The sequence below is a fragment of the Papaver somniferum genome, unplaced genomic scaffold (genome assembly GCF_003573695.1).
Source record: "Papaver somniferum cultivar HN1 unplaced genomic scaffold, ASM357369v1 unplaced-scaffold_10, whole genome shotgun sequence".
In the NCBI taxonomy this organism is placed as follows: domain Eukaryota; kingdom Viridiplantae; phylum Streptophyta; class Magnoliopsida; order Ranunculales; family Papaveraceae; genus Papaver; species Papaver somniferum.
In genome coordinates this window covers 18959140-19031228 of record NW_020618825.1, presented here as the reverse complement: position 1 = coordinate 19031228, position 72089 = coordinate 18959140, and the positions used below count along the sequence as shown (strand labels likewise).

Here is a 72089-nt window from a genome sequence, read left to right as displayed (position 1 = left end):
TATAAGCTGTTCTATAGGCCCACAAAGCATCATTCAATCTCAATGACCAATCTTTCCTGGACGGGTTGACCGTCTTCTCCAGAATGTGCTTAATTTCCCTATTAGACACTTCCACTTGTCCACTAGTCTGAGGGTGGTACGGAGTAGCAACCTTGTGAGTTATGCCATACTTGCGTACTAAAGACTCAAAGTACTTGTTACGAAAATGTGAACCGCCGTCACTGATGATAGCTCTAGGGGTACCAAAACGTGAAATATGTTCTCCTTTAGAAATGAAAGTACCACCTTGTGGTCATTTGTTCTGGTTGCTATGGCTTCTACCCACTTAGAAACGTAATCAACTGCGACTAGGATGTACAACTTGCTGTCAGACATGGGAAATGGACCCATGAAGTCTATCCCCCAAACATCAAAAATCTCCACAATCAAAATGGGGTTATAACCGGAAAAGCCATCTAGAAAACAGTAGTGACTGTGTCCAGACACACGTTCTAGCATTTGGTCAATGAAAGGGAGCGGGAAGTGATCCTTCCTTGTTACTGTGTTCAACTTCCTGTAGTCGATGCATACTCGCCATCCTGTGATTGTACGAGTAGGGACTAATTCATTCTTGTCGTTCTGAACAACAGTAATGCCTGACTTCTTAGGCACAACTTGAATGGGACTAACCCATTTGCTATCGGGAATTGGGTATATGATACCCGCATCAAGTAGTTTCAGGATCTCTCCTTTGACTACATCTCTCATGTTAGGATTAAGTCTCCTTTGCATTTCCCTCGATGGTTTGGCATTCTCTTCAAGGTTAATGTGGTGCATGCAAATGGTGGGACTAATTCCTTTGAGATCTGAGATGGTCCATCCTAAGGCCTCTTTGTGTTCCTTAAGTACTTCTAAAAGCTTACTTTCCTGTTCCGTGTCTAAACATGATGAAATAATGACAGGTAAAGTATCAGAAGAACCTAGGAATGCGTACTTCAACGTACTAGGCAATGGTTTCAATTCAAGCTTGGGTGGCTCAACAATGGATGGAATAAGCTTGGAATCAGAGAATAGGGGTTGTTCCACTTCATATTTCCTTTCAGTGACGTCCATTTGAGGTACAGATTCGAGCAGAGATAGGACGTCACTACAGTATGCATCATCATAGAAATCAGGGTTAAAGTTCTCCATACATGCTTGAAAGGGGTCACGGATAGAATGTTAGTCAACGAATCTTGCATTAATCCTTCAATCATATTAACTTCATGCACATCATCATCATCAAGATTCACAGGTTGTTGACTAATATCGAACACATTCAATTCTACCGTCATGTTACCAAAAGACAGTTTTAACACTCCATTCCGACAGTTGATGATCGCGTTGGACGTAGCCAAGAAAGGACGTCCTAAGATGACAGGAATGTGACAGTCTGGGTTTTGTACAGGTTGAGTGTCTAAGACAATGAAGTCTACGGGAAAATAGAATTTGTCAACCTTGATCAAAACATCTTCCACCACTCCACGAGGAATCTTGACAGATCGGTCTGCCAGTTGTAGAGTGATAGATGTTGGTTTCAACTCCCCAAGACCTAACTGCTCATAAACAGAATATGGCAGTAGGTTAACACTTGCACCTAGGTCTAATAACGCTTTATTGACCGTGTGTTCTCCTATAGTGCAAGAAATTGTTGGACATCCTGGATCCCTAAACTTGGGTGGAGTTTTGTTCAGAATGATGGAACTCACCTGCTCAGCTAAGAAAGCACGTTTTTGCACATTGAGCTTGCGCTTTTGAGTACACAAGTCTTTGAGGAATTTGGCATAAGCAGGGATTTGCTTGATTGCTTCAAGAAAAGGAATGTTGATGTTGACTCTCTTGAACAGATCTAACATCTCATTGTAATGGGTACTTTTCTGTTGATAGATCAATCTTTGAGGAAATGGGCAACAGGAAGATGAGTTGGCAAAGGGACATTCACAGCAGTAGAATTGTCAGATTTTCCAACTTGCTCAGATTCTTTGGTTTTCTGGGGTTGTGGAGACAGTGGAATTTGTATCAGATCATTAGGTTCGCCCGTTGTTCTCGATGACTTTACCACTTCGGAGGGTGGTAATGGCATGGATTTGATCAGGTGAGGTTTCAGTGCAGGATGTTGTGCCTGTTTGAAATATCCTCTTTGGATTTTGTTGGGGTTGGCTCGGAAGTTTACCCTTTTCTCTCTCACATATTTGATCCATCTTTTGATCTAGATTTTTCTGACTTTGCATCAAACTCTGGAACATTTCCTCTAAGGTGGAATCTCTTGTCGGTATTGTGTTGAGGATATGATTGTTGTTGAGAGTTTGATTGTTGTTGAGGGTTTCTCGGGTGTTGATAACCTTGATTGTTCTGATATCCCTGATTGTTTTGATAGCTCTGATTGGGTTGAGATGGTCCTCCTTGAGTGGGTCCTTTTGACCATGAAAAGTTAGGGTGGTTTCTCCATCCTGGATTGTAGGTCTGTGAATAAGGGTTATGCTCTGGTTTTGAAACATGGCATGTGCCTGTTCAAGCCTAGACTCCTGGATGCAAGCAAATCTGGACAATTTTGGAATTGATGGTTGGGGTCGTTACAAGCAGCACAAACAGATGAAGCGACATGTTCTCGGAGAGTAGTGGTGGAAGGTTTTGAATTTTTATGTAGTTCTAACTCTTCTAATCTCCTAACTATTGATGCCATGTTTGCTCTACCCTCAAAATCCGCTTCAATCCTAAAAGCCTTTGCTTCGGATGTAGTCTTTCTGGTTTCACGGATGGATTCCCACTGTTGCGTCTTTTCAGCTACTTCAATCAAGAAGTCCCAAGACGCGTCAGCAGTTTTATCTACGAATAGACCATTACACATCGACTCAACCGTTGTTCGGGTGGACACATCTAGACCTTCATACAAAATTTGCACAAGTCTCCATTTTTCAAAACCATGATGGGGACATTGGAGCAATAATTCATTGAATCTCTCCAGGTATCTAGCTAAGGTCTCACCTTCTAATTGCACAAAGCTATTCAGACTTTGACGAATTGTCGCAGTCTTGTGGTTCGGGAAAAACTTTTTGAAAAACTCCTTTATGAGGTCATCCCATGTCATGATGGATTGAGGCTGTAAAGCATAGAGCCAGGCCTTTGCCTTATCTTTCAGGGAAAGGAAAAAGCCTTAACTTCAGGGTTTCGTCGGTCATTTGAGTGAAACGCAGAGTTCCACAAATTTCCTCGAATTCTCTCACGTGGTGGTACGGGTTTTCATTCTCAACACCTCTAAAAATAGGAAGCATCTGTATTGTGCTAGATTTCAGCTCATAATGGCCATTAGCCTCGGGCAGCAAAATACAAGAAGGTTGACTGGCTCTAGTTGGGTACATATAATCCTTGAGGGTACGTGGTTCTCCCATTGTTTCTGGTTGATCTGGACTGTCTCCCTCAGAACTTAGAATTTCGATAGGTTCGTCTGGGTTAATTCTAACAAGTCTGTTTGTCTGGTCTCTGTAGGTCACAATCATGTCCTAGTAGGTACCTTAACTAACATGTTGGTCAGACAGAGCAATCGGAAACAATTTGGCCCAAGGGTTATGAAGATTTGGTTTTGAATGGGTTTTGGTTTAAAGAAGGGATTTTGTTTTTGGTTTAAAAATTTTGGGTTTGAAAATTTTGAACTAAACCTAGCATAAATTATCACAACTCATAAAAGAAAATAAAAACAATAATAATAATTAAAACAAACCCATAAAAGAAAAAAGAAAAATAAAAGAAAAATAAAGAAAAACAAAAAAAATAAAAATTATTACAATCCCAAATAAAAAAAAGAAAAAGAAAATAAAAATTATTACAATCCCAAATAAATAATTAAATAAATTATTACAAGCCCAAATTTGAATTTAAATGAGGCCCAAGTGGGTTAACTCATGGGTTAGGCTTACTTGTTTTTGGAGGGAAGCCCAAAAATAGGCTTTTAGTCCCCTTTTAGTTGCAAGCCCAGTTGGGCTTTAGGATCGTCCTAGCAGCTCACGTCCAAGCCCAGCAGCAGCAGCAACGAGCCCAGCTGAAGTTGCAAGCCCAAGAGCAGAAGTTGCAAGCCCAGCAGAAGTTGAGGTTACTGAGCCCAGCTCAGTTGGTTCAAGCCCAGCAGAGAGTTGCAGCAGGCCAGCAGCTTGCAGCTCAGTTGGCAGCAGTTGGCAGCAAGCTTGGCAACACAGCAACAGCTTGGCAGCAGCAGCTTCTCAGCAGCTTCAGCAACACTTGCAGCAGCAGAGCAACACTTGCAGTTGCAGCAGCAACAGCAGCAGCAGCAGCTTCACAGCACTTCAGTTGGCAGCAGTGGCAGCAAGTTGGCAGCAGCAGCTCCACAGCAGCAGCAGCAGCTTCAGCAACACTTGCAGCAGCACACTTGAAAACTCAAAAAGATGGCAGCCAGCTCCCCGGCAGCGGCGCCAAAAACTTGGTGTGATGATAAGATGCACACAAAACACTTGCAAGTATACAAGGTCAAGATTTGTAATAAAAGGGTGAGTAGGGGTTTGTCCACAGGGAGAGGAGCATATAAGAAGTTTTCCTAGGCTAAAAGAGTAGCAATGCACTATGGCAGTGAGCTAAAGGCAAACAAATTTCAGGCATACAACCAAGAACAATATAAGCAATAGAGAAACAGGCTAAGAACCACAGCAGGAAAGATAAGCAAAGAACCAAAATGCAGGGTAAGGCAATAAAGAAGCAGTTAAGAAAAGCAACAAACTACCAAGGCTTGGCAGCCAAGGGCAAGAGGCAGGATTGTGCACTGACTTCAGTGCACAGTAGCTACAAGATGCAGGAACATAAAAGGCAAAAATATAGCTGAAATGCAAAACACAGACTTGAAAAAGTGACTGAAATTAAGATTGATTAAAGAGAAGTGGTGGGCAAGCCAAGCATATGATCCACCTTGTGTCCTAATCAAGTGACATGGTCTAGTTAGTTCATTCCTAAGCATACACTAGAAATGAAAGAACACCAACTTGCTCACTAGTCTACCCCTAGCATTGGCTGTCTTTTGACAGTACAGCCAATCACAGGCTCTATGAGCATTGGCCTCTCTCAAACACAATCACACACAGCAACAGGAAGTAACTATCTCTAGTCATTCACACTTGACAGTGCACAAGGCTTCACTGAGCCTTGGCCTGAAATGATTAGCTCATGCTAACCATGTTTGGCAACAAACATACATCATGTGAGATAAGTTAAACATAAATTGCATCATAACAAACACTATAACAGAAGCAATTTGCAACTGTAAACTACAAGCTATAATTTTCAGTTCATAAAATTTTTCTCTCATTCTCTACTGGCTAGTCCAGAGAGGTAAATAGTCTCTTCTACACACTTCATATGACATCAATTTATACCCATTACACATATTGGGTTTTCCCCCAATTTTCCCCAAAGTCAGTAAAATTAGGTTTTGCCAATTACCTACTGTTGATGAATTCTCGCTCCATCTCGTCGACCCATCCTTCTATTTCTCTTCCTGAGTCATCTCCCTCTCCAATTGCTGCTCTAACATCAACTTATATCTTCAATTTCTCACCTAGGGTTTCAGTCGGCAGAGATGAGAAATTGAGGAGATTAGTTGATGTAAAACGTGATAGTGATGATGGGTATAGGTAGAGTGATTTGGGGAGAAAATAGTGGAGTGATTTGGGGGTCAGGTGGTGGTGATGATGGTGGTGGTACGGGGCATGGCGGTTCTGCAGAGGGGGTGATGGAGGAGATGGTTCGATGGAGAAGGGAAGGGTGCGTTTGTTTGAGGTGTAGGTGCTCGGTCGCTAGGGTGTGAGGCGAGTGTATCGAGTGTGATGATCTGCGACGCTGCGCCGTGGGATAGGGAGATGAAAGATCAATCGGACGGTGAGATGAAGTGAAGCTTGTAGCGACCGCTGGATTTTTTATACAACGAAGTTAACGGCTCTAGATGGGGTTAGGTGTTGTAGTGTAAGGCGGAGATATCAAACGTTGATGAACAGCAAGGGAGCGACCGTGGATTCAACTACCATCTAATCTGAAGGCTTGGAATTTCAGCGCTGTGGTGCTTGTCAGAGACTTCAGATTTTGATGCTCTATGCAGGAGCGACCATCGGATGCTTCTGGGAACTGATCTGACGGCTGAGAACGGAGGCGCTTTTGTGTGTAGAAAATGAGGTTGTGCGCACCATTCTTCGCGGCTTCCTTGCGTAATTTCTCCCGGCTTTTCACTACTTTTCTGCTCTTTTCGCTCCGCGACTCATCCGAACTTTATTTATTACCTAAAAATGCAAAATTAATTAATAAAAATATTTATTCTTGAAAACAATGAAAATACAGAATATGGGATAAAATGTAGAATTAATGCACAAAAGATGAGTTAAATGCCAACAAAAAGGGATAAATATATACAATATTTGGCACTCATCAGTAGTCGTCAGCGGTGATATTTTCTCCAAGCGCCCTCATAAAGATGGCAGTGTATTTCAGGCAAGTGTGCAGCCACCCGATGTCCAAGCGGAAGTCCCTCACGCCGATACAGGTGTGGAGATTCAATTCCCCACGGTGGTGGAGGCCGCTGCGGCTGGGGTCGACCCTACCACCCATACTATGGATTATGGGTTCTGGGTTCCGTCCACCTTCGCCGCTGCGTACAAAGATATTTTCGAGCGCACTGGTGGCCATATGTTCAGGGTCGGGATATTAGATATGAGGACGTTGTGCTACATGACCAAGAATCTGTTGGAGGTCGCCGACGAGCTTACTAAGATAGGGGATGGTCACATTCCTGCCGCAACGATTAGTGGCTGGGAAGCGTCTGTGCGTGCAGCCACAAACTTGAACTTTCCGATAGGTTGGCTGGAGTCGTTGCTAGTGCAGGTGAAGAATCGTAAAGACCCCGCGTTCAACTTACCACTCGGGTAACAAGCTCGAGGGAGAATTGGAGAAGTGTTCTGGGATGACTAAGCATTGGAAAGAAGCGATGGACCAGCTTCTTATCCAGGTGGGGGTGGCGAGCGCTGAGTTACTCCATGCGGAGGCTGCAGAGAAGGGTACCCGCGATGCTCTCGAGCAGGCACAGTAGGAGTTGTCCTCGCTTCAATCAATCTGATGCGCTTCCTCTTCCCCTCTTTTTTTTCTTCTTATAAACAATTTCATCTTTTCTGGCCAACCTAGTTTGAGCCGAGTTGTTGTTGTATTATCCTCTCTCTTTTCTCTCTCTCTCTTTTTGATTGACGTATGATGTTTGTTTAAGTTGATGGTGGTTGAATCTTATGATTGTGCATGATTCTTTTAAGTTCTATTGTTTACTATTTTGAGAGTTTCGAGACATAACTGGTTGTCGTATGTTTATTTCTGAGCGGGTTTTTCCTCGCTTGCACGGGTGTGCTTTATCCCTTGCAGCGGTTTCCGCGTTGTTCGCTCTTTTGATATTCCTGGTGAATTAAGGTGCTTGATCTTCTGAGGAGGTAGGTAGATGTTGTCGGTTTCTTGGGTAGCTCTCGTGGGAAAGATGCCCGCAGTTTATCATGATAAAGAGGAGATGTTAGATGATGCTTGCAAATCAAAGGTTCTCAACGAGATAAAGAGGTTCGCTGAGTTGGCTGGTGAGGCCGATTATGCCTTGGATACTGTTTTTGGTCAGCGTGAGGGATCTCTCTTAATGGTGAAGTCCGTAGGTGCAGGCGTCGCGCGTTACTTTGGCCTTGTACCCGGGTATCTATTTTATAGGGTGTATTTCTCTTATATGGGAGATGGGAGGGAGGTTTGTGTGTGTGTTAAACGCGCCTATTCCCTCCCTCTATTTTTTCTTTTTGGGAGAGCGAGGTGTATGTGTTGAACGCGCCTACTCCCCCCCCCCCCTTTTTAACAGGGCACTGTGAGGGGCCTATTCCCCTTTTGTGTTTCCTCAAAACAGGGGACTGGGCGGGCGAGGTGTATGTGTATTAAACGCGCCTACTCCCCCCTGATTTCATGGATCATCTTGCGGTGTGGGTGGGCAGGGCACGATGTGAATGTGCTTACTCTTTTTCCTCCTTCTTTGTCCACTGGTCGCTTGTTATTTGTCAGTTGAACAGGCGTGATTGGCGTTCCTACTATCTTTCATCAATCAATCGGACACCGTTGGTGTTCCTGCAAGTTTTCAGTCAATTGGGCGCTATTTGCCTCATGTTTTAGTAAATTTTCCAGTCGACTGGGTGCCATTCGTGTTCCCACAACTTTGATAAATCGATCGAACGTCATTGATGTTCCACAATCTTTTGTTAATCGCTCGGGTGCCATTGGCTTTCCCGTAACCTTTCCTCAGTCGTTTGGACGTCATTAACGTTCCGCGACCTTTTGTCAGTCGATCGGACGTCACTAACGTTCTGCAACTTTTTGTCAGTCGAACGGGTGTCATTGGCTTTCTCGCAACCTTTTGTCAGTCGATCGGACGTCATTAACGTTCCGCAACCTTTTTTCAGTAGATCAGACGTCATTAACGTTCCGCAACCTTTTGTCAGTCGATCGGACGTCATTAACGTTCCGGGACATTTTGTCAGTCGATCGGGAGCCATTGGATTTCCAGCAACCTTTTGTCAGTCGATCGGACGTCATTAACGTTCCGCGACCTTTCTTTTTGTCAACTTAGAGAGATTTTTTTTTGCAATTGTTTATAAGGGAAAGATATTAAAAATTATTATTATTATTGTATTTTATTTTTACCCGTTGTTTTCTATCGCGCTTTTACATTTTGCTCGTTGGTTTCCTCCATTCTTAGTGACGCTGGAAAGGGTCTCGCTCGATCGTTTGTCTTGTGGCCTCGAACCCTACATACTCGCGTTTTCTTTCAAATATGCTTCTTATCGCGAGACATTCCACTGTTGGATGTCTCATTCTCCTATGATAGTGGCAATACCTTGCAGCGTCCTTGTTCATTTTAGTGACATCCACCACCGTCGGCGGCAACTGAACCTCACCCTAGGCTACCCATTGGTTGAGGATTCGAACAGTCTATTATCTTCCATATGGTAATAGAGGAGGGGATGATCTTGAATCCCTTCTAATCCATCTGTTTTTTCTTTGGGTGAGGTCCCCTCCTTATTGTCGGATTCCTCTTCCCTCTTTGTTATTAAACTTGTAGGGGATTACGGATGTGGTGCTTACCGTATGAGACCAGCTAACATCTGTGGGCGACCCTCTTACGCAGTGAGTGATTCTTTTAGCAGTTTTCTCCAGTTCGACGAAGGTTTGAAATCTAAAGTTGATCAGACTCCCTTTGAAGGACTGAATCATTCCTCTTACACATATTTCCACGAGTGCTTTTTCACTAATGTTTTCATGACAGTCTAGTGCCATCCGTCGGAACCTTGCTATATATATCCATATTTCTTCACATGTCCTTTGTCCGCTTCTTCTCAAGTCGATGGACATAACTTTCCGCTTGGATGAATAGAATTTTCCCATAAACATCGAGTACATAACGTGACAAGAATCTATGCTTTCTTCCTTTAAGTTATCGTACCAAGTAAAGGCTGTTCCTTCCAGTGATTTGTGAAATTTCCTCACACATAGTTTCTCATCGAAAATTCTATCGTTCATGGACGAGAGAAAACAGCTGATATGTTCTCGCGCATTTCCCCTTCCATCGTAAGTCTTAAACTTGGGAGAAACATAGCCCTTGGGGTACTGATATTCCTGGATACTTAAAGGATATGGGTTGTTTGTTTGCTGGTGGTTATCTTGTTTCGTGATATGATACCTATGCTCTAGGTACTCCACCATTTCCTCTTGTGTGATTACTGCAGCCTTGGTATTCTGATGTTTTTCTACTTGGTTGCTTCCCTAGGGGCGCTTTTGCCTGCAATCACAGGTTGTGCTATCCATTCTTCCAATGCCTGCCTCTTTTGCAATCGCTCTTCTAATTCTTTTTGAATACTTTGCATGCCCGGGGTCACAGGTTTTGACTGTCGAATCATTTGTACATCTTCCTTGTCTGCGCTCTGATGTGGTGTTTCCTCCTCGCTATCCTCTTCCTCTATGATGACTTCATCGAGGTCAACAGGGCGGTTAGCTGATTTATTTCCTGCCGCGTCAGGATTAATGTTATTTGGTTGCATCATGGTAGACTAGGCACGAGCCTCCGGGTGTGGTCGCCAAATGTTAATACTGGAATTCTCTTTGGGTTCTACTCGTCCTAGTATACCAAGATGACCTCACTTTTCTTAGAAAAGTATGAAAGAGAGTTGTCTTTCCATTGTACCTTGTCCTTTCTTATATAGACTTTCCAAAAACCCCTTCTTTTTATGACATCTTGACATGTGTCCTCAACCTCCTTAATTACTACTAATGTCATCTCTTCTCTAATATAACCTCCTTCTTCCTTGTTAATTCCTTCATTATCCCTTCCAACTCATGGGTACTTCTTTGGTGGATTTGGGCCCAAGTCCCCATGTTCTATGTGTGGCCTTTCCCCTCTTTGGGGCACCCTAACCTGGTTAAAGGGAACTATTTTTCATGTATCAACAGTAAACAAAAATGATTGTCGAATATTCATTTAAAGTAGCTACTGAAATAAATGATGGTGGTTTTGAACCCCTTTGCAAAGGAATATCGACATATGTGATTGGTTGGAATATAGTCCAAATTTTGTTGGATTAATTTCTCGATTGACGCTATTTTGGATCCAAAATTTAACACATTAAAAATGCCAAGCCTATTAATTACAGGTTGGTGTAGTCATATTGCATCGTTATACGAGAAATGTATTCGTTGTAAAAATGATTTGAAGTTTTTATTTTTGTTATACCCTAGGATTGGTTCAATAATTGCTCTCCTTATATAATTGGCATGGTAGTCCTTGAAGGACTCATATATGGTCGGAGAACATTTTCGAATTTGTAATCCTTAGAGGATTCAAATTACATTAACACAACCATTTGACTCGACTATGTCAGGTTTAACAATCATTTATGTGTTTTTAGAAATTTGGTATAAAAAGAAAAATACGGATCAATTAGTTGATGAATTCAACGTTATAGGTCTCTTGAGGAGTCCTTAAAAACACAAAAATCCGTGCTTTAGCAGCATAAAAATTATTTTTCTTAAATCTGCAGTTTAAATATTATGCTTTGCATAAAACTTGTCTATCTGATATAGACTAGAGTTATGATGCTTATTTTTTATAATACTCATATAGTTGTGTTAGCATTCAAAATTCGTTAAAAGTTTTTCTCTTTTTCCTTCGTCCAAATTTTTTCCCATTGTGTTTAGCTGGCAAGGTTTTAGTGAGGAAATAGTTCAACATGGTGGTCATCCAAGGGGGAGTTGTATCAAATTATGGTTATTTGGCGGATTCCCACCGTTAACTAAGTCATTTTGTTAGACCAATTCAACATAACAAGCCCTTAGTAATTTGGATGTCATTTTGATCCACATACGATATGACCACAAATACAGTTTTGTTCACGTATGGTAATTTATTTATATCTTGGCACTTTGTTGAAGAAAGTACATCAACAACTTCTGTGAATCATCTCCGAGAATCTAGCAACCCAAGACACAAGTCTCAATGTGTTTAAAGAAGCATGAAGACACGAGAACACTATTATCAGAAGACTAACATAAAAGAAGACTTCACCAACTAGCAGATATCTTCATGAAAGCACAATGATCTTCTGTATTCAAGAATTTTGTTCATCAAATTGGAAACTAGAAATTCGTTCATCAAATTAGAAACTTGACTCAAAGATTTGCAAGCCAAGATTTAACTAAAGTACTTATCAGGGAGAGCATCATAGTGAAAGGTATTTTACTGGACTATCGCGTTGTACTCTTTTTCCTTCGTCAAGGTTTTGTCCACTGGGTTTTCCGTGTCAAGGTTTTAACGAGGCAACAGATGCATGTCCAACTCTGTTCTAAGTTTTCTCACAGTTGTACTCTTTTCCCTTCGATCAGGTTTTGTCCCTTTTGGATTTTCCTGAAAAAGGTTTAAACGAGGCAATTACTTAGATATAGTGGTCATCTAGAGGGAGTGTTATAAACAGCAGTTTATTATATAGATACTCACTTTAGTGGAGCCCTATTAATTGGGAACCAAGTATGTAAACTCTATGAATAGAGTCCTAAACCTTTGTATTTTATACATATGAATAGGATTTTTCCCTCTTTCTTCCTCTGTACTTTGTTTCTTTTGTTTTCTTCTTCTATTTCATAAGATTTTTTTGTTTCTCCTCCCTCCGCTGGACACTTCCACCGCACTTTCTTTTTTCTTTTTGTTTTTCCTCCCTCCTCTACTTTAGTCGTAATCTTTTTTCTTGCTCTCCCTCTGCTACACGGTTCCACTTCTCAAGTATAATTGCATTTATCTGCGCATCAAATTAAATGATCTTCCTTTTCAAAGAGCGATTAGTAATTCGATCTGTAAAAAGAGACGCGGAAGGCTTCGATTAATCAATAAAAAGATGTTATTTTTACAAATTGGGGATAGTTTGTGTTGATGAAGAGGAGAAGAACCTGAGAAATTTCTGATCTATCGTGATCAATCTTGCAATAAAGACCAACTGGATTCCTTTTTAATAGCCTTAAATTACTGCAATGCCCTTATGTTTTCTTACAAATGTACATTTGAAATATATTGGCAGGGGTAAATGTGTAATACTAATAAATTGTAGCTTCATTTACTATTATGCCCTCACAAATATGTCTACTGTGTACTATGATAAATAAAAATACGGGGAAAATAGTCCAAAATAAGGGGTGTTGGCTTTGTATAATAGAATAGATTTGTGGAGAACAAATGCCCCCATTGAAGTTTTAGTCTGGATTCGCCACTGGGTGTGCACAAAACCGGACTCTAGGCAGGCACTCAAGTAAACTCATCAAGTGTAAATTGTTCAATAAATGAAGGGTATTTTTGTTAAATAAAAAACTCTTCTTCGTTAAAAACCTTAGCAACAAAAGAATCTGATCTTTCTATCCAAATCAATCAGTAATGGCGCTCCACTGTACATTTTCGCGCCCAAAATCTTCAACAATTCTCATGCAATCTCAACCATTACCACCAAAATCTCATTGTTTCTGTAAGTATTTCCATTACCCACCGTGAATTTTCCACCAATTTTTACTCTTTCTTTTCCAAATGCTCATAAAATTTCTGCATATGAAATAGTACAATTTTCTCAGTAGTTTGTTTGTATAATTCTTGATTTTCTGTAAAGTTTGTGCTGGAATGTTGTAATTTGACTCCATTAGAAACATGGGTTTCAATCAAAATTTAGTTTTGATGTCTGTCTTAGCTAGTGGAGCTGAAATGGGTGTATATTGGTATGAAAAATGGTGTAGCTAAGTGTGTGAATTGGTATGTCTCTGGGCATGTTATTTACTTTGGGATTTGCCTAAATGTTGCTTGCTTGTGATTTCAATGGGTGTATTACTCTAGTTGTTTGTTAACTTAATTTTGGCAAGTGTAGTTCAAATGTACATAGCAAGAATACTTTACTTTCTGCACTCTTTCACTTGCATCCAATGTACGCCAACATTTCAACGAGTGCTTGTGCGTCGATTCTGTGATCAATATAGAATGTATGGGTTTATATTGAAATGAATTTGGATTTGTTGTGTTCTTTGATATGGTTGTTTTTGAGGTTTGGGTTTTGGTTCATGTAATATATTTGAACTGACATGATAACAAGGTGTTGGTTGGTTTGTGTTTGTCTGATTGATGTGAGTATGTTAGATTTATGCTTACTCGGTTATGATCTTGATCGATTTTTGTTTTATTGGGGTCACTTGGTGTTTTTCTTTTGATGGATAAACTCATAAAAGACAGTAGAATGGTATTTGGACTCATAACTGGGTAATGAATAAGACCTTAGATTGAAATTTATGTGTTTCACAATGGACAACTAGAACTCTAAAAATTATAGTATTTAGAGTTTAGTAATAGGTTTACAAGACTTGAATTCTAAGTTCAGTATAGCAAAGCATAATTTATGAAACGGAATACAAACGAAAACCCAAGGGGAAATAAGTGGTTTGGCAGGAAGATGTGCATGCACAAGACTAGCTGAAATCTATTGACTGGTACTACTAAACACCTGATTCTTGGTTAAGGTTGGGTAGTGTCCTGTCAGCGGTCTTATTTAGAGTCCGAATATTCTTTTGTTTGGATTTTGTCGAAATCTTAAGGACCACCGACCTTGATCTTTTTTTTGAATTTGTTTGGCAGATTGTAACTTCTGATTTTCATGGTTTAATTGTTGCTTTGCCTAAGGTTTTGTAATAATACAGTTGAAATTAGTGCATTATAGCGTCAACCTGGGAGTCAAACTTGTGTTTTGGTCAGGCCGGACTGCTCTTCCTTTTAACATTCCACAAGCTGAAACCGCTATATGTAGAAAGAATGAAAGTCTGACATGGCATAATTGTAAGAGTTGGTCATCGATCTCCACATGCATGCTAACTTACTTCACTTTGATTGTTGGATGCAGCTAAACCGAAGCTTATAGAGTTATTGCCTGTTGGTAAATCGGAAATTCCTGAACATATCAGTGCAGTTAATGAGTTTCTTGGATCAGAAAAGGTGTGTGGGCTTGGGATTTCACTTTCAGCTCACAAGGCTTCTAGCAGAAATCAGCTACCATTTCAGACAAGCAAGACGTTTTTTGCACCCCTCAATGGCAAAAACTTGTTAGTTCATCAGGTATGATGGTGAGTCTCCCATATTTGTAATTATTTTACATGCTCTATGTGCTCCAAGTGGTGCAAATAATGCTACTCGATCATTGTACACTATGTTGTTTCTAATACAAGCGTTCCTTGTTATGCATCCGTAGAAGAGTATTGTATTGTGGCCAAACAGAACAAGAGAGGGTAGGCAGATGTTCATTGTCTCTACACTTTTGTAACTAGTAAATATTTATCTTGTCAATTTACTTTTTGACTTTGGGTTATGCTTGTTATAGTTAGGGCATTACCCTTTTCTGTATACGGTATCATTGTTAAGAAAGCAAGTCGTGATTGAAATACATGTTTTTGATCTACTTAGACCAGACAAGTGTTAGACATTTGTTATTCTGCTAGGACTCTACTAGTTCCAATTGATTTCGTCCTGCAACTAACAGAAAACAGTAATCTTCACAGGGGCCAGAACAGTACAGATTTCCATTAGCAACAGTCGTTTTTGCAAACACTATGATGTTGGGTCTCCCTTTTCAAGCTTTGGCAGAAACATGTGAGACTGAGAGGTCTATGTTTGAGATGCCGCTATTGCTTACAGTAGCACTTGTAGGAGCCGCTGTTGGAGGTGAGGTAACTTAAAGATTACAACATTAATATGCCAAAAGATATTACATGGGGTTTCAAGTCGAAATTCCGGAATATCTTTTTCCCATATTGCTACATCGTTTACTCACTTGTAATTTATACCTCCAAGGAGTACCTCCTATACTACCAAAGATGTATTAACATAATTCGATTACCCCAAAATATACCTAGATCCTCTTCCCAGAAGAAATTAGAGAATAGGGATTACCATTTAATGAGTGGTATGGGAAGTTTGAGATGATCAACTTCAAGTCCATTAGGTGTTGTAAGTTGCGATTGGTCAATCTATTCTTCTTTGGTTCGAAGTGAGAACCTCAAGTTTTAATACTGGATAAGATACGCCATACTGATTAACATTTTCTTGTCTCTGTCTCAGTAACTTCAATTGAAATTTGGTCATTTCGTAGGTTTACTTGCTAGACAAAGGAAAGGAGAACTAAAAAAATTGAATGACCAGCTTCGCCAGATTAATGCAGCTCTAAGAAAGCAAGCAAAGATTGAATCTTATGCTCCCACTTTAAGTTATGCTCCAGTTGGTAGTAAAGGGATCCTGGAGGAAGACGTGATTGTAGATTCAAGGAAACATGACTTGATTTCATGTTTAAAAACTGGGAAGAACTTCTTAAGAACTCAAGAACCAGGAAAGGCGTACGAGTCATTTAAATCAGCACTTGAGATTGCTCAGAGTCTAAAGGACCCTATTGAGGAGAAGAAGGCTGCCCGAGGATTAGGTTTGCTTTCTTTCCCTGTACCTATAACTTTTGCTTGCCATTACTTTTACTAATGTGGTCACCAAAAAGCACAAAAGCACAAGGATACTAAAAAAACCAATTTATGCACCGTCTTTACTCTTCCATCTTAAATCTAAGTTCCTAAACTACCTCAAGTTTTCACATTTGCGATCATTTGACACTTGTGAGAATTGAGTTCGTAGAGAATTTACTAGAGCACTCCACTTGTTTGTCTTCCTTGGATCCCTGGACCAATAGTTTAAGTATAACCAAATAGTTTATATTTGATTGGCAGAAGAAAAAGACATTTTTTTCCTCACAAGTGGGAGGATTTGGTTGGGTATAATAAACGATAGAATCCACTGATCAAGAAATGTTTCACTTTAATATTAAATTCATGTGGTGTATCAGATTTCCAAAGTGCTCATCTATTATTGGCATTTGCATTTTTCATGTCATAGATCCAAAATTAGGGGACCTGAGACTTCTGACTCGACAGGATACTAATTTCTTTCAGTTTTCTAATCAGATATAGTGTGTTCTTGTATATGAATCAGTACTTAAACTAATAATTTGCTTAAATTAATTTACTTTTTTTGGCTTCTTCTCCTTTCTGCAAATCAGCTGTTATTCGGGAGTTTCACCTATATAAAATAATGTTCAGTGGACCAATTGTGAGCTAGCGTAATCTTTCATTTGATAGTAGTAGAAACAAATGTTGATATGTATTGTACGAAGACGTGGATACATTTCCTTGTGCACATGTAAATATGCAAAATAGATGTTCGTCTACCGTATTTTAATTTTTGGAATTGGTTCTTTTAGGAGCATCACTTCAAAGACTAGGGAAATACAAGGACGCCATAAAATACCACTCGATGGTATTGGAAATCTCTGATCGAGAACGTGAAGAATCCGGTAATACTGAAGCATATGGTGCTATTGCGGACTGTTATACTGAACTTGGTGAACTTGAGCAAGCTGGAAAATTCTATGATAAATACATTATGAGGTTAGAGGATTAATGTTTCAGATTTCAGTGTTTTGTTAAATAATATGTAGAGTGAAATCTTTCGGAATTATCAGAGGTTCTAATTTTATTAGGCATTTTGTTTTTCTTTCGGCAACTTAAATAGTCTACAAATTTCAAACCTTAGGTTTCTACCAGGTTTTTATGGACTATCTAGTATACGGTATGAATGAATGCAAGTCATTACTCCCCTTTGTTCTTACACATTAAACTAGAGTTGTGTACACCGCAAGCGCTGCGCCTTTTCTTTTATTTTCCTTCTTTGTATTTGTGCTTAACATAGGCAAAATGGGAGCAGGTACTCTCTGGTAAGGTGGTAAAGGTTTGGGTGTTGATATTCATGATTCGCTGACCGATAACAAAGGAAAAGAAATGGATGGGGTTAATGGTGGAGCCCACCACCTTTTTTTTCTCTCGATAATGTTTTTGACAAAAAAAGAAGAAGTTATGTTGAAGATTTCATTTAGATATCCCAAAAAAAAAAACAAAGGAATTCAGTGATGTTTCTGTTTCCTGTCATTGAAGAGTGGAAAACTGAAAATCCAAAATATGTATGGACTGGATCTGTCAGGCCATCCCTCACTTACCACATAAAACTAGACCAAAACAACCCTCAAACTATTGACTAGAAAGAGAGAAATCCACAACGCCAGACTTGCCAAAAGACTGATTTTTCCTCTTCATAACACCAGGCTTGCCAAAAGACTGCGTTTCCCTCTTCACAATGCCTAAGACTTCTATAGATACCAGTTTTTACAATTGCTGTATTCCTCAAATTATCTCAAGAGTAATTCTCACCAACCTGCAAATTGACGAAGATGATAAACGTAAGGGCTTCGGGAATAAAATTGAAACAAAAGCAATATTGCCAATATAATGGAGTATTTTCCCCTATCCATTAACATTTTAGCGAGGAAAAGAATCGGTACATCTAAAGTTACACTTTTGACAGCTACAGAGTAATAACAACTAGTAAATTTATATTATAAAGAAGGAGGTTGTCTGTCTATGGATCAGTTAAGGCCATTGATTTCGGTCATCCTAAGGTCGAGATTGATTGTTGGTGGTTTGACATTTAGTCAAAGGTGACCATTGATTTTAGTTATGTTATTATTTGGACGTTGGAGATTGTACCACGGCCCTACCAAAACTAACCCTAACCTAGCCACTAAATCTCTAACAATCAAATCCGTAATACCCTGACCACTAAACCTTCGTTTGATAGGATTTTTAAAATTCTAAGATACAAAGTGTGAGTTTGCCGCAACATTCGCTAATTACCACCAGCTCCGTTCCCATCTATTTTGCAGCTAATCATGACGGAAGCTTGCATTGAGATATTGAGAACGTGAAAAAAATTTGAATGCTTATTTGCATCAGTATAAATCAATTTGTACTAATCATGATAGAAGTTTGAGTTCACTGTGGCCGTATGAGTGAAGCTTGCATCTGAGATAATGATGTAGAATTTGGGTTGACGTCCTTGAAGAGCTGCTTCAGTTGAGACTTGAGAGAAATTATTGGATCTAAGCTTTGTGTTTCACGTGTAGTTCTTCCAAGTTCTTTATACCTATACCAACATGCAGACATATATTTTGCTATTTTGATACTAATTGTTGTTTTTGGTGTAGACTTTCAAAAACCCATTGACTTCAATTTTTGTTACATGCTCTCAAGTTCCTCGGTTTTTTCCCGATGTACAATGGCGACTTCTAAAAGTTATGTCCTGGTGTCCTGCGATGAATTATGACAACCAGAGCAAGTCCCGGCATTTTCTCGCGTCTATCAAGAGCAGGTCGTTAAGAATGAAGATAATGATCTTTGGCGAAGGTGCAAATGAGATATTTGGTGGATACGTAGAACATGTACGTACTACCCACAAGGCACATTCACAAGGCTTTGTGAAATAATGATTTGATGTGTTGACGGAGGAAAATTTATAGGCTCTTATCACGGAACTTCCCGTGTGGAGCAAGGGGAAAGTTTTATCAGCTGACTGGAACCTGCATCTAGCTAAGTACGTCCAGTATATAGCCGTTATTGGATACTATCGGATATTTTGTTGTTCCCGTCTTTGTTTTTATTTATTTTGGCAAAGCTCACGAGGAGATTTTTATTAAAAGGCAACAAAAAATGAAGAGGGGGACTAAGCCAAAACCTCAGAAGAAAAGACATGTTACAGTTATCGAAATCTGTAGGTAGACAGATTCGATCTATCATTACCCAAAGCTGGACGAATGAAAGATGGTGGCTCTATCCACCATTGAGAACTTGAAGAAGCTCCCCGTTTTGCAAGTAAATCAGCTACGGCATTTCCTTCTCTGTAATTGTGAGAGTACCTGAACTGGATCGTAGATAAAAATCTTTAAAGGCTCTAATGACATGCATGGAATCACATACAAACCATAATCGAGACATTCCCCTACTTCGAGCAATTCTGAAAGCATAAATGGCTCCCCAAAATCCGGAAAAAACTGAATTGTCTTTGTTTTTATTTTAAATCTAAGAAAGATTATCATATTATCTCAATTGGTGTTTCAGGTAATTATTTTCTTATTCATTCTCCATCTTTTATATCGAATGTTGCGGACAATTTGTTTAGGTACTAATATATTTCAACTATTAAGGCTCGATTACATAATGGAGTTCATGTTATTATCAAAACTGTATAGAGACAATGAAAACCATAACTAGAATTAAGTTAAACTAATAACACCAAGCCTTCCAGATTTATGCCCTTGCTCTACTGCTTAATGGGGGAAAATTTGAGAGCCAACTTGAGTAAACAAACAACTGGTAGTAAAGTGGACTATTTATGATGTCGCTCGGGAAAAGAAGGAACTGGTGTTGTTGTGTTCAGGTGGAAGAGAATGGTAGAGTGGGCCGGTGGCTGTTGTGAGAGCTGGTAGTGGGAGATTGTAATGATCGTGGTGGTCGTGAAGGTGAGGGGGAAATGTTGGTTTCTGGTGTTTGACGGAGAGAACTGGTGGTGATGGAGGTGGACGTATGGACTGGTGATAGGATGGTAGATGCATAGACTGGTGAAACGGTTTCTGGACATATTAGACGAACGGATTGTATAAGCTGCTAAAAAAAACATTGGGATTTATTGTTTGTTTGGATTTCTGTATTTTACTTGATCAAGTGTTATATATTTTATTTCAAATCCTCCCTGTAGCTTCTCAAGTATTTCCACATGCATCAGCCATCGGACTCCCAGCTAACCTGTCTGCACTTCTCAAGGTCGATCTCCCACATCATATGTATCTGCGTATTTTGTGAATTTGACATATGTTACTTAATATCACTAGAGGTAAGCAGTTATACCTATACACATCTATGTGAACAACCCGCACGAATTTTCAAATTTTCATCTCCCTTTGGCCTGTTTTTCGATCATGAATGCTTGGTTGTTGTTGGCTTCATCGCAAAACAGACGAGTTTGTAAGAGTTTTGGGTACTGTTACGAGTTAGGATGCAATTGTTGTTTTACATATATATGTTGATCAACCTCCATCACATAAACCATCATCTAAACCTATCTGTGCAAAGTTGTTAGGCTACTGTAATATTACTACAGGGTTCGGTGATCAAGTTCCTCTTGGCGTTTTTTTTTTTTTTTTTTTTTTTTTTTGTTTGTTTGATCGGTTCCTCTTGGCTCAATGTAAGTTGTCTAAATCCGCTGATTGTTGTCTAACTGGGTGGTATATGAAGAACTGAACTCAAATTTTTATTTTCTCTAATCGGAAGAAGTTTATCGATACATATTAGTTTTGGAAAGGTTTTCGAAAATTAGACAACCGTAAATGATGGCTAAAAACAAAAAGGTTGAGCCCCGGCCGTAGGCCGGGGTGATACCCAGTCAACACATATAACACACCACACAAAAACATGGAGAACCATGGAAAATAATAGTAACTGAAACTTGGACAATGGAGAAAAAGGTGCACTCGAAACAAAATTTCGAACAAGGTGAATATAAATTCTAGAGGTACTACAAGTGCATTATTATAGGAAGGACTGAATGATAAGCTTCTACTAGATCACCAATCCATCAACAAAAGAGAAATATTAACAGCGATAACTAACAAGACATCAAGAACAAGTAGTTACAAATTTCAAAGAGTGACAGTGAGTGCAAAGAAGTACTTGGCTAAACTAAACTCGGGTAGACAAGCTTAACTGGGAATCACAGATTCTGTAGACCTACAGAAAATGCTTAACTGGTCTTGTTTTTCAAGGTACCAAAAACATGTAACCTTAACAAAAACACATAATGTTTAATTTTACGGTGTGAGTCAGACAAGTATTATAAACATGCAAGACACAATTCGGTGACAGCTACCAAGGTGGTTATCACATTTAGGTAAAGAAGATCCTATTGTGGTATGCAAGGTACTAGTAATGACAATGAGAAGGAAGTGGCTACTACTGGGTCTCATCTGACCTATTATTGGTTCTACGTTGGGTGTGAGTAGCCTAGAAGCCTGAAGTGTCCATTACCCTCTTGTATGGAGCCATGCGAGGCAGGTAATGGTGTTTCAATTCGAGTTCCAAGGTTACTAGATTCCTTTAAACAATCTAGTAATTGCAACTATCCAAAGCACAAATAAGAGATGGCCAAAGTACTCGCTGCCAAAGGAACTTCTACGAAATAGGAACCAAATAAATATTTCCTAAAACCACTTAGAAAGTTAGAAAGTTCTTTGTTTCATGGTTATAACTTTAGATACTTCAACGTAACATAGCAATTTAGCAAAATTAAAAGCATGATAATTCAAGTTTGCAATAGAGATGTGTATATTACGAGATTAATTTGTTATCTAATTTCTTTAAGAGCTGAAAATCTGAATGAAACTTACCAGTTAATATTTATTTGGAGATTTTTCTCTTTTTTCTGTTCTGTTGGCTAATGATAACTGTTTTCTGTCCGCCGCTAGATTTTGCTCTTTCAACCCAATCCATTAGCTTTGTATCTTCTTCTCCTAGTGCTTTCAATGTCACCAAGGTGTTCTTATGAGAAACTCCAATTTCAAAATTCTTACCAAAATTTACAAGCATTCTGCAAGATAAAGCTTCTGGGACGTAACGATATACATTTTTATCATCACCATCGCAGCACAAAAGCACACCACTCTTTGTAAAAGGTGATCGGCTTGTCAGACCATAATACATTACTGAACTCTTTACTCCAAATACATACATCATGATTATTTTGATTCTTCTTTAAAACCCTTATCATAGCAAGCATATGCACATAAATAATCGTCCATAACATTTAATTTAGAAAGAGGACGCGGGTTACCATATCGTCCCGAACAAGGCATGGAAGTTCTCGAGACTCTTCATCAGCTAAATTGAAGGCAACAATGGTTCCTCGATCGTCCAACCAATGAATATCTCCATTCACAAACACACCAGATTTATCCCTAATACGTCTCAAATTCACATTATAGTCCACCTTTATACTGCTTCTCCATCCAATGCCACTGCCAAGAGTGTAAACCTGAACAATTCCAAAATTTGGGTCTCTCTTATCGTTACAAATTCTGACAACCTTGTACTCATTGGTTGTCAGAACGTAACCAAATCCAGTTAACAAGTCTTTTCCTTCAAATTTTGGAAGGACAGCATATTCTTTAGTAACCGGACTACAGATATAAACCGGTTCATAAGCAGGTTGACCGTGTGCATCCATCTTATCATCAAGGCACGCATTGAAACAAATCAAACCATTGCAAGACCCAAGGATGCTAAAAGAGCTAAATGGAGGTCTTAATCTAGTCTTTGATGTTCTAGTAAAACTGTTTAAATTCTCATTATACTCGGTGTAAGTAAAACAAAATGGTACTTCTTCATCACACCCTCGTGTATCAAATATGAAACTTAAATCCTTACCAGAATCAAGATGATTGAGATGACTCAAATGCAATTGTGAGAATGGTGGATCTTGAACAACATATCTCCATAATTTCGATACCAATTTGCATTCTAAAACAGACTCGATCGGCAAAACGAGATAAAATCTCAGCCGTAATCTCTAATGGGAGCATATTAAAGTTCCCCATGAAAACAGAGATTTACAGGGGTGTACTGGATTAGGATTTTTTAGATAGATATCTAACAATCCTAAAAACTCTTAGGTATTCAATTAGGATATGTCAGGATTCATTAAATATCCGAGGTATTTAATTAGGATATGTCAGGAATCTTTAAATATCGGAGTTATTCAATTCGTTTATAATTTCTTAGGATAATTGAGGAGAAGGATATATCAGGATTGTTATGGATATTTGTAGGCAAATTATGCGTATTATTATCTCATTATAATCTCAACCCAAACCACAAGAGTTACACGGATTATAGTGGACAATTTTTTTTTATCACATCATACTATGTCTTTTCCCCCACCACCACACACCACCAACCAACACTAGCACCACCATCCCACCGACCACCAACAACCACCCACCACCACCACTACTAACCACCACCATCGCCACCACACACCACCAACACTAGCGCCATCACCACTGTCGACCATCGTCACCGACCACCACCACCAATCGCCACCACAAATACCACACACCACCACCATCTCCTCAATTTTATTGATGGGGTTTTTTTTTGAAAGGGAAAAATGATCTTCACTTTTTATAAATCTAGATTAATCTTAACTCAGTCCAAGATAATCCAACATTATATATCTATAAGAATCTATAAGATTCTTTTAAGAAACCTTATAAATCCACTAGATTCAGGTAAATTAGTATCTGTTTTTATCCATATAAATCCTGATCCAATACACCCCTGTTATTGAGGATGAGAGATTTTAGAAGAAGGGGAAAAATTAGGGTTTTGAGTGAGAAAGGGGAAAGAGAAATGAAATGATCCCGTTTTTGTTCCTAGGGTTTAGATACCCGCATCCGGAAATGGATTTCAAAAACGGGTTTTGTATTGACCATCTAGATTTTCAAAAGTGAAAAATACTAGAACCCCCTACTATACGGGTTCAACATATAGAAGCCCCACTAAATGGATCCTTCATTGTCAACTCCATATTTTAATAAAATGCTATTACTAGGCCCAAAATATCAAATTTTCTTCAGATCTGGCCCATAATTAATTATTACCAATTTTGATAATGCCAACACTATCCTTTACTATATATATCGTAGAAAACTCATTAGATATTTTCATTTCTTATTTCATTTCCTCTCTCCAGTTCTTACGAAAACACTTTCTAGGGTTTCTAATCTGATTTTGAGCAGAGACAATTGATTCAGAGACAATCGATGGCGACGATAGAGATCGTAAATCCACCATCATGAGGAGGATCATTAGTTGCAGTAGAAGATAATGGATCCGAGAAATAAATATCAATTAATTGATCTGTAGATTCAACACAAGTCCATCAGCAAGCTAAGTATAGATAAGTATCCTCTTCTATTAGTGATTATGCTTCGATTGAGAGATTTTATTTTATTTATTCCAGAAACAAATCTGAGAAAAACATTTTTCAAAACCTAAATCTTCAGGCGTTTTTCAATTAACTTGTGTGAATCGAAATTAGATCTTAGATTTACATTCATCTACTCTCTCTGATTGTATCAATGTAATTTTTTTTGAAGAATCTTGAATAAAATTTCCAGATATGTTCTTCATCAAATTCATCATAACTCTCAATTTCAAGTTGCGACCTAAAAATTGATTAGAGATTCGATATCAACGATTCATCATATCTATTACCCGTAGATTTAATTTGAATTTTATTCGCTTTTAATTTTCGGTTTCATATGTTCTTGGTAGATATGAAATGGAAGTTGTTTTTGAATGATGCTAGGAAACGACATTTAGATGAAGTTTTTGGTGTTATTTACTAGGTGCTTCGATTTGATGAAATTTAGCAGTGGAAAACATGCCATATGTGAAGCACACATGTGCAAGAGGAGAAAGAACAATTCAATGAAATGAGATTTAGGTTTCTCTTAGAAACAACTTATGACATGATGAGAGACTCATGCTGCAGTGATAAGTTTTGGTGAATTATGGTTGGCCTTGGATCATTGCATGACTGTTCTTCTCATTTTCTACAGGGTTGGGAACCATTATTTCCAAGGAAGGGAATGAGTACTTTTCGGACCTTGGGAAGCATAAGAAGGATTTTATGTGGGTGGATGAACAGGATGGCGAGGCTATCAAAATGGCTTTTAGCAAAAAGAAGATTGAGGCCAGAAAGAGTTGGCTCAAACAATATGAGGTGATACATCAGTTGAACTCATGCGTAAACCTCACAGAGAACTCATTGTTTATGGCATGTCATCATAATTTATAGGTTGTATGCGAGATGACGAGTACCTGAGATTTCATTTACCTTTTAATTTCTTGTGCTTTTGGAGAATAAGTTTGTTACAATTCTAAGTTCAGAAGCTTGTCGTTATTTTTTTTTTAAAATAAATATTTTCCACTGTAGGATACTGCATATAAATAGGTTCTTATTTATTATCATATAGTGATAAGCCTGCGGCTTTCGTATTTACATTTACAGGAGGGTTCAGGGCCAAAAAGTAATTACATAAATAGGATAATTGTTGTTTACCTTCTAGTTACACAAGCTAAGTGGATGTGTAACTTCTAGTTACACAAGCTAAATAGATGTGTAATTTCTAGTTACACATGCTACTTAGATGTGTAAATTTTACTTACACAGACTGATTGAATGTGTAACTTCTGGTTACATGGATTTTACTTACATATAATAATGGTTGTTACTGATTGAAAATGTTGCATTCTTTCTATTAAGGTTGCATTCTTTTCATTCTGAAACGTGCATATAATATGTGAATGATTGTATGATATGAAACGTGTATCTAATCGATAGTTGTTCATTGTGCTTTAATTGTCAGTTCATAGCTTTGTGATGGTGAAAGTTGTAGCCGATGGTGGTGCGGGTTGTGGTACTACTGGAGGTGTGGTGTGAGTTGTAGAGAAATAACTGGAGGTGTCATATTAATTTGTGGTGGTGGAATTGCAAAGTGTTGCAACTATTCTATTGAGTTTGTGATTCTAGGAGGTGTTGGTGGTGGAGGTGCAGCTTTTAGAGGAGGATATGGAGCCAATGGTGGTGCTGGAAAACATAAGTGTAGTCAAATTTTTTTAACTCCCATTAAACCATGAACTAATAATTTGTTTTCCAACGTGCTTTAAGTTACCTAGGCTTGAAAGTTCATTACAAATTTCAATATGACATATGCATTGATTAATGTTTGTGAAATGATCGGAAGAAGCTGCCTGTACAATAGATAATTAGTGACTGAAATTGTATATAGTTAAACTCAATTGCATGTGTAACTTATAGATGCAATTTTTTGTTTTGAGTAATTATAAGATTACACATGCATATGGATGTGTAACTTACAGATACACAATCTACATAGATGTGTAACTTCTGGTTACACATGCTAAATAGATGTGTAACTTCTACTTACACATACTGATTAAATATGTAAATTCTGGTTTTAGGGATTGAATTGAAATGATTTTTGGTCTGTTTTTTTGTTTTTGTTTTCATTGGATTGTTGAGATTAGTTTTTGTAGAAGAGATTGGACAGTTTTGATTATTGAACTGTGAATTTTCAATTATGTTTCTCAATTACTGTTCTGTTCAGGTTCTTTCATATTTTATTCTAATTTCAAACCAACCAATATATAAAAACTTGGCTTGTGTTACACTTCACGACAAAGAAAGAATTACTTGTCCATAACTGTTACTAGTTGAGGATCACAAATCAGTTTCCTGTGTACTGTCAAGAGAATTTAGAAGAGATGTATCATATTGTCCATCAAATTACAAGCATAGAAGAGATGATCCATCTTATTCATGTTACTCTTAAGTATGTGTTTCTTGTTTGAATAAGTACGGTTGCAATTTTGAATTGGATTAAAAAAATAAAAATAAAAGTTACAAGATTGTTTATATTGCATTTGAAGGCACTTGAATTAATGCTTGTTGTGCAGCACTGTACTAGTAGTACTAGAGTAAACAGAGAAATATCTAGAGAAGTAAGGGAAAAGCTCGTATGCAAGGTATTGCATCACAATACTGGTGAGTATGTTTAAGACGGTATCATTTACATTTATTTTGGGATAGTATTCACATTTTCCGTAAGATCTTCCATGCAACATCTATCTACCTTCTTAGCAGAGAACCAGTATGCATGTGTAACTTCTGAGTACATAAGTCATGCAGAAGTGTAACTCCTAGTTACACATGTATCTGACTTGTGTAAATAAGATTTACACATGTATATAGCATGTTTAACTTGTAGTTACACTCCTAATAGTTTGTTTTGTCAAGGTTCTCATCTCCACCTTTGTATTATTCTGCCAGTATGGTTACTGTTTGAAGCTTTATTTTTTGTTGCTTAAAATGAGGCGTGTTTTTTTTCTTCCAAAGTATGTTGTTTGAAGATGTTGATAATCTTGTGCCTTTCAAGTGCAAGGTTCAGTTGTTTACTTGATGATGAGTTAACGAAAGTTGCTTCAAGTGATGAGGTCAGAGCTACTATTGTATATAAGATTAGCAGGGAGCGCATTGGCGAAGAGTATATTAATTATTTGGTAATTTTTGAAACAAATGTGGTATGCTTCAAGGAATTTGTTGTCGCATGCTAAACCTTGTGCAGATTGATCTAATGATAAACAGACGACTTATTGTAAATAAAAATTAAAGTAATACATGTATTTTCTGTATATGTAGTTTTGATGTATAACTGATGCATATGGATGTGTAACTTGTAGATACACATATACATATAGCATGTGTAATAAAAAGTTAAACATGCATATGGATGTGTAACTTTTAGTAACACATGCCATACACATGTGTAACCGTTTCTTGCCATACGCATATGTGAGTCCACATATATATATGTACAAGTGTAACTTTGCGTTACACATGGCATAAGAATGTGTAACTTCTGGATACACATGCCATATGCATGTGTAACTTCTGTTTACACATTCACACTATACTTTAATAATTTTGGGCCTAGATTTAATAATTTTGGTCTTAAATTTAAATTTTATTTAACTTGGGGCTTGACAATATATAAAAGGGAATGGATGTCTTTTAATAACTTGTGCCTAGATTTAAACTTCTTTTAATCAAGGGCCTCATATTATGGGTTACCCATGGGTCGGGCCTTAGCCTAATTTTCCCAAAAGTGAATTTACAATACTGGTCTAAGTTTAACTCTATAAGCTCATTTTCCATTACATAATTAACCCATAATAATCCATTAAACCACATTATACCAAACTTATCTGTCACGATAATAATCCATTAAACCAATTATACCAAACTTATCTGTCATGGAATTACAGTATTGATGGGGAGGTCCAATTTTTTTTGCAGGTGACATGAATGCAGTCAGAGCTGATGAGGAAATAAATAGAGGTGAATGTAACAACAAGAACTTTACTTTTCTTAGTAATTTCGTTTACAATTAAGAACTGATTGATTTTCTTTTGGTTGGTGGTTCTTGTACTTGGTCTGATATGCATACATGTTCATTGTTATGCAGATTAGATAGATTTCTTCTTAGTGTGGATTTGGATTTACTCTTTCACGAAGCTATGCAAATTGCATTAGTGAGAGTAATTTCAGATCATAAGCCAATGATGATGGTTACGAAACCAGTGGTAGAGTAAGCCATATTTTAAGTTTTAAAATGGTTGGATTTTGCATAAAGATTTTATAAGGTTGCTGAATGGTGGGGTTTGATGGAGTATAGTGGTTAGGATAGCTTTATTTTCTTTAAAAAATTGCATGATCTTAAACATTTCTTAAGAAATTGGAGTAGGGAGGAGTTTGGTGGGGTGAAGCAAAGAAAGAAGCATCTTACGTACAAGATATAAGAGTACGACCAGAATGAAGAAATGGAGAAATTGTTAGACAATGATTTTGAAGATAAAATGAAGAGTTGTCTGGATTTGTGAAGTATAGAGGTGGTCGAGGCTAGAAAGAGGAATGAAAGAGCAAAACAAAATGAATTTAAATGGGGTGATTCTAACACTTCATATTTTCAAAGAATTGCTAGTGCAAGAAGAAAAAGAAATACAATTGTAAAGCTTGATATTGATGGTGAAGAATGCTTGGATCAAAACAGAATTAAATTGGAAATGAATGAGTTCTATTCTAATTTTTTTCGGAGGATAGTGATGTCGCCTTTACCTTTGATAACTTACAATTTCCAAAGATAAATGAGGATGGGATGAGGTGGATGGAAAGGAAATTCAGTGAAGAAGAAGTTTTTGAAGTGATCAAGAATTTTGGTTCATCCCTGGGACCAGATGGATTCTTAATGGAGTTTTATAGAAGCTATTGGCATATTATTAAGACTGAATTCATGAAGGTGATGGAGGAATTATACAGATAAGGAGGATTCTTGTTTGATCCCAAATACGGGTCTTGGGATTGGAGGCGGAATCGCTCCTTTCTTTCTTTGATCCCAAATAAGGAGGATTCTTGTTTTCCTAAGGATTTCTGTCCTTTGAGTTTGTTGAGTAGTGCTTATAAAGTGCTTTCTTAAGTATTATCTAACAGGTTAGAGACTCTAATTTCAAAGTTGGTTTATGATTTTCAAGAAGATTTTGTGAGGAACAAGCAAATATTGGATGGAGTTTTGATTGCAAAGAAAAAAAAGCTGGTGTGATGTAAGATTGACATGGAGAAATTATTTGACAATGTAATTAAAATGGAAGACTTTGTGGTGCATTTTATAAAAGCATGGTTTTGGAAATAAGTGAATTGCATGGTTTTGGAAATAAGTAGATCACATGGATTAAATGGTGTTTATCTACATTTAATATATCAGTTTTGAAAAATGGAAGTTCTACAGAAAAATTTAAACCCACTAAGGGTCTTATGTTAGGTGATTCTTTGTCACCTTATCTTTTTTTGTAGTGGTGGAGGTTTTATCCGAGCTGATTTGTGATGCATTCAACAGAGATATAATTCATGGGTTCCAAGTGGCTCCTGGTGGTATTGTTATTTCATATCTGCAATTTGCAGATGATACCTTGTTATTCATCAATGTTGAAGTGGATGAAATAATAAAAATGTTTCTCATTCTCTTTACTTTTGAAATGCTTACAGGTATGAAACTAAACTCGGAGAAAAGCTCCATTATTAGCTTAGGGGCAGATGACATTATTGATTCTCTTGCTGCGGGATTGGGTTGTAAAGTAGAAAAGTTCCATATAAAGTATCTTAGGTTACCGTTGGGCGCAACTTCAAGAAATATTTCTTCATGAGAAGAAGTTCTTAAGAGAATAGAAGTTAAACTGGCAACATGGAAGAAAAGGTTTCTAAATAAGGAAGGTAGATTATTGTTAATCAAAATTTGTTTAGATAGCTTGCCCATTTATTCCTTTCATTGATTCATATGCCAGCTAGCATTGAGATCAAGATGACAAGATTGATGAGAAACTTTTTGTGGGGCTATAATGAAGATAGAAGAAAGATGTGTTGGGTGGGTTGACCGAAGATTTGTAAATCAAAGAAGTTTGGCAGTTTGGGTGTGAAGAATCTAAGAATGACAAGTAATGCTTTGAAGGCAAAATGGATATGGAGATAGATTGTGAAAAAGAAGGCTTTATGGAGAAAAATTGTGCAAGAAAAATTCAAAAAAAAAAAATGATGCACAGTTAATGCCAAATGATGACTCTAAGCCACAAGGTACATGTATGTGGAAAAACGTTATCAAATCCACTTTTTTTTTCATAATCATTTGGATTTTCCGCTGAATAAGGGTAATATAATTGGATTTTGGTTAGATAAATGGACAACCAGTGGACCTCTCTACATTAGGTATCCAGCAATTTACAAAGGTAGCAATCAGAAATTTGCAATTGTTGCTGGGAGACTTACATGTATTGCTAGAAGGACTTTATCGATCTAATATTGAAAAATTGGAGTGGGATTTTTTGTGCAACGAACTGAGTCCGGTTTATGAGTTGTCTTCAGAAGAAGATAGTCTTAAATTGAACTGGGCTTCTCTGTGAATAATTGTTATGAAATGCAATTAGACACAAATGGGACGTGGATTACGACAAATATTTGTGGAAGAATTCAATACCACCTAAGAGCATTTTCTATGGGTAGTCTCCATTTGGAGACTAACTCGCTTAAACGAAGGACTACTGATTCATATGAGAGAGTGAAGCTGCTGTGGGCAAAATGAAAGGGAAACACTATACGGGTAATCATCCCCCATTTGTAGTTTTATTTTCAAAGTTTAATAATATAATAATAAATGGAGGGAAAACTTGTTGTTTAAAAAATGGAATTTAATCATACACGGGGGACAGTCCCCCGTGAGATAATAAGAATCAATGTAGACAGGGGATAGTCCCCCGTCAAAATAAAAAAAGCAATAAAAAAAAGAAAATACTTAGACGGGGGACTTCCCCCGTCCACTTCAAAAGTTGCAATTTTTTTACGGGGACAGTCCCCCGTCTAGTGTTACACTCCCAACCACTCGTCCATCTGAATGAGTGTATGGAAGGATTTGGGGGCAAAGTGGGTCGAAGCCTAATTTGTTCAAATTGGTAGTGCACACTTTCAAATGAAAGAGTGACACTACCCATAGGAATTGCTCTAAAGTAAGTTTTGTATTTCGGCCCTATTTTCACAATTTTTTGCCAAAATTTGTATGTTGAAAATCAGAGGCATCAACGTTCAGAATGAGTTGTGTGCTTATTGCAAGAAGGAACAAGATACTGCATACCACATTTTTCTTCATTGCACATATGCCGCGGAAATTTGGTCTTATTTTATTAAAACATTCACCATTTCTTGGGTTGTTTCAGTTGATATGAACAACAGTTTGAAGCTTGGAAGTATAATGCGCTAAAAGGAAGAAATATAGAGATTTGGTGGAAGTTGATTTATATAATTCCTTTGCATCTTTTGAAAGAAAAAAAAATAATAGAATGTTTGGGGGTAGAGCTAACGATTCTGAGGAAGTTATTATTGTCATAAAGTAGACACTAGCTAATTCGTTTTGGGATAAAGAGTATTTAAAGGCATTTCTAAAGTGCTCATCTATTATTGGCATTTGCATTTTTCATGTCATAGATCCAAAATTAGGGGACCTGAGACTTCTGACTCGACAGGATACTAATTTCTTTCAGTTTTCTAATCAGATATAGTGTGTTCTTGTATATGAATCAGTACTTAAACTAATAATTTGCTTAAATTAATTTACTTTTTTTGGCTTCTTCTCCTTTCTGCAAATCAGCTGTTATTCGGGAGTTTCACCTATATAAAATAATGTTCAGTGGACCAATTGTGAGCTAGCGTAATCTTTCATTTGATAGTAGTAGAAACAAATGTTGATATGTATTGTACGAAGACGTGGATACATTTCCTTGTGCACATGTAAATATGCAAAATAGATGTTCGTCTACCGTATTTTAATTTTTGGAATTGGTTCTTTTAGGAGCATCACTTTAAAGACTAGGGAAATACAAGGACGCCATAAAATACCACTCGATGGTATTGGAAATCTCTGATCGAGAACGTGAAGAATCCGGTAATACTGAAGCATATGGTGCTATTGCGGACTGTTATACTGAACTTGGTGAACTTGAGCAAGCTGGAAAATTCTATGATAAATACATTATGAGGTTAGAGGATTAATGTTTCAGATTTCAGTGTTTTGTTAAATAATATGTAGAGTGAAATCTTTCGGAATTATCAGAGGTTCTAATTTTATTAGGCATTTTGTTTTTCTTTCGGCAACTTAAATAGTCTACAAATTTCAAACCTTAGGTTTCTACCAGGTTTTTATGGACTATCTAGTATACGGTATGAATGAATGCAAGTCATTACTCCCCTTTGTTCTTACACATTAAACTAGAGTTGTGTACACCGCAAGCGCTGCGCCTTTTCTTTTATTTTCCTTCTTTGTATTTGTGCTTAACATAGGCAAAATGGGAGCAGGTACTCTCTGGTAAGGTGGTAAAGGTTTGGGTGTTGATATTCATGATTCGCTGACCGATAACAAAGGAAAAGAAATGGATGGGGTTAATGGTGGAGCCCACCACCTTTTTTTCTCTCGATAATGTTTTTGACAAAAAAAGAAGAAGTTATGTTGAAGATTTCATTTAGATATCCCAAAAAAAAAAACAAAGGAATTCAGTGATGTTTCTGTTTCCTGTCATTGAAGAGTGGAAAACTGAAAATCCAAAATATGTATGGACTGGATCTGTCAGGCCATCCCTCACTTACCACATAAAACTAGACCAAAACAACCCTCAAACTATTGACTAGAAAGAGAGAAATCCACAACGCCAGACTTGCCAAAGACTGATTTTTCCTCTTCATAACACCAGGCTTGCCAAAAGACTGCGTTTCCCTCTTCACAATGCCTAAGACTTCTATAGATACCAGTTTTTACAATTGCTGTATTCCTCAAATTATCTCAAGAGTAATTCTCACCAACCTGCAAATTGACGAAGATGATAAACGTAAGGGCTTCGGAATAAAATTGAAACAAAAGCAATATTGCCAATATAATGGAGTATTTTCCCCTATCCATTAACATTTAGCGAGGAAAAGAATCGGTACATCTAAAGTTACACTTTTGACAGCTACAGAGTAATAACAACTAGTAAATTTATATTATAAAGAAGGAGGTTGTCTGTCTATGGATCAATTAAGGCCATTGATTTCGGTCATCCTAAGGTCGAGATTGATTGTTGGTGGTTTGACATTTAGTCAAAGGTGACCATTGATTTAGTTATGTTATTATTTGGACGTTGGAGATTGTACCACGGCCCTACCAAAACTAACCCTAACCTAGCCACTAAATCTCTAACAATCAAATCCGTAATACCCTGACCACTAAACCTTCGTTTGATAGGATTTTTAAAATTCTAAGATACAAAGTGTGAGTTTGCCGCAACATTCGCTAATTACCACCAGCTCCGTTCCCATCTATTTTGCAGCTAATCATGACGGAAGCTTGCATTGAGATATTGAGAACGTGAAAAAAATTTGAATGCTTATTTGCATCAGTATAAATCAATTTGTACTAATCATGATAGAAGTTTGAGTTCACTGTGGCCGTATGAGTGAAGCTTGCATCTGAGATAATGATGTAGAATTTGGGTTGACGTCCTTGAAGAGCTGCTTCAGTTGAGACTTGAGAGAAATTATTGGATCTAAGCTTTGTGTTTCACGTGTAGTTCTTCCAAGTTCTTTATACCTATACCAACATGCAGACATATATTTTGCTATTTTGATACTAATTGTTGTTTTTGGTGTAGACTTTCAAAAACCCATTGACTTCAATTTTTGTTACATGCTCTCAAGTTCCTCGGTTTTTTCCCGATGTACAATGGCGACTTCTAAAAGTTATGTCCTGGTGTCCTGCGATGAATTATGACAACCAGAGCAAGTCCCGGCATTTTCTCGCGTCTATCAAGAGCAGGTCGTTAAGAATGAAGATAATGATCTTTGGCGAAGGTGCAAATGAGATATTTGGTGGATACGTAGAACATGTACGTACTACCCACAAGGCACATTCACAAGGCTTTGTGAAATAATGATTTGATGTGTTGACGGAGGAAAATTTATAGGCTCTTATCACGGAACTTCCCGTGTGGAGCAAGGGGAAAGTTTTATCAGCTGACTGGAACCTGCATCTAGCTAAGTACGTCCAGTATATAGCCGTTATTGGATACTATCGGATATTTTGTTGTTCCCGTCTTTGTTTTTATTTATTTTGGCAAAGCTCACGAGGAGATTTTTATTAAAAGGCAACAAAAAATGAAGAGGGGGACTAAGCCAAAACCTCAGAAGAAAAGACATGTTACAGTTATCGAAATCTGTAGGTAGACAGATTCGATCTATCATTACCCAAAGCTGGACGAATGAAAGATGGTGGCTCTATCCACCATTGAGAACTTGAAGAAGCTCCCCGTTTTGCAAGTAAATCAGCTACGGCATTTCCTTCTCTGTAATTGTGAGAGTACCTGAACTGGATCGTAGATAAAAATCTTTAAAGGCTCTAATGACATGCATGGAATCACATACAAACCATAATCGAGACATTCCCCTACTTCGAGCAATTCTGAAAGCATAAATGGCTCCCCAAAATCCGGAAAAAACTGAATTGTCTTTGTTTTTATTTTAAATCTAAGAAAGATTATCATATTATCTCAATTGGTGTTTCAGGTAATTATTTTCTTATTCATTCTCCATCTTTTATATCGAATGTTGCGGACAATTTGTTTAGGTACTAAATATTTCAACTATTAAGGCTCGATTACATAATGGAGTTCATGTTATTATCAAAACTGTATAGAGACAATGAAAACCATAACTAGAATTAAGTTAAACTAATAACACCAAGCCTTCCAGATTTATGCCCTTGCTCTACTGCTTAATGGGGGAAAATTTGAGAGCCAACTTGAGTAAACAAACAACTGGTAGTAAAGTGGACTATTTATGATGTCGCTCGGGAAAAGAAGGAACTGGTGTTGTTGTGTTCAGGTGGAAGAGAATGGTAGAGTGGGCCGGTGGCTGTTGTGAGAGCTGGTAGTGGGAGATTGTAATGATCGTGGTGGTCGTGAAGGTGAGGGGGAAATGTTGGTTTCTGGTGTTTGACGGAGAGAACTGGTGGTGATGGAGGTGGACGTATGGACTGGTGATAGGATGGTAGATGCATAGACTGGTGAAACGGTTTCTGGACATATTAGACGAACGGATTGTATAAGCTGCTAAAAAAAACATTGGGATTTATTGTTTGTTTGGATTTCTGTATTTACTTGATCAAGTGTTATATATTTATTTCAAATCCTCCTGTAGCTTCTCAAGTATTTCCACATGCATCAGCCATCGGACCCAGCTAACCTGTCTGCACTTCTCAAGGTCGATCTCCACATCATATGTATCTGCGTATTTTGTGAATTTGACATATGTTACTTAATATCACTAGAGGTAAGCAGTTATACCTATACACATCTATGTGAACAACCCGCACGAATTTTCAAATTTTCATCTCCCTTTGGCCTGTTTTTCGATCATGAATGCTTGGTTGTTGTTGGCTTCATCGCAAAACAGACGAGTTTGTAAGAGTTTTGGGTACTGTTACGAGTTAGGATGCAATTGTTGTTTTACATATATATATGTTGATCAACCTCCATCACATAAACCATCATCTAAACCTATCTGTGCAAAGTTGTTAGGCTACTGTAATATTACTACAGGGTTCGGTGATCAAGTTCCTCTTGGCGTTTTTTTTTTTTTTTTTTTTTTTTTGTTTTGTTTGTTTGATCGGTTCCTCTTGGCTCAATGTAAGTTGTCTAAATCCGCTGATTGTTGTCTAACTGGGTGGTATATGAAGAACTGAACTCAAATTTTTATTTTCTCTAATCGGAAGAAGTTTATCGATACATATTAGTTTTGGAAAGGTTTTCGAAAATTAGACAACCGTAAATGATGGCTAAAAACAAAAAGGTTGAGCCCCGGCCGTAGGCCGGGGTGATACCCAGTCAACACATATAACACACACACAAAAAATGGAGAACCATGGAAAATAATAGTAACTGAAACTTGGACAATGGAGAAAAAGGTGCACTCGAAACAAAATTTCGAACAAGGTGAATATAAATTCTAGAGGTACTACAAGTGCATTATTATAGGAAGGACTGAATGATAAGCTTCTACTAGATCACCAATCCATCAACAAAAGAGAAATATTAACAGCGATAACTAACAAGACATCAAGAACAAGTAGTTACAAATTTCAAAGAGTGACAGTGAGTGCAAAGAAGTACTTGGCTAAACTAAACTCGGGTAGACAAGCTTAACTGGGAATCACAGATTCTGTAGACCTACAGAAAATGCTTAACTGGTCTTGTTTTTCAAGGTACCAAAAACATGTAACCTTAACAAAAACACATAATGTTTAATTTTACGGTGTGAGTCAGACAAGTATTATAAACATGCAAGACACAATTCGGTGACAGCTACCAAGGTGGTTATCACATTTAGGTAAAGAAGATCCTATTGTGGTATGCAAGGTACTAGTAATGACAATGAGAAGGAAGTGGCTACTACTGGGTCTCATCTGACCTATTATTGGTTCTACGTTGGGTGTGAGTAGCCTAGAAGCCTGAAGTGTCCATTACCCTCTTGTATGGAGCCATGCGAGGCAGGTAATGGTGTTTCAATTCGAGTTCCAAGGTTACTAGATTCCTTTAAACAATCTAGTAATTGCAACTATCCAAAGCACAAATAAGAGATGGCCAAAGTACTCGCTGCCAAAGGAACTTCTACGAAATAGGAACCAAATAAATATTTCCTAAAACCACTTAGAAAGTTAGAAAGTTCTTTGTTTCATGGTTATAACTTTAGATACTTCAACGTAACATAGCAATTTAGCAAAATTAAAAGCATGATAATTCAAGTTTGCAATAGAGATGTGTATATTACGAGATTAATTTGTTATCTAATTTCTTTAAGAGCTGAAAATCTGAATGAAACTTACCAGTTAATATTTATTTGGAGATTTTTCTCTTTTTTCTGTTCTGTTGGCTAATGATAACTGTTTTCTGTCCGCCGCTAGATTTTGCTCTTTCAACCCAATCCATTAGCTTTGTATCTTCTTCTCCTAGTGCTTTCAATGTCACCAAGGTGTTCTTATGAGAAACTCCAATTTCAAAATTCTTACCAAAATTTACAAGCATTCTGCAAGATAAAGCTTCTGGGACGTAACGATATACATTTTTATCATCACCATCGCAGCACAAAAGCACACCACTCTTTGTAAAAGGTGATCGGCTTGTCAGACCATAATACATTACTGAACTCTTTACTCCAAATACATACATCATGATTATTTTGATTCTTCTTTAAAACCCTTATCATAGCAAGCATATGCACATAAATAATCGTCCATAACATTTAATTTAGAAAGAGGACGCGGGTTACCATATCGTCCCGAACAAGGCATGGAAGTTCTCGAGACTCTTCATCAGCTAAATTGAAGGCAACAATGGTTCCTCGATCGTCCAACCAATGAATATCTCCATTCACAAACACACCAGATTTATCCCTAATACGTCTCAAATTCACATTATAGTCCACCTTTATACTGCTTCTCCATCCAATGCCACTGCCAAGAGTGTAAACCTGAACAATTCCAAAATTTGGGTCTCTCTTATCGTTACAAATTCTGACAACCTTGTACTCATTGGTTGTCAGAACGTAACCAAATCCAGTTAACAAGTCTTTTCCTTCAAATTTTGGAAGGACAGCATATTCTTTAGTAACCGGACTACAGATATAAACCGGTTCATAAGCAGGTTGACCGTGTGCATCCATCTTATCATCAAGGCACGCATTGAAACAAATCAAACCATTGCAAGACCCAAGGATGCTAAAAGAGCTAAATGGAGGTCTTAATCTAGTCTTTGATGTTCTAGTAAAACTGTTTAAATTCTCATTATACTCGGTGTAAGTAAAACAAAATGGTACTTCTTCATCACACCCTCGTGTATCAAATATGAAACTTAAATCCTTACCAGAATCAAGATGATTGAGATGACTCAAATGCAATTGTGAGAATGGTGGATCTTGAACAACATATCTCCATAATTTCGATACCAATTTGCATTCTAAAACAGACTCGATCGGCAAAACGAGATAAAATCTCAGCCGTAATCTCTAATGGGAGCATATTAAAGTTCCCCATGAAAACAGAGATTTACAGGGGTGTACTGGATTAGGATTTTTTAGATAGATATCTAACAATCCTAAAAACTCTTAGGTATTCAATTAGGATATGTCAGGATTCATTAAATATCCGAGGTATTTAATTAGGATATGTCAGGAATCTTTAAATATCGGAGTTATTCAATTCGTTTATAATTTCTTAGGATAATTGAGGAGAAGGATATATCAGGATTGTTATGGATATTTGTAGGCAAATTATGCGTATTATTATCTCATTATAATCTCAACCCAAACCACAAGAGTTACACGGATTATAGTGGACAATTTTTTTTTATCACATCATACTATGTCTTTTCCCCCACCACCACACACCCACCAACCAACACTAGCACCACCATCCCACCGACCACCAACAACCACCCACCACCACCACTACTAACCACCACCATCGCCACCACACACCACCAACACTAGCGCCATCACCACTGTCGACCATCGTCACCGACCACCACCACCAATCGCCACCACAAATACCACACACCACCACCATCTCCTCAATTTTATTGATGGGGTTTTTTTTTGAAAGGGAAAAATGATCTTCACTTTTTATAAATCTAGATTAATCTTAACTCAGTCCAAGATAATCCAACATTATATATCTATAAGAATCTATAAGATTCTTTTAAGAAACCTTATAAATCCACTAGATTCAGGTAAATTAGTATCTGTTTTTATCCATATAAATCCTGATCCAATACACCCCTGTTATTGAGGATGAGAGATTTTAGAAGAAGGGGAAAAATTAGGGTTTTGAGTGAGAAAGGGGAAAGAGAAATGAAATGATCCCGTTTTTGTTCCTAGGGTTTAGATACCCGCATCCGGAAATGGATTTCAAAAACGGGTTTTGTATTGACCATCTAGATTTTCAAAAGTGAAAAATACTAGAACCCCCTACTATACGGGTTCAACATATAGAAGCCCCACTAAATGGATCCTTCATTGTCAACTCCATATTTTAATAAAATGCTATTACTAGGCCCAAAATATCAAATTTTCTTCAGATCTGGCCCATAATTAATTATTACCAATTTTGATAATGCCAACACTATCCTTTACTATATATATCGTAGAAAACTCATTAGATATTTTCATTTCTTATTTCATTTCCTCTCTCCAGTTCTTACGAAAACACTTTCTAGGGTTTCTAATCTGATTTTGAGCAGAGACAATTGATTCAGAGACAATCGATGGCGACGATAGAGATCGTAAATCCACCATCATGAGGAGGATCATTAGTTGCAGTAGAAGATAATGGATCCGAGAAATAAATATCAATTAATTGATCTGTAGATTCAACACAAGTCCATCAGCAAGCTAAGTATAGATAAGTATCCTCTTCTATTAGTGATTATGCTTCGATTGAGAGATTTTATTTTATTTATTCCAGAAACAAATCTGAGAAAAACATTTTTCAAAACCTAAATCTTCAGGCGTTTTTCAATTAACTTGTGTGAATCGAAATTAGATCTTAGATTTACATTCATCTACTCTCTCTGATTGTATCAATGTAATTTTTTTTGAAGAATCTTGAATAAAATTTCCAGATATGTTCTTCATCAAATTCATCATAACTCTCAATTTCAAGTTGCGACCTAAAAATTGATTAGAGATTCGATATCAACGATTCATCATCTATTACCCGTAGATTTAATTTGAATTTTATTCGCTTTTAATTTTCGGTTTCATATGTTCTTGGTAGATATGAAATGGAAGTTGTTTTTGAATGATGCTAGGAAACGACATTTAGATGAAGTTTTTGTTGTTATTTACTAGGTGCTTCGATTTGATGAAATTTAGCAGTGGAAAACATGCCATATGTGAAGCACACATGTGCAAGAGGAGAAAGAACAATTCAATGAAATGAGATTTAGGTTTCTCTTAGAAACAACTTATGACATGATGAGAGACTCATGCTGCAGTGATAAGTTTTGGTGAATTATGGTTGGCCTTGGATCATTGCATGACTGTTCTTCTCATTTTCTACAGGGTTGGGAACCATTATTTCCAAGGAAGGGAATGAGTACTTTTCGGACCTTGGGAAGCATAAGAAGGATTTTATGTGGGTGGATGAACAGGATGGCGAGGCTATCAAAATGGCTTTTAGCAAAAAGAAGATTGAGGCCAGAAAGAGTTGGCTCAAACAATATGAGGTGATACATCAGTTGAACTCATGCGTAAACCTCACAGAGAACTCATTGTTTATGGCATGTCATCATAATTTATAGGTTGTATGCGAGATGACGAGTACCTGAGATTTCATTTACCTTTTAATTTCTTGTGCTTTTGGAGAATAAGTTTGTTACAATTCTAAGTTCAGAAGCTTGTCGTTATTTTTTTTTAAAATAAATATTTTCCACTGTAGGATACTGCATATAAATAGGTTCTTATTTATTCATATAGTGATAAGCCTGCGGCTTTCGTATTTACATTTACAGGAGGGTTCAGGGCCAAAAAGTAATTACATAAATAGGATAATTGTTGTTTACCTTCTAGTTACACAAGCTAAGTGGATGTGTAACTTCTAGTTACACAAGCTAAATAGATGTGTAATTTCTAGTTACACATGCTACTTAGATGTGTAAATTTTACTTACACAGACTGATTGAATGTGTAACTTCTGGTTACATGGATTTTACTTACATATAGTAATGGTTGTTACTGATTGAAAATGTTGCATTCTTTCTATTAAGGTTGCATTCTTTTCATTCTGAAACGTGCATATAATATGTGAATGATTGTATGATATGAAACGTGTATCTAATCGATAGTTGTTCATTGTGCTTTAATTGTCAGTTCATAGCTTTGTGATGGTGAAAGTTGTAGCCGATGGTGGTGCGGGTTGTGGTACTACTGGAGGTGTGGTGTGAGTTGTAGAGAAATAACTGGAGGTGTCATATTAATTTGTGGTGGTGGAATTGCAAAGTGTTGCAACTATTCTATTGAGTTTGTGATTCTAGGAGGTGTTGGTGGTGGAGGTGCAGCTTTTAGAGGAGGATATGGAGCCAATGGTGGTGCTGGAAAACATAAGTGTAGTCAAATTTTTTTAACTCCCATTAAACCATGAACTAATAATTTGTTTTCCAACGTGCTTTAAGTTACCTAGGCTTGAAAGTTCATTACAAATTTCAATATGACATATGCATTGATTAATGTTTGTGAAATGATCGGAAGAAGCTGCCTGTACAATAGATAATTAGTGACTGAAATTGTATATAGTTAAACTCAATTGCATGTGTAACTTATAGATGCAATTTTTTGTTTTGAGTAATTATAAGATTACACATGCATATGGATGTGTAACTTACAGATACACAATCTACATAGATGTGTAACTTCTGGTTACACATGCTAAATAGATGTGTAACTTCTACTTACACATACTGATTAAATATGTAAATTCTGGTTTTAGGGATTGAATTGAAATGATTTTTGGTCTGTTTTTTTGTTTTTGTTTTCATTGGATTGTTGAGATTAGTTTTTGTAGAAGAGATTGGACAGTTTTGATTATTGAACTGTGAATTTTCAATTATGTTTCTCAATTACTGTTCTGTTCAGGTTCTTTCATATTTTATTCTAATTTCAAACCAACCAATATATAAAAACTTGGCTTGTGTTACACTTCACGACAAAGAAAGAATTACTTGTCCATAACTGTTACTAGTTGAGGATCACAAATCAGTTTCCTGTGTACTGTCAAGAGAATTTAGAAGAGATGTATCATATTGTCCATCAAATTACAAGCATAGAAGAGATGATCCATCTTATTCATGTTACTCTTAAGTATGTGTTTCTTGTTTGAATAAGTACGGTTGCAATTTTGAATTGGATTAAAAAAAATAAAAAATAAAAGTTACAAGATTGTTTATATTGCATTTGAAGGCACTTGAATTAATGCTTTTGTTGTGCAGGCACTAGTACTCGCAGTAAACAGAGAAATATCTAGAGAAGTAAGGGAAAAGCTCGTATGCAAGGTATTGCATCACAATACTGGTGAGTATGTTTAAGACGGTATCATTTACATTTATTTTGGGATAGTATTCACATTTTCCGTAAGATCTTCCATGCAACATCTATCTACCTTCTTAGCAGAGAACCAGTATGCATGTGTAACTTCTGAGTACATAAGTCATGCAGAAGTGTAACTCCTAGTTACACATGTATCTGACTTGTGTAAATAAGATTTACACATGTATATAGCATGTTTAACTTGTAGTTACACTCCTAATAGTTTGTTTTGTCAAGGTTCTCATCTCCACCTTTGTATTATTCTGCCAGTATGGTTACTGTTTGAAGCTTTATTTTTTGTTGCTTAAAATGAGGCGTGTTTTTTTTCTTCCAAAGTATGTTGTTTGAAGATGTTGATAATCTTGTGCCTTTCAAGTGCAAGGTTCAGTTGTTTACTTGATGATGAGTTAACGAAAGTTGCTTCAAGTGATGAGGTCAGAGCTACTATTGTATATAAGATTAGCAGGGAGCGCATTGGCGAAGAAGTATATTAATTATTTGGTAATTTTTGAAACAAATGTGGTATGCTTCAAGGAATTTGTTGTCGCATGCTAAACCTTTGTGCAGATTGATCTAATTGATAAACAGACGAATTATTGTAAATAAAAATTAAAGTAATACATGTATTTTCTGTATATGTAGTTTTGATGTATAACTGATGCATATGGATGTGTAACTTGTAGATACACATATACATATAGCATGTGTAATAAAAAGTTAAACATGCATATGGATGTGTAACTTTTAGTAACACATGCCATACACATGTGTAACCGTTTCTTGCCATACGCATATGTGAGTCCACATATATATATGTACAAGTGTAACTTTGCGTTACACATGGCATAAGAATGTGTAACTTCTGGATACACATGCCATATGCATGTGTAACTTCTGTTTACACATTCACACTATACTTTAATAATTTTGGGCCTAGATTTAATAATTTTGGTCTTAAATTTAAATTTTATTTAACTTGGGGCTTGACAATATATAAAAGGGAATGGATGTCTTTTAATAACTTGTGCCTAGATTTAAACTTCTTTTAATCAAGGGCCTCATATTATGGGTTACCCATGGGTCGGGCCTTAGCCTAATTTTCCCAAAAGTGAATTTACAATACTGGTCTAAGTTTAACTCTATAAGCTCATTTTCCATTACATAATTAACCCATAATAATCCATTAAACCACATTATACCAAACTTATCTGTCACGATAATAATCCATTAAACCAATTATACCAAACTTATCTGTCATGGAATTACAGTATTGATGGGGAGGTCCAATTTTTTTTGCAGGTGACATGAATGCAGTCAGAGCTGATGAGGAAATAAATAGAGGTGAATGTAACAACAAGAACTTTACTTTTCTTAGTAATTTCGTTTACAATTAAGAACTGATTGATTTTCTTTTGGTTGGTGGTTCTTGTACTTGGTCTGATATGCATACATGTTCATTGTTATGCAGATTAGATAGATTTCTTCTTAGTGTGGATTTGGATTTACTCTTTCACGAAGCTATGCAAATTGCATTAGTGAGAGTAATTTCAGATCATAAGCCAATGATGATGGTTACGAAACCAGTGGTAGAGTAAGCCATATTTTAAGTTTTAAAATGGTTGGATTTTGCATAAAGATTTTATAAGGTTGCTGAATGGTGGGGTTTGATGGAGTATAGTGGTTAGGATAGCTTTATTTTCTTTAAAAAATTGCATGATCTTAAACATTTCTTAAGAAATTGGAGTAGGGAGGAGTTTGGTGGGGTGAAGCAAAGAAAGAAGCATCTTACGTACAAGATATAAGAGTACGACCAGAATGAAGAAATGGAGAAATTGTTAGACAATGATTTTGAAGATAAAATGAAGAGTTGTCTGGATTTGTGAAGTATAGAGGTGGTCGAGGCTAGAAAGAGGAATGAAAGAGCAAAACAAAATGAATTTAAATGGGGTGATTCTAACACTTCATATTTTCAAAGAATTGCTAGTGCAAGAAGAAAAAGAAATACAATTGTAAAGCTTGATATTGATGGTGAAGAATGCTTGGATCAAAACAGAATTAAATTGGAAATGAATGAGTTCTATTCTAATTTTTTTCGGAGGATAGTGATGTCGCCTTTACCTTTGATAACTTACAATTTCCAAAGATAAATGAGGATGGGATGAGGTGGATGGAAAGGAAATTCAGTGAAGAAGAAGTTTTTGAAGTGATCAAGAATTTTGGTTCATCCCTGGGACCAGATGGATTCTTAATGGAGTTTTATAGAAGCTATTGGCATATTATTAAGACTGAATTCATGAAGGTGATGGAGGAATTATACAGATAAGGAGGATTCTTGTTTGATCCCAAATACGGGTCTTGGGATTGGAGGCGGAATCGCTCCTTTCTTTCTTTGATCCCAAATAAGGAGGATTCTTGTTTTCCTAAGGATTTCTGTCCTTTGAGTTTGTTGAGTAGTGCTTATAAAGTGCTTTCTTAAGTATTATCTAACAGGTTAGAGACTCTAATTTCAAAGTTGGTTTATGATTTTCAAGAAGATTTTGTGAGGAACAAGCAAATATTGGATGGAGTTTTGATTGCAAAGAAAAAAAAGCTGGTGTGATATGTAAGATTGACATGGAGAAATTATTTGACAATGTAATTAAAATGGAAGACTTTGTGGTGCATTTTATAAAAGCATGGTTTTGGAAATAAGTGAATTGCATGGTTTTGGAAATAAGTAGATCACATGGATTAAATGGTGTTTATCTACATTTAATATATCAGTTTTGAAAAATGGAAGTTCTACAGAAAAATTTAAACCCACTAAGGGTCTTATGTTAGGTGATTCTTTGTCACCTTATCTTTTTTTGTTAGTGGTGGAGGTTTTATCCGAGCTGATTTGTGATGCATTCAACAGAGATATAATTCATGGGTTCCAAGTGGCTCCTGGTGGTATTGTTATTTCATATCTGCAATTTGCAGATGATACCTTGTTATTCATCAATGTTGAAGTGGATGAAATAATAAAAATGTTTCTCATTCTCTTTACTTTTGAAATGCTTACAGGTATGAAACTAAACTCGGAGAAAAGCTCCATTATTAGCTTAGGGGCAGATGACATTATTGATTCTCTTGCTGCGGGATTGGGTTGTAAAGTAGAAAAGTTCCATATAAAGTATCTTAGGTTACCGTTGGGCGCAACTTCAAGAAATATTTCTTCATGAGAAGAAGTTCTTAAGAGAATAGAAGTTAAACTGGCAACATGGAAGAAAAGGTTTCTAAATAAGGAAGGTAGATTATTGTTAATCAAAATTTGTTTAGATAGCTTGCCCATTTATTCCTTTCATTGATTCATATGCCAGCTAGCATTGAGATCAAGATGACAAGATTGATGAGAAACTTTTTGTGGGGCTATAATGAAGATAGAAGAAAGATGTGTTGGGTGGGTTGACCGAAGATTTGTAAATCAAAGAAGTTTGGCAGTTTGGGTGTGAAGAATCTAAGAATGACAAGTAATGCTTTGAAGGCAAAATGGATATGGAGATAGATTGTGAAAAAGAAGGCTTTATGGAGAAAAATTGTGCAAGAAAAATTCAAAAAAAAAAAATGATGCACAGTTAATGCCAAATGATGACTCTAAGCCACAAGGTACATGTATGTGGAAAAACGTTATCAAATCCACTTTTTTTTTCATAATCATTTGGATTTTCCGCTGAATAAGGGTAATATAATTGGATTTTGGTTAGATAAATGGACAACCAGTGGACCTCTCTACATTAGGTATCCAGCAATTTACAAAGGTAGCAATCAGAAATTTGCAATTGTTGCTGGGAGACTTACATGTATTGCTAGAAGGACTTTATCGATCTAATATTGAAAAATTGGAGTGGGATTTTTTGTGCAACGAACTGAGTCCGGTTTATGAGTTGTCTTCAGAAGAAGATAGTCTTAAATTGAACTGGGCTTCTCTGTGAATAATTGTTATGAAATGCAATTAGACACAAATGGGACGTGGATTACGACAAATATTTGTGGAAGAATTCAATACCACCTAAGAGCATTTTCTATGGGTAGTCTCCATTTGGAGACTAACTCGCTTAAACGAAGGACTACTGATTCATATGAGAGAGTGAAGCTGCTGTGGGCAAAATGAAAGGGAAACACTATACGGGTAATCATCCCCCATTTGTAGTTTTATTTTCAAAGTTTAATAATATAATAATAAATGGAGGGAAAACTTGTTGTTTAAAAAATGGAATTTAATCATACACGGGGGACAGTCCCCCGTGAGATAATAAGAATCAATGTAGACAGGGGATAGTCCCCCGTCAAAATAAAAAAAGCAATAAAAAAAAAGAAAATACTTAGACGGGGGACTTCCCCCGTCCACTTCAAAAGTTGCAATTTTTTTTACGGGGACAGTCCCCCGTCTAGTGTTACACTCCCAACCACTCGTCCATCTGAATGAGTGTATGGAAGGATTTGGGGGCAAAGTGGGTCGAAGCCTAATTTGTTCAAATTGGTAGTGCACACTTTCAAATGAAAGAGTGACACTACCCATAGGAATTGCTCTAAAGTAAGTTTTGTATTTCGGCCCTATTTTCACAATTTTTTGCCAAAATTTGTATGTTGAAAATCAGAGGCATCAACGTTCAGAATGAGTTGTGTGCTTATTGCAAGAAGGAACAAGATACTGCATACCACATTTTTCTTCATTGCACATATGCCGCGGAAATTTGGTCTTATTTTATTAAAACATTCACCATTTCTTGGGTTGTTTCAGTTGATATGAACAACAGTTTGAAGCTTGGAAGTATAATGCGCTAAAAGGAAGAAATATAGAGATTTGGTGGAAGTTGATTTATATAATTCCTTTGCATCTTTTGAAAGAAAAAAAAATAATAGAATGTTTGGGGGTAGAGCTAACGATTCTGAGGAAGTTATTATTGTCATAAAGTAGACACTAGCTAATTCGTTTTGGGATAAAGAGTATTTAAAGGCATTTCTATAAGCTAAATTATTTTTTATCGGGAAGCAATGCTTCATGTTTAAATGTGAATGATTAATTTTTAATATTTTACATATACATACATATATATATATATAGTATAACCTTGTTTTCTCAAGAAAAAAAAACACATTATACCAAAAAAGAAAAAAAATCGCAAAGAGAAAGAGCCATAAACGGAATCAATTCTGACCATTTGATATCATTTTCTTCTTATTTGATAAGAGATGTTCCAATAAAGAAGTACTTTGCCTATAATCTTGTATCCCAAGACAAACCAGGACACCTAAAATCTCTTAGATTAAGAATATATTCAAAGCGATACCATGTTGAATGATTGATGTGAATCGAAAATATTAAGCCACAATCCGGTCATGAAGATTTGATTAAATCTCCCGCAAAGCGAAGAAAAAATCTCTCCAAGTGGCGAAGAAATACGTCAAAAGACATCAAAACAATTGAAATCATGTTTTATGTCATTAACTATTGACCAAAACTTAAAAAAGAAAAAAAATCTTTCTCAGATCTGGCAAGAATTTGATGGAGGTTAGGTTTTTTTTCTTTCGAGAGAGAGAAGAATAAGAGTTTCAATTCATATTATACCAATTTTCTAACATCCCAGACGGGTTATTAAAAATTCCTTAAAGGATGTAGAATGAGTTTCCCATTAGAATTCTTTACTTACCATGTTCTTCATTGTTCTCGAGATCACACTCCAGCATCGATTTCATCTCTAAGCCAAGTGTCGGTTGACAACTCGAACTAAAGCTATAAATCTTTAATTTGTATTTTTATTTCTACTAATCAACAAAAAAAACTCTGAACGTTCCGTTTGTGCGGATTACATGTTTCAGTGTAGAAAAGCTTTCGGAATTTTAACCGAACAAATATGAATGATTAAACCATTTTTTCTTGGTTTTTGACCCCTCTTCGGATAGCACTACATAGTTTGTGCAAAGAAATAAATCTTTGTCTAGAGTAATATTAGGTTCAACAATATTTCTAGGAGTGAGAGTGGAAAATTTTTCTGGAAAGCCTGTGTAGAAGCTGTGATTTTTAATTTGGTATGGGTAAGAATATACAAGTATTGATCGAGAACCATTGGATATCTAGTCATATCGGTAGAGTCTCGGCCGTTCGGTTAAGTGAAACCCACAAACTGTCGTGCTTCAAGTTACACAAATTAAAAAAAAAACTGACATAATTCAAAACAAATTAACAATAGAAAGTATAAGTTAAATATTAATATTACTTAATATATATAAACAAATACATCCCATTCTTCCAAACTTGAACCAAAGATTCCCTTTCAGAAATTCTTTTAACGTGTCATATAACTTGGTCTCTGAATATAATTAGTCATATGTGCAGAGTTCATTGCACGTAGTCCTCTGTGTTGTCGAATCTCATTCCTCAAATCCTTATCAACGTGGTTAGTCCAGTACTTAATACGTCGAGTTTCCACTTACCATGTTATGAATAATTGTACAAGTGAACATGGTCTTATGCATTTCATGAGCACCCAAACCACCGTACGATCCATAAATGACACTGGACTTCTGTTTCAGAATTTCAAAATCATGTTCCACATCTTTCCTCTAATCGATTTTGGCTGTTTAAAGAAAAAAAAAGACCCAACAAGTCGCGTGCCCTGGAGGGGATGACGGTAAGCTCGAACTAAGGATGACCACTTTTGATTTATTTTATCTGCAAGATAGTACTGATAAGTGTATTGGTTATTGTTAGCTATGAAACTTACTTGGTCGTAAATTCTATACTTTTGATCTTCAAACATTGTGTAAAATATTTGTGTTATTTTGTGAACACAAAAAGCCAAAAAAAAAAAAAATGTCATATCTGAAAATCATAAGTAGCGGCATCTTTCGAAAGAACATTTGATATTAGATATTGATTTTTATATTGAAGGACCCAATATGTAGCGCTCTTCCATAAACAATGTATGCAGTCAAGACTAATTATCATTTCTGGAAAGCCCGTACCATGTTTTCGCTTTAATATTTATTTAACGTCTTCCTTGTTTGTTTTTCATAAATACGTTGAACCAAAATGATAAATCATCGTTTTGCAAAAAATGAAAGATGCATGTATGAGGTTGTTTTGCCCGTACAAAGGTATTCATCATTCGAATCCGCAGGTTTCCCATAACCTAAAACCTTAAGCCGAAAGTAAGCTTTTGTTCTGGACTATGGCCTATAATATTAAGTGCATCATGTAAATTAATAATTAGAGTTATTTAGGCTTTTGTACTCATGTTTTGACCAAAACCTGGGTTTGGTCTAACATTTGTCCAGCCTTTGCGTTTGATCTAAAGACCAGCATTGACCCGCCTTGACTCGATTAGATGTTGACTTCAGTTTAATAATTATTAAAAAGTTTAAATAAAATATAATTAATATTCTAATTTGCTTCTATACCTTTTCACTTATATCAGTTCTAGAGAACCGACAGCCTAATCCTTTACCTCATTCAAAGCAACAACAACAATAACTCCAATTTCATTCACAGTTGTAATCTTGTTTTAACTCTACCAATTTTTCCTGCAATTTCAATTCAACCACATACCCAGAAATCCATTATGTATCTCTTCCTGCAATTTAGCATCAACTCAGCTCCATTCTTTCTATAACTCACAAGAACTCTAGACAAACTCCTCAATCGACAGAAACAACATACAACCCTTGTAAATATTCATTAGAACTGTGACAACATCATATACACTAACTCTTCTTCATGTCATTGTTCCCATCACCAGAAATTGCAGCTGCAATATCCACTTTACTAACTCCATTATTCTGCACCACCAACAACAACTTCATCTCCTGAAATTGCTTCAACTTCAGCTGCATCACCATCTCTCTTCTTCATCATCTTGGAAACAACCCATTTAGTCATCAAGCAACAACAACAATTCAATTGAACCCACCAGAGACTCAAGGCTCAACTCTTTATCTGTTTTCACTTCTGCCAAATACCACTGCACCCATGACAATCACCAGCAACCACTACACTAAAACCAGGATTTTGTAACAGTGCAACCTGTCACAGTTTATTTTTCAGTCACAGATACACCTGTGATAAGTCCTGCAACAGTTATAGATGTTATTAAATTTTGTATTCGTGATAATAATTAGGAATATTAAATTCTTTTATTAGTCACAATAATATTTGTTGACAATTTTACAGACAATCACAATTATAATTCAAAGTGATGATTCCACCCAAATATTTCACCACATCTAAAACAACCCCAAAATTATAACACTTTGAATTTTACTTGTCACTAATTTTCCCACATTTGTACAAACTAACAATTATATTTCATTTTTATAAATCAAAATACAATTTTTTTTTCTTTTTAATTTTCTTAATATTAGAAAACAGGATCAAGACCAAGTCAACAAGTCATGACTTTATAGAAATTTGACTTTGACATATCTGCTTCTTCCGAAGACGATGAAAATTACCAGACTACCCTTATCGGAATAAGTGCAATAAAAATTCTGAAGATTGTGAAAATGACCAGACTACCCGTATCCGAAATAAGTAAAGTAAATATTACAGACTGTTAAAATGACCATATTACCCTTGATGGAAAAATGCAACAAAATATTATGCAGACTGTGAAAATGACCAGACTACCCTTATCAAAAATAAGTGAAGTAAATATTACAGACTGTGAAAATGACCATATTACCCTTAATGAAAATTAGTGCAACAAATATTATGGAAACTGTGAAAATGACCATACTACCCTTATCGGAGATAAGTAAAGTAAATATTACAGACTGTGAAAATAACCATACAACCCTTATAAGAAATAAGTAAAAAAAATATTACAGACTGTGAAAATGATCATTTTACCCTTACTGGAAATAAGTGCAATAAATATTATGGAGACTGTGAAAATGACCGACTACCCTTATCGGAAATAAGTAAAGGAAATATTACACATTTCGAAACGACCATATTACCCTTACTGTGAAAATGACCATATTACCCTTACTAGAAATAAGTGCAATAAATATCATGGAGACTATGAAAATGACTATATTACCTTTACTAGAAATAAGTGCAATAAATATCATGGAGACTATGAAAATAACCAAACTACCCTTATCAAAAATAAGTAAAGTAAAAATTACATACTATAAAAATGACTATTTTACCCTTACTAGAAATAAGTGTAACAAATATTCTGGAGACTATGAAAATGACCAGACTACCCTTATCAGAAATAAGTAAAGCAAATATTATAACCTGTGAATATGACCATATTACCCTTACTGGAAATAAATGCAATAAATATCATGGAGATTATGAAAATGACCAAACTACCCTTATCAAAAATAAGTAAAGTAAATATTATAGACTATGAAAATGACCACTTTACCTTTATTGGAAACATATGCAATAAATATTATGGAGATTGTGAAAATGACCAGACTACCCTTATTGGAAATAAGTAAAGTAAAAATTACTTACTGTGAAAATGACCATATTACCCTTATTGGAAATTAGTGCAATAAATATTATTGAGGGTGTGAAAATGACTAGACTATCCTTATTAAAAATAAGTAAAGTTAATATTTCAGACTGTGAAAATGACCATATTACCCTTACTAGAAATTAATGCAATAAACATCATGGAGACTATAAAATGACTAAACTGCCCTTATCAGAAATAAGTCAAGTAAATATTATAGCCTGTGAAAATGACCATTTTACCCTTACTGAAAATAAGGTTAATAAATGTTATGGAGACTGTGAAAATGACCAAACTACCCTTATCGGAAATAAGTAAAGTAAATATTGCAAACTATGAAAATGACCATATTACGCTTAATGGAAACTAGTGCAAAAAATATTATGGAGACTGTGAAGATGACCATACTATCCTTATCGGAAATAAGTAAAGTATATATTACAAACTATGAAAATGACCATGTTACCATTAATGGAAATTAGTGCAATACTTTGAAATGACCGGACTACCCTTATTAAAAATAAGTAAAGTTAATATTTCAGACTGTGAAAATGACCATATTACCCTTACTAGAAATTATTGCAACAAATATCATGGAGACTATAAAATTACTGAACTGCCCTTATCAAAAATAAGTAAAGTAAATATTATAGTCTGTGAAAGTGAGCATTTTATCTTAGTGGAAATAAGTGCAACAAATGTTATGGAGACTGTGAAAATGACCAGGATACCCTTATCGGAAATAAGTAAAGTAAATATTACAACTATGAAAATGACCATATTACCCTTAATGGAAATTAGTGCAATAAATATTATGGAGACTGTGAAAATGACTAGACTATCCTTATCGTATATAAGTAAATTAAATATTACAGATTGTGAAAATGACCATATTACCCTTATTGGAAATAACTGCAGTAAATATTATGGAGACTGTGAAAATGACCATTTTACCCTTACGACCGTAAGGGTAAAATGATCATCTGCACAGTCTATAATATTTACTTAACTTATTTCCGATAAGTGTAGTATGGTCATTTTCTTTGTCACCATGATATTTATTGCACTAATTTCTAGTAAGGGTAATTTGGTCATTTTCACGGTCAGTGATATTTACTTTACTTATTTCCGATAAGTGTAGTCTGGTCATTTTCACATTCTCCATAACATTTATTGCACTTATTTCCCCTAAGGGTAAAATGGTCATTTTCACGGACTGTAATATTTACTTTACTCATATCCGAAAAGGGTGATCTGGTCATTTTCACAGTCTCCATAATATTTATTGCACTTAGTTCCAGTAAGGGTATTATGGTCATTTTAACTGTCTATAATATTGACTTTACTTATTTCCGATAAGGATAGTCTGGTCATTTTGACAGTCTCCATAATATTTATTGCACTTATTTCCAGTAAGGGTAAAATAGTCATTTTCACAATCTGTAATATTTACTTTACTTATTTTTGATAAGGGTAGTCTGGTTGTTTTCACAGTTACCGTAATATTTATTTCACTAATTTCCAGTAAGGGTAGTATGGTCATTTTCACCGTCTGTGTGATATTTATTTCAGTTATTTCCAATAAGGGTAGTTTGATCATTTTAACAGTCTCCATAACATTTATTGCACTTATTTCCACTTAGGATACAATGGTCATTTTAGCAGACTGTAGTATTTACTTTACTCATATTCGATAAGGGTGGTCTGGTCATTTTCACAGTCTCCATAAAATTTATTCCACTTATTTCCAGTAAGGGTAGTATGGTCATTTTCACTGTCTGTAATATTCCCTTTACTTATTTCTGATAAGGATAGTCAGGTTTTTGACAGTCTCCATAATATTTATTGCACTTATTTCCAATAAGGGTAAAATGGTCATTTTCACAGTCTGTAATATTTACTTTACTTATTTTTGATAAGGGTAGTTTGGTTATTTTCACAGTCTCCATAATATTTATTTCACTAATTTCCAGTAAGGGTAGTATAGTCATTTTCACCGTCTATGTGATATTTATTGCACTTATTTCCAATAAGGATAGTTTGGTCATTTTGACAGTCTCCATAATATTTATTGCAATTACTTCCAGTAAGGGTAAAATAGTCATTTTCACAGTCTATAATATTTACTTTAATTATTTTTGTTAAGGGTAGTTTGGTCATTTTCACAGTCTTTGTGATATTTATTGACTTATATCTAGTAAGGGTAATATGGTCATTTTCACAAGCTGTAATATTTACTTTACTTATTTCCGATAAGGGTAGTATGGTCATTTTAACTGTCTCCATGATATTTATTGCACTAATTCCTAGTAAGGGTAATATGATCATTTTTACTGTCTGTGTGATATTTATTGCACTTATTTCTAGTAAGGGTAATATGGTCATTTTCACAATCTTAAGTTCATCCGAACGAGAACTCAGGTCTAACTCTAGCAATACTTGAACCTGTGATTTTCCAATCTGATATATTTCGTCTTCAGTTCATCCGAACGAGAAACTCAGGTCTAACTCTAGCAATCTTTGAACCTGTGATGTTCGAATCTGATATATTTCGTCTTCATTTCAATCGAACGAGAAACTCAGGTCTAACTCTAGTAATCTTTGAACCTTTGATGTTCGAATCTGATATATTTCGTCTTCAGTTCATCCGAACGGGAAACTCAGGTCTAATTCTAGTAATCTTTGAACCTGTGACGTTCGAATCTGATATATTTCGACTTCAGTTCATCCGAACGAGAAACTCAGGTCTAACTCAAGGAATCTTTGAACCTGTGATGTTTGAATCTGATATATTTCGTCTTCAGTTCATCCGAACGAGAAACTCAGGTCCAACTTTAGTAATCTTTGAACCTGTGATGTTCAATTATGATATATCTTGTCTCCAGTTCATCCGAACGAGAAATCAGATCTAACTCTAGTAATCTTTGAACCTGTGATGTTCGATTCTGATATATTTAATCTTTAGTTCATCCAAGTTAGAAACTCTGGTCTAATTCTAGTAATCTTTGAACCTGGAAGTTCATATTTAACACATGGCAAGAAGCTGACCATCAAATATTTGTGGACCCATTAAATTGATTTCGTGGTAATTATCGTCTAGCTCTACCACACTATAAACCAATTATAGCAAAATTGTGTCCCTCTATCTCATTGTTTAGTTAGTCGAGGAAACTATTCTATACATGGTTAGAAGAGAGAGAAAGTCACTTAGTCTTATCTCTTATTCTCTTTCTCCTCCGCCTCTCACCCTCTCACTTTTCGCTGCAAGAACGTGAAACCCCAATTCATATCATTCTGTTCTATGTTTATCTTACATCTTCTACTATTTCTGTTTTATTCCTTTTACGCATCGGCTGCGAGAGTTTATCTATGATCTGATTGTTACTCATACTAGAAGCCTAAATATGCTTTCAGAGTTTAAATCTATGAGTATTATTAGTCTCCACATCAGAACAAGACCCTAATCTTAATTTCGTAGTCTTTATCTCCAGATATTTCATTACTGATTTTTTTTTATCTTTTATTGATTTTGTTTGGATCTGGTTTTGTGAATAGAAGGTTTCAAATTTCATGAGTTAAGATTTCAGTTTATTTTCTTTATTTGTTCTATCAAATTTAGGATTAACAGGTTTCCTTTCAAATGGTTGGGAAATTGGGTTTGTCTGCTATTTTTTCGATTGAAGTCTTAATTTTGAAAAAGTTTTCTTATTCATTTTTTGGGTTTAAGTCATATATTTATTTATGGAAGTGATAGCTAGAGGTAGAGCTGGCAAATCAGCCAAAATTCCGCGGGTTGACCTGCACAGCCCGTAAAAAATCTGCGCCCGTCCCGGCTGGGTCCTAAACAAGCTAGGCGCGGATTGAAGAAATAGGGGCTTGTGAGGCCCGTAAATTCGCGGGGTTAAACCTGTCAACCCGTATGCTCCTAATAATTTCCAGCGTATGATTACTATATTTAATCTCGTTCGTTCGTTTATGATATAAAATCTAAAAAAACCCTAGAAGAATTCATTTTCTTTCTTTCTTCTCCACTTTACCCTCTGCAGTCTGTGCGCCTCCTAGCACCATCTCCATCTTCTTTTTTCTTTCTTCTCTGCGTCTGTTCTTCTTTGCATGTGTAAATTGAAGCTTAACAATAATGGATTTAAACTCAAGTAACTGATGTGGGGATTTTCTTCTTCATTTTTCTTCTTTCTGTTTTTGGGTTGAGTTGTAGTCGGCTAACTGATGTGGGTTCTGAGATGGAGATTGGCGGTGGGTTTTAAAATTAGAATATGAAAAAGAAGATTATTATACTAATAGTTGGGGTTAATTTCAGTGAGAACTGGAATTGAGAAATCCAGAAGAATTTAGGGCTTCAATTAGGGCTGCACATGGGTGGGTATGGGCGGGTATAAGCCAAAACCAACCTCGCACCCACAGACTGCGGGTTTTTTTTTCATAACCAACCCCGCACCCACAAACAGCGGGCGGGTTTTGTTACCCGCCCGTTACGGGTTGGCGGGTATGGGTTTAAACGGGTTTAAACCCGCTTTATATTCAAGTATTTAGAGTAACTTATATTCTCCTTGATTAAGTGAGAAAAAAAAAATCAAAACCCCCAAAATATTCATATCTAGGAAGTTCACAGATGAAGATTAAGTGTTGAATCTGTTGATTTTTCGATTGTTGTCGATTTCTGGTGAAGATTCGAAGTTGTTGTTGTCGATTTCTGGTGAAGATTTCTGGTAATTGTCGTTCGTAGGTGAAGAAGAAGAACTGAGGAGGAAGAAGAGGAGAGGCCGAACAGAGAGAAGAGTGTAGAAAGTGAATGAGGGTTATCAGTTATCCTATCTACTAGTATTAGGGTTTCATAATGGACGATTAGGATTAGTTTTATCTAATGGTATATAATCTGCGGGTTTTTTGGGCGGGTATGGGCGGGTATTAGCTTAAACCAACCTCGCACCCACAGACAACGGTTTTTTTTTTTCATAACCAACCCCGCACCCACAACGGGCGGGTATGGTTAAAAACCCACGGATTTAGCGGGTACGGGTGGGTTTGGGTATCGTGGGTGGATCTTGTGCAGCCCTAGCTTCAATGGAATTAAGGTTTTATGAAATTGAGAAGAGAATTGAGTTAATGGTAGAAGAAGGAGACTAGGGTTGTGATTCAATTTTTAGTTATTAGGTTAAGATGTATGATATTTTTTGTTCTTTTTTTTGTTCAATCAAAAATGCAGAGAGGTAGAGCCTTGTTTTCGCCCCTTGTATATCTAATGTTAGGACTTAGGAACATCTTGTTCTGTAGATGTTGGTTTTGTTTCATGGTATAATTCCATTTATCAATTTAGGGTTTCAGTTTCTTTATTTGCTTTGCGGTGTATACTTAACACCACTGCCATCAACAGCTTCTAAAGGTAAATTAATCTTACACGTTAAACGGAAATTTGTGATCTATTAGGATTAGGTTTTGTAAGGTCTTGGACTGTCCAGTTTAGGTTTATTTATTTATTTCTCTTCCATTGATTTTTGATTTATTTCCTCTGTTTTGTGTTTGGCTTAACTTGGATTTGTATTTGTACTTGGTTTGTTTTATTGTTTAGATGCTTGTTTAATTTAAGTTCTTCTGAGGTAAGGTTTAACCCAGGTTGTCTTGGGATTGAACCTCTGTTCTTTCTCCCCAAATCTTATGTTGATGTTGTTGTTATCCCCTGTATGATGGATGTTGATAAAAAAAAAAATTCCTATCATTGGCATATGTGCTACTAGTTTTGGTTATTATGATGTTGGTATTACTACACAAGAGAATTTTCATTGGCATATGTACAAGAACATTTTCATTTTATGCACATAAAGTGTTTGTCCTAGTGCCTCTATAAATTAATCTATATGCTTGCAGCCTATACCAAATGATTGTTGTGAACAAATCTTATTGAAGTTATTGGTGACGTTCTCATATACGTCACTTGGGATCAAGTGAGATTGGATTAGTTGTAAATGAAAGTCACTAATTAGAAGGGCTTGCACCTATTTAGGAACATTGAAAATTAAGGGAAGTATAAAAACGAGTCTTACCGCAGTCGTTTATGTATTTTGTTGATTTTTTCTTAAAGGGGTTTCCTTCTTTTTTAGTTTACTGTTTTCTGGTTTTTCCCTTAGGAAATTTACGTTTTGTATTCCTTCTTGGTAAGATAAAGTGATGGTCACAAATATTTGTAGTTCTATATTTTACTTCGAACTTTAGATTACTTTCAGTCCGTATTTTTTGTGTCCTGTGTTCACTTATAGTTTTCAGCTCTTCTTGAACTTCCATATTTTTTTAGCCTGTTTGTATATACTAACATTGGTATCTGTAAGTGTCAGATCCATGTTATATCGAGCTTTTGGACATGTTATTTTCAACAGTCCAATTTTTGTTGTTGTGACTGAGGTTAGCTTCAGAAACTTCGAAACTTATGATTGTGATTTTGTAGGCAGTGTGTTCTTTATAATCATTCTGAACTTGTCATTTTTCTATTTCATTGCAGGTCATTTCTGCATTGTTGGATTGTTTGTCCTTGTTGAGCTTGGATGAGCGAGATAAAGATCTGATGTATAGCTTCTTGCTCGTCTTATCAGGGATTATAATGGATGAAAAAGATGAGATTTTTGTATCATCTGTGTGTATATCATGTGTGTCTTGATTCATAATTAGTTATAGAGTTTCCTAAGTATTTCAATCAGCTTGTGTGCATTTTGCATAATGATAAGTGCATTGTTTGTTCTAATTTTTACTCACACAGGGAAAGAAGCCGTATCAGAGAATGCATCCATCATTATAAATCGCCTTATTGGACTAATTACATTCCTCCCTATGATGGTATAACTTGTTGTGGATCTATAATTCAAACACATACCTATATTTCTAAAGTAGTCTTGCTTTTTGCAATTTTCTTCTCTACAAATATCATGCATTTTTCCTATTTTCTTTTTGGACAAATATAACTACTCTCTACTCTACACTCTTGGTCATGTTCTAGCTTGTTAAGGAGACAACAATTCAATGTCTTTTTGCCATGTCAGGGCTCCCCCACACAAGGAATTATCCCATGAGACCACAGGTTGATATGATTACAGCTCAAGACTTGTAATATAGTGATTTTCTATCACCCAAAATGTATAATACAATGAAATTTCGTTCGGGTAATGAAAGCAATTACAAGTGCTTTTGATGATCCCAAGAGGGTAGTTCATCAAGAAGCTGCTAGGTGTCGTCATGCATGGTAAGATTTTATAGTCCTTGTTTATTTTATTTTATTTTATTTTTCCCGAATCCTAATGATGTATGAGCTTGTATGTTGTTAATCCTTAGTGCTGTTAACGACTATTAGACTGATATGTAGGGCATCTCTCGCATCAGGAAGTACTTGTTATTGAAGAACATATCTACAACATTTGTACATAGCAAAGTCCTCGCTGATAGACATATCCACAGTAGATAAAGAGGATAACAAGAAGTGAATTATGGAGGATCGAGTGACATTTAATTACTGGCTCATGAACATCATAGGTAAGTCTCATCTCTGTCTTTGAGCTCTTGATAATTCTGTTTGTGTAATTTTATGTCAGATATACTTTAATGAATGAAGATATGTTTCTTCTTGCTATATGTTTTAAAGCAATTTGGAACGATTTTCTTGTGTTATGTTTCATTTACGGAAAACATATGTTCCATCTATTTTTAAAGACATGACTGAAGCTTCAGGAGTTAATCCTGTCAATTTCACCAGTAGTATTTCAGAATTCTGTTGTTTGCGTCATTAACTAATATCTGTGCTCAAATTTTATTGTTGGACAGGTCAGGAGTACTAGTGCTGAAACTGGTGAAGCTAAAGAGAAAACTAGGTGTTACTGTTCTTGATCTTGGTTGTGCTCTTCATGTATTTCTACTCCAAATCTTAGGTGTTTGAGCTTTGGAGTTGTGCATCCAGCTGCTTAAGTAGATAGATACATTTGTCATGCCTGTATAACCTATATTCTTGTACCAACTACGCAGCTGGAGAGGATTTTTTTTTTGGTCCGAGAGTACTTGAATAAGATTAAATTGTTTTTCGGTAGATTTCATAATGAATAGAAGTATTCCTTTGTATTTGTGTTTCCGTAAGGAATGTATGGATGGTAGAATCTGGATAGTTTGCAAATTGAGATTGTGTAATAACGAATGAATGTGGATAGCTTGCGAATTGAGATTGTGGTTGTATTTCAGGCCTGTAAACTGAAAGTGCATGTCTATGATAATGACCCGTATTGCAGGCCTGTAAACTGGAATCCCAGGTCCGTTATAATGGATCAGGACTATCCAATTTTTTAACTAGTAATTTGAAGAATTGTCACGGAAATAATTGTTACAAAAAGTGTTAGTTAAAAAGAACACATGTCATCATATGAGTGCTGATACAGGAGGATGACACGTGTTACTAAAAGCACACGGAGGACACTTGCTATTCGGACCCCCGGCTTGGATAAGGGGCACCACCAGGACACCCTTAAGGCAGCTGCTAAAGGCACCCCTACTCTGGATAGGGGGCGTCCTTTCTTCTTCACCGTTTCAAATCCAGAAAATTGGCGGGAAATATTTGGCGGTTTTGGCAATCGTGATTTGGAGGAGTTTGAGGTCGATTAAACCTCTGATTTTCATAGGATAGACTCCTTATGGGTCTAGGAATCTGATATGGGTGTTGAAATCGATTAGACTGGGCTCAATCTACGGATTTTTATCACAACAGAAAATATGGAAAGTCACGTGTGTGACCTGTTTTAGGGAATTTTAGAGAGATTAAAGTGATGTAAACCTTCCCAAAGATTTGTATCTATCTAAGGAAGAGTTTAGAATAAAAAGGAAAGCTCAGAAACGCGTAGAAATTCTAAAACAAGAAATTGCCGCAACTTTGCCGTGAAAAGAAGGAAAGAGATTTTGGAAGATTTGGGAGAGATTTAATCGGTATTTTTGATATAAATAGATTGCTTGGGTCATATAGAAGGGGTGTCGAGAGTTTGGGGACCTGAGGAGAGCCAGAGAAAAAGAAATCAGAGTTTTATCAAACTCTGTTTCTGCTGCTGCTGCCGCTGAAGAGGAAGAACACGAAGAACATTGACGCACAAGCAACTGTCGTTGTTCAACAGCAGAAGATAAGTAATGTTTATATACAACAATAATCATTGTTCCTCTTTGTACCAGAGATCTGTAACACTTTTACGCTGTTGTAAATCAGCTGCTTTACACCTTTCACTCTTTTAATCAACTTTTGAGCAACAAACATGTATTTTGAGCAAGTGATTAATATGAGGAGCTAAACCCTTTTGCTGAGGCGACTGATGAAGCCATTTTCCCAATTACTATGTGGTAATTTCTATTTAATTAATTTTTACAATATCTTTTATGATTATTTGCACTGAACTGAAATTGAATATATGATTCTAATTAAGTGGTTGTGTTCTCAATTGACGGGTCATGCTTAGGTTAGTCTTTTGATGGTCCGTGCTTTCGATTTACAACTATTGTTTTGAGAATTTACTTGTCTAGGTGAAATTATTAGAATCACTTTAAACGTAAAGAGTTGCATAAATATTGATTAGATTAAATCACATAGAAATTGGAGATTGGTGGAATCCGAGTCTCAGTGCTTTTAAAATCTTGAAAACAACTTCATCTTGAGTTTTTATTTTAAGTCTTAAACAAATGTTCACAAGTATTTGAACGAACTTCTACTTACCATTTGAAAAAATACATCAATTTTTGGCGCCGCCGACGCGGATTTGTATTTAGATTTGTTTTAGGTTTATTTTTATTTTTATTATTTTTTGTTCTTTTTTACGCGTTTTGGTATTTTTCGATTCTTTTCATATTTGGAGCGAAGCTACAAGGAAAGAAAAATTGCTATAAAAGGAAAGCATCGCCAAAGAAGGAAAGAAAAGAGGAATCCGAAAGGAGTGAAGAAGAAAATTTTGTACATAGTTATTTTGTTTTATTTTTAGAAACTGTATTAGGGTTTATTTATTATTCTTGTAATTTTCTTTTCTTTTTTGACTTTATGGACAATTTGGACATTCTTGGACATTAATTTTAAACCCTACAGAAGGGTAGTATTAAATATCAACTGTTTGCAGAGAAGGAGGACAATTACGATATTGTCTCTACACCTTGGGTTCGTACACTGACATAGGAGTCAGTGGCCCGAGTCGACTACAACCGATTCATCCCCCGTCTGGAACGGGAGGTAAGATTCTAAACACTCGCGAATCCCCTGTCAGCGAGTTACTGGACTCCTTCGTATGCATATATGTTGAGGACTGAATACGGACATTTATTTCTCTAGTAAAGGGAAAGTCCTAGCCATACAAGATAAGAGTTCGGATTTCATCACCGTTCTCTTCTTGCCCGCTTTAGGAACACGTAACCTACGCGAACCTAAGCCTAAAATTTTGACTAGAACGAGACCGATAGGGTAACGAGCTTAACAAGAAAGTCATTCGAAAAATATTGGTTACTCTTTTAAGCATACTTCGAAGTTCTTGACTTTTTCTGTAAGTTGAACGCGTGACTGCGCCGCTTGTAATACCGGTGAAGCCTTGGGTATCAAAGCTCCACCGAGCTTCCCTCGCCTCTATTCAACTTATTTTAACTCGGATTGATTCCAGAGGGGTTTGCTTAAATTGTAACGAATTCCCTTTCGAAGGATTAGAAGCTGGTCTAGAAACAATCTAAGTGGAGACATCATGCTTTTTGTTTGCTAGAAATCAATAGGTTTGATTTGGTTAAGTCAGCCTTGTTTTGTGATTGAATAGAATCCCCTTCCTTATTCTTTTGCATGCCTGAACGTAAAAGAGACACCCTAGGTAGAGAAACCTAGTAGTTCTAAACGTCTCGATTACCTCAATTTAGAAAGTACGATTTTTGAAGAGTCCGTTTTTGAACGTCCGCTTAAGGAGACAATCCCTAATATTCCGATAGTGCCAGAAATGGAAACTTTAAAAGCTTTGTTGAATCCGACTAGGACTACTCGTCCTTCATGTATTAAGTTAGCTGAAACGGAGGCAACCTATGAACTGAAACCTGGGACCTTACAGATGCTCCCAATCTTTTTAGGGAAAGAGAATGCAAACCCCTATTACCATGTTAGGGATTTTGAGGAAATTTGTAGTACTCTAAGAATTAGAGGCTTAGATGATGATGCTTTGAAACTTAGGTTCTTCCCATTTTCCCTGAAAGATAAGGCCAAGTCGTGGCTATATAGTTTGGACTCCGAGTCAATCGAGACATATGAACAACTTACATCTGCCTTTTTCAATAAGTTTTTCCCTAGGCACAAAACATCGTCTATTAGGACGCAAATATGCACATTTTCACAACAAGAGGGAGAATCTTTATATAGGTATTTGGAAAGGTTCAATGATTTATTATCCCAGTGTCCTCATCATGGTTTAGAAAAGGTTAGGCTAGTTCAGATCCTTTATGAGGGTTTAGATTATTCCACAACGACCATGGTTGAGTCTCTATGCACTGGTGGATTTGAAAACCAAACTGTTGATGCAGCGATGGAATTTTTGAATGAAATCGCCGAAAAAACCCAGCAATGGGAAAATAGTAAGGCACCTCAGAAAACAATTCTCCTAGGTAGAGGAAACGTTAATAAGGTAGAAGGCTATGAATCAGATGCCAAAATTGCAGCGATAGCAAAAAGGTTAGAAGCCTTAGAATTGGGTCATACTATTAGTAGAATAGAGCCTTTTTCGGAAGGCCAAGCTATGGAAGAGCAAGTCAATGCTCTTTACAATAACACTAGATTTGATAACTCTCAGAAGATTGACCCATATTCGGAAACCTATAACCCTGGTTGGAGAAACCATCCAAACCTTTCATGGTCTAAGGGCCAGAGTCAAGGTCAGTTTAGGAATTCTAATACTCCCCCAGGTTTTGTCTATACTAAGAATCCTTCAGGTCAAACACAGTTTCAAAACCCTTCAGATAAGAAGATCATCAGTTTAGAGGACTCTCTCGCCTTATTAACTCAGCAGACTGCAAAGTTTCAGTTATCAGTAGAACAGAGTCTACAAGCTAGTAATAGGATAAGACAAGAAAACAGTCAGGATATTTCGGAACTGAAAGACCAGGTTAGTCTGATCAATGATTCTCTAAGAGAAAAAGGTAAGTTCCCTAGTCAACCAATACCCAATCCTAGAGGAGAGAAAACATTTAATCAAGTGAATTCTGTCACAACCCTTAGAAATGGTAAAACGGTGGACAATAAGGTAGCCATGTCTAATAGTGGACATACTGTAGATCCCCCTCTTAGTTCCCATTCTAGTCCCCAAGAGGACCAGCAGGATCCACTAGCTGAAGAGACTGACAAAATTTCTGGTGATGCCAATTCGGTTCCTGATAGGTCTCATTTTATGCCTAGAGCCCCATTCCCACAGTTGTTAGCTCCAACAAAGAGAGAGTCGACTTTCAACGGAATAATGGAGATATTTAAGCAGGTAAACATTAACATCCTTTGTTAGAATAAATTAGGCAAATGCCTTCTTATGCCAAGTTCCTTAAAGATCTTTGTACACAAAAGCGTAAGCTTAATGTCCATAAGAAAGCCTTTTTAGCTTGTCAGGTAAGTTCGATCATTCTGAATCAAACAACCCCTAAGTATAAAGACCCTGGATTCCCTACTATATCTTGTGTGATCGGTAATTATTCAGTATATAAGGCATTGTTTGACTTAGGAGCTAGTGTGAACTTACTCCCATATCATGTATACAACCATCTAGGTCTTGGTAAGTTGAAACCGACTAAAATGACATTACAATTAGTTGATAGGTCTGTCAAAGTACCTCGTGGTGTCATAGAGGATGTTCTGATTGAGGTTGATAAATTTATTTATCCAGTGGATTTTGTTTTTCTAGATACTCAGCCTGTTCAGGATCCTAGTGCTCAAATACCGGTGATTTTAGGTCGCCCATTCTTAGCCACAGCTAACGCTGTCATCAATTGTAGGACCGGACTTATGAACATATCCTTTGGTAATATGACCACTGAACTAAATGTCTTTAATGTTACTAGACAACCTTATGATGATTTAGAGGAAGTGAATATGATTAGCACTTTGGTTCAGGATCTAGTTCAGGATAATTGGGATAACACTTTATTTGGTGATTCTCTAGATGAATTTGATGAGAAAATTCTCTTAGGTCAGTTAGATGACCAGACTTTAGAACTAGAAGAATCTATCGAATATTTTAAGGACTCTACAGACCTAGAAATTCAGGAAATAGTGTTAGGTCTTTCTGAGAGCAGTTATTACCCTAAGTTTGGGGGTAGTGATCTATAAGACGCTCTTGAGTATTTTAAAGACTCTGAAGATCCGGAAATTCAAGAAATAGTGCTAGGGCTTGCAGAGAGTAGTGGTTATAATAAGTTTGGGGGTAATGATCATCAAGTATCCCCATTAGAAGTCCCTAACTTGGGATTTGAGTTTAACACATCTGAGGTATTACTTGAGTCTCTTCGGACTCCACAACCCAATCCCCCTGATACTGTCCAGGAAGAAATTAAGCTATTAGAAACCCGTTATTCGGATGAATCTGTTTGTCAAGACACTCATATGAAGCCCAATTGGTCATTCCAGATAGATACAGTTGTCTTGCAAGAAACTTTCAATAAGGTTGTGCTCTGTTTGTTCATTTTTCTGATCCTTTGCAGTTGTCTCATTTTAGTGGCAGTATTATTTAGTTTTGATGATCCACAGTTGTTTCGACTATTGATATACGATTTGAAAGGGTAATTAGCCATTTTATGGGTACGTAATGTCTGGCTGAAGACGTTAAACTTAGCACTTCTTGGGAGGTAACCCAATATTCATGCGACACCGTAATATCTTTCCTCATCTCATTTGCTTCAAATGGTAACAGTTTCTCCTTGTTCATGCTTTTAATTTGATCTTTAGAACATTGAGGACAATGTTAGGTTTAAGTTTCGGGGTATAGGAGAAACTTTTTAGTTGCACATTTAAACTCCAGAGCCTAGAAATTTATGCTTATTAAGGATGTCACTAACCAATCTAAGTGGATGGAAGCATTTTGGTTGTAGGAGTTGAAGAACCAATCTGACTAGATGGCAACATCTAAAGATTCTATTCATAAAATCACAGAGCTCGGGTGTTAGAAATCCCATGATAGTTTCACCATATCTCGTTGAGTCCTTTTCACTTCTGTTTTTATTTTGTTTTTTTCAAACTATGTTTCTCTAAGTGATTAGGTGGGGCTTACGATTCAAGTTGTTACCAATGCTAGGGTGAATTAGAGTGATTGAGATACAAAAAAAAAAAAGTTGAAAAAAAAAAGTTGAAAAAAAAAAGAGAAATAAAAAGAGAAATTGAGACCGGACCATCAGACCAACTAGAATAAATTCAATAAAGTCGACCACTGGAACCCTTGTATATGCCAGTTGTGTTGACCTAGAGTTAGGATTATCAATCACTGGTTCCCTTGTATATGCCAGTGTGTTGATATTAGTCAGACTAGTATCTCAGTCCATTAGGATAGGTTCATTTTGGCGGAGGCCTTCAGACAGATATGAGAAACACCGTTCACCTAGCTAGTAAACATCAAAACCATCTATGCTTTTCTATATCCATCTTCTTGATCTATCCATGTGATTAGTTTTGACTCCGAATATTGATGTCCATAGTGCGACTATCTGAGTAGAGCTCTGTCACTTCATATGAATTTTAGTATGCTTGAGTGCGAACTCGTGTACATCAATTGGAATTTCGCATCAGGGTACTTCCTCCTGTAGTCAATAAGTATTCCAACCAAGGAGATTCTTTAGTGCATTCCAAGGTTCTGTGTAGATAGATAGGGTCTGGAGTATAAAGGTTTTGTGGGTACACCTTTGGTAAGCCCCCCGGAGACAACACTCCGCCACTTGGGACACCTAGGGGTTTAAAGGCTTATTGCATACGCTAAATGCAATCGACGATGCCTGCGACAGTGAGTTAGGATTTTATTTCTATTTTATTTTTGCTCGAGGACTAGCAAATAATAGGTTTGGGGATATTTGATAGACACATTTTTGTGTCCGATTTGTCTCGATTCTATATATTGTTAGGGCTCATTTTTGTACTTATTATGGTGTTTTATTTATTTGTAGGTATTTTTGGTCAATAAACATTTTTGGAAAAAATTGGCTCGAAAAGTTGACGGAAAGCACCCGGAGGACACTTGCTCTTCGGACCCCCGGCTTGGATAAGGGGAACCCTCATGACACCCCTTAAGGCAGCTGCTAAAGGAACCCCTACTCTGGATAGGGGCGCCCTTTCTTCTTCACGGTTTCAAATCCAGAAAATTGGCGGGAAATATTTGGTAGTTTTGGCAATCGTGATTTGGAGGAGTTTGAGGTCGATTAAACCTCTGATTTTCATAGGATAGACTCCTTATGGGTCTAGGAATCTGATATGGGTGTTGAAATCGATTAGACTGGGCCCAATCGACGGATTTTTATCACAACAGAAAATATGGAAAGTCACGTGTGTGACCTGTTTTAGGGAATTTTAGAGAGATTAAAGTGATGTAAACCTTCCCAAAGATTTGTATCTATCTAAGGAAGAGTTTAGAATAAAAAGTAAAGCTCAGAAACGCGTAGAAATTCTAAAACAAGAAATTGCCGCAACTTTGCCGTGAAAAGAAGGAAAGAGATTTTGGAAGATTTGGGAGAGATTTAATAGGTATTTTTTGATATAAATAGATTGCTTGGGTCATATAGAGGGGATGTCGAGAGTTTGGGGACCCGAGGAGAGCTAGAGAAGAAGAAATCAGAGTTTTATCAAACTCTGTTTCTGCTGCTGAAGAGGAAGAACACGAAGAACATTAACGCACAAGCAACTGTCGCAGAAAACTGTCGTTGTTCAACAGCAGAAGATAAGTAACGTTTATATATAACAATAATCATTGTTCCTCTTTGTACCAGAGATCTGTAACACTTTTACGCTGTTGCAAATCAGCTGCTTTACACCTTTCACTCTTTTAATAACCTTTTGAGCAACAAACATGTATTTTGAGCAAGTGATTAATATGAGGAGCTAAACCCTTTTGCTGAGGCGGCTGAGGAAGCCATTTTCCCAATTTCTATGTGGTAATTTCTATTTAATTAATTTTTACAATATCTTTTATGATTATTTGCACTGAACTGAAATTGAATATATGATTCTAATTAAGTGGTTGTGTTCTCAATTGACGGGTCATGCTTAGGTTAGTCTTTTGATGGTCCGTGCTTTCGATTTACAACTATTGTTTTGAGAATTTACTTGTCTAGGTGAAATTATTAGAATCACTTTAAACGTAAAGAGTTGCATAAATATTGATTAGATTAAATCACATAGAAATTGGAGATTGGTGGAATCCGAGTCTCAGTGCTTTTAAAATCTTGAAAACAACTTCATCTTGAGTTTTTATTTTAAGTCTAAAACAAATCTTCACAAGTCTTTGAACGAACTTCTTGTGTATATACTGCAATTGAATCAAAACAAAGTCGAGGCAAGGATTATATCCTCTACGCTTAAGCCAGATTAATTCGCGCTGGTGCTTACGGATTATCGATGTCTGTCTCTCAGGATACAACGACTTTCTTTTCGATGTAGTAGCACTCCAAACTTCGAGAAACGACGAATCAAAACTTAAAGTGATGAACTCTCTCTTTAACACAAACTTAATTGATGATTTTAGGATGCAATAGAATGATAATTAGGTTTCTAATTGATTTTCAAACTTAATTGTGCAGGGTATATAGAGATGTTAATGGTACCTCTTTGCCAAATCGTCGAGTTGCTTCACGAAAGATTGTGAAATTCAAATCTCAATTTGATTCGAAAAGGGTTGTGTCTGTATAAGAATATGTATATTAGGTTTGGGTTATTTTGTTTTTGGTACTCAAGTTTTGTCCAGCTTTTGAGTTTGGTCTAACATTTGTCCAGCTTGGTGTTTGGTACTTGGAATTCACGTTGACTGTGATTGACTTTATTTGACCTAATTATTTTTTAGTTTTCTATTTTCCATTTCTCTTTTAGTATTATTAATTAAGTATTTTACTGATTTACCCTTTAAAGAAACCACCTTAATCTCAGAAAACCAGAAAACCAATCCAGATAACGCTCACCCTCTGCACTTCCACCACACCACTGCGATTAACAGAAGAATCGGAAGAAAAAAAAACAACAAAACAAAAAACAGATGTTGATTTCCCAAAATCAAAGAAACATTGGGTGGTTTCGCACTGCCGCTTAAAATGCTTAAACTCGTAAAGGTACTGTTGGTTGTTGATTAGGATCTAAAAACACCAAATACATCATCAGGAGCATCATACAAATACATCATCATAAGGAACGTCTGATTGGTATTATTTTGGGTTCTGGGGTTTTTAATTTGAACTTCAATTTCATTGTGGAGTAACAATTTTGGGGGTTCTATCTTTTGTTTGAATTTGAGTTGTGATTGAAATTTAGATTTGTAACTGGGTACATATCTTGAAATTGAACCAAATCGTTATTTTTGAAGGTTCAAAATATTATGGATTTTTTGGAGATTAGGGTTTTTCTGAATTAGGGTAGGAATTGGCAGATATTAGGGATTTTTTGTCAAAAATCATCACGGAAGTGAATTGTGAATTTGTATATGTGGTCTGTTTTCCTTTCCATTATTTCAATTATGGTTTACATATCGTATTTCAAGAAGATGAATGTACAATTTTTCTTCTGGACTAATTGTTATTAGAGGTTTGCATCTCGGTGGTTTCCATTAATGGTGGTAAGATTTAATATGATGTTTTGCAGTCGGTGGCAGTGACATGACGAATTGTTATATGGGTTTGCTGTAATTGAGGTGAAAATGGTTGTGTTAATATTAAGAATGAAAAATTAGGGTTTTTGATGGCTGAGTTTGATTTCAAGATTAAGAAATATGTGATATCTGGCAGAGAAATGGTTCAAGATTGGAGTTGTTTCTGATGGGTTTATCTAATTCCCGAGGTTGAGAAGGGTAATGAAACTATAATGGCAATGGAGAGATAAGATTGTTGTTGATTTAGATAGAAAATGGGTTTTGTTAGGAATGAAATCTGTAAGTGGTGTGGTTTGCTACAGAGAAGAACAACGGATCAGAGTTTGTTGAGTTGGTGGTGCAATGATGTAGCCTGAGGTTGCTTGACACAGAAATGGTGGATGAGCTAGGTTTCAGAGGTTGTGGTTGTGAATTTCCAGTTACTAGATGTATGTTTAGGTTAGCTGAGCTAATGAGCTTTATGCTGAGATTAACTGAGAAAGTGGGCAATCAGAGGTAATGTAGTTCAGTTGGATAAAATGGATGCGAAGATGGTGGTGGCTGTGACGGTGATGTGTCAAGAGAAGACGAGTTTGCGTAAATGATTTTGATGTAATGTAAATTTTAATAAAGTGAAGGGTATGCTTGTAATCTGGTTTCAAATTTTAATTTATATAAATTTATTAATAATTTATAAAAAAAAGTCAAAATTTAACCTGGTCAACGGAAGTAAACGTGAATTCCAAATACCAAATACCAAGCTGGACAAATATTAGACCAAACTAAAAAACTGGACAAAACCTAAGTACCAAAAACAAAATAACCTATTAGGTTTTTTTTAGGTTCACAGTAACTAACTCTTACTAACTGGGCTGAACACTATAAGGTCCAAACCATATGTATACACCATACAAAGAATTTTCTATTCACACGCAAATTGTCACGTCAATTACAATTTTCCAACATCATCTTCCGCTTTCAATTTCCATTCCATGGCTCTGTGCTTCACTACCCTGCCGTTTTCTCCTTCAACACTTATTTCACTCATTTCTCAACCTCATTTCTCGTCTAGAATGTCTATAAGATGTTGGCATGAGCTTATTGATATTCCTCACAAGTGGGAGGAGTACTATAATAAACGATAAAATCCACTAATCAAGAAATAGTTCACTAATTCACTTAAATATTAAATTCATGGGGTGTATCAGATTTCCAAAGTGCTTATCTATTATTGGCATTTGCAGTTCATGTCATAGATCCAAAATTAGGGGACCTGAGGCTTCTGACTAGACAGGACGCTCTAATTTCTTTCGGTTTTCTAATCATCATATATAGTGTGTTCCAGGGGCGGAGGCATGCCATTGCAAGGATTTGCAACTGCACCTCCTTAATTTCCAAAATTTAAACTTAGTCCTTCATTTTTCAAGCTAAAAAAAAAATGTATATACATTTGCACCCCATATAAATCCATTATATGCACCCCCATCCCTAGCTAAAGCCCAAATCAAACATGTTCACGAAACTCTTTTTCTCTCGTATACAACAAGAATCACATGAGACTTGAAACTAGAAAAGCAGACGAAGCAACTATGTTGATACCTGGTTTTTTCAGAAAAAAAAAATTCTTTTCTCAATTGCATCCTAAGATTTAGAACTTGGATTGTATGTTTGTTAATACGAAAAATATTATAATATTATTTTAATTTTGGACTAATAGAGAAAATCATACAAAGCTATTGGTTGGCAACCTAGCAACAAGCTGGGCACCAACCCCCTCTGGATAGCAATGCCTAATCTATGAAAAATAAAACTACCAAAACCGTTACTAGCGTCATTATTAGCAAGACAGTTCTTTAGACGCTTATAAAAACATAAAATATCTTC

At 36.3% G+C, this 72089-nt stretch overlaps 1 protein-coding gene, 1 long non-coding RNA gene and 1 pseudogene across 7 annotated transcripts; 2 read left to right on the top strand and 1 right to left on the bottom strand.

The window, feature by feature from the left end:
- The first annotated feature begins 12942 nt into the window (after nucleotides 1–12942).
- Nucleotides 12943–17281, top strand: LOC113326110 (protein FLUORESCENT IN BLUE LIGHT, chloroplastic-like). The gene is made up of 5 exons (XM_026573904.1): nucleotides 12943–13070; nucleotides 14481–14692; nucleotides 15133–15295; nucleotides 15723–16046; nucleotides 16872–17281. The coding sequence occupies exons 1-5, from the start codon at nucleotides 12983–12985 to the stop codon at nucleotides 17069–17071; spliced, it is 987 nt and encodes a 328-aa protein (XP_026429689.1). The 5' UTR covers nucleotides 12943–12982; the 3' UTR covers nucleotides 17072–17281.
- Nucleotides 17282–57388: 40107 nt separating this feature from the next.
- Nucleotides 57389–60578, top strand: LOC113326797. 6 transcript variants are annotated; one of them, XR_003348550.1, is made up of 6 exons: nucleotides 57396–58797; nucleotides 58895–59039; nucleotides 59150–59226; nucleotides 59430–59629; nucleotides 59750–59916; nucleotides 60205–60578. It is a non-coding gene; the product is annotated as an uncharacterized LOC113326797 (long non-coding RNA). The 6 variants fall into 6 exon arrangements; XR_003348551.1 differs by having other exon boundaries at nucleotides 57401–58797; nucleotides 58895–58959; XR_003348548.1 differs by having other exon boundaries at nucleotides 57389–57784; nucleotides 58731–58797; nucleotides 58895–59629.
- Nucleotides 60579–63729: 3151 nt separating this feature from the next.
- On the bottom strand, nucleotides 63730–63829 carry LOC113327455 (annotated as a pseudogene).
- Between the last annotated feature and the right edge of the window lie 8260 nt (nucleotides 63830–72089).

What these genes read in the sequence shown, in the direction of transcription:
- LOC113326110 (XM_026573904.1), top strand. Translation starts at nt 12,983, where the DNA reads ATGGCGCTCCACTGTACATTTTCGCGCCCAAAATCTTCAACAATTCTC. An exon ending in TGTAGGAGCCGCTGTTGGAG is followed by an intron (nt 15,296 to 15,722) that starts GTGAGGTAACTT and finishes GTCATTTCGTAG; the next exon opens with GTTTACTTGCTAGACAAAGG. An exon ending in GAAGGCTGCCCGAGGATTAG is followed by an intron (nt 16,047 to 16,871) that starts GTTTGCTTTCTT and finishes TGGTTCTTTTAG; the next exon opens with GAGCATCACTTCAAAGACTA.